Source organism: Mixophyes fleayi, chromosome 7 (genome assembly GCF_038048845.1).
Source record: "Mixophyes fleayi isolate aMixFle1 chromosome 7, aMixFle1.hap1, whole genome shotgun sequence".
Lineage (NCBI taxonomy): Eukaryota > Metazoa > Chordata > Amphibia > Anura > Limnodynastidae > Mixophyes > Mixophyes fleayi.
In genome coordinates, this window is record NC_134408.1 from 25,422,273 (window position 1) to 25,490,816 (window position 68,544).

General features: G+C 40.4%; 2 protein-coding genes across 8 annotated transcripts; both read right to left on the minus strand.

Annotated features, from left to right (window-relative positions):
* Positions 1-30,300: 30,300 nt before the first annotated feature.
* Positions 30,301-42,988, minus strand: C7H8orf33 (chromosome 7 C8orf33 homolog). 6 transcript variants are annotated; one of them, XM_075179451.1, is made up of 9 exons: positions 42,938-42,988; positions 39,913-40,004; positions 39,495-39,574; positions 39,154-39,244; positions 37,787-37,924; positions 36,725-37,356; positions 35,375-35,465; positions 34,117-34,263; positions 30,301-31,036 (listed from the first exon to the last, which is right to left on the minus strand). In XM_075179451.1, the coding sequence occupies exons 3-9, from the start codon at positions 39,501-39,503 to the stop codon at positions 30,810-30,812; spliced, it is 1,335 nt and encodes a 444-aa protein (XP_075035552.1). In that variant the 5' UTR covers positions 39,504-39,574; positions 39,913-40,004; positions 42,938-42,988; the 3' UTR covers positions 30,301-30,809. The 6 variants fall into 6 exon arrangements, with proteins under 6 accessions (XP_075035552.1, XP_075035554.1, XP_075035551.1 ...); XM_075179453.1 differs by lacking the exon at positions 42,938-42,988 and adding an exon at positions 42,165-42,358 and having other exon boundaries at positions 36,725-37,338; XM_075179450.1 differs by lacking the exon at positions 42,938-42,988 and adding an exon at positions 42,165-42,357.
* Positions 42,989-46,926: 3,938 nt separating this feature from the next.
* On the minus strand, positions 46,927-59,845 carry AMDHD2 (amidohydrolase domain containing 2). 2 transcript variants are annotated; one of them, XM_075179457.1, is made up of 11 exons: positions 59,361-59,845; positions 58,629-58,765; positions 58,173-58,312; positions 54,458-54,512; positions 53,950-54,162; positions 53,786-53,874; positions 53,297-53,441; positions 52,875-52,982; positions 51,971-52,039; positions 48,767-48,868; positions 46,927-48,391 (listed from the first exon to the last, which is right to left on the minus strand). In XM_075179457.1, the coding sequence occupies exons 1-11, from the start codon at positions 59,441-59,443 to the stop codon at positions 48,309-48,311; spliced, it is 1,224 nt and encodes a 407-aa protein (XP_075035558.1). In that variant the 5' UTR covers positions 59,444-59,845; the 3' UTR covers positions 46,927-48,308. The 2 variants fall into 2 exon arrangements, with proteins under 2 accessions (XP_075035558.1, XP_075035559.1); XM_075179458.1 differs by lacking the exon at positions 58,173-58,312 and having other exon boundaries at positions 59,361-59,844.
* Positions 59,846-68,544: the final 8,699 nt, after the last annotated feature.

Here is a 68,544-nt window from a genome sequence, read left to right on the forward strand (position 1 = left end):
TCACATTCAGGTTTGCAAACCTACTACAAGGTGTTGCCATGTTGGATGCGTGCAGGCCTGTTCAGTCTCTGTTAGGTGCCTGTGTGGATGAACATGTGTGCTGGGTCAGCATGACTGTGTCAATATACCCAGTTGTAATGGAGTGAGTAGATGTGGGCTTGCGTGAAGGTACCAGACCAACAGAAGTGAGCCTAAGTCCAGGTATAGTGCTACGGAATTTGCTGACGCCGTATAAGTAAATGTTGATGATTTATAGCATTTAGCAGGTGCCCGTTAGTTTCTGCTTGGGATGATCACCGCTTGGAAGTTGATTACACTTTTTAATTGTCTTTTGGAACCTTGCTGAACTGAACTGTTGACGATGTAGCCTGCTGATTTGGATACTTTTATCTAATGTACTGTATGTGACTTCAGATACCTACTGCTTGTCAACAGTCTGACTCCCTGACTTCTTTTCCAATAAGCACCTCTGAATCAATCGCAAGACAAAGAGGGTGAGGGGCAATTGTGTGCCCGTAAGCCCTAAGAGTCTTGATGGATAGGGTACAGCTAACGGCATGCTAGAATGGACACTTGTGTTCTTTGGTGGGGTATAAGGTATGATATCGACATATAAAAGCTGTATGTTTGCAGAATTAAATAATGTATCTTGAGTATGAGTTTAAGTAAACTTTAAAGGGAAACTAAAGACAACAACATTTATATTAAACCTCCGTGTAATAGGGACGCTTTTGAAAGTGATTAATGGGGGTAATACATAATGATCGCCATCAGTTATAACACGATAGAGCTGCGTTGCAATCAACTATTGTCCAGTTCAGCAGAATGTAGCTCAAGCAGGACTTTAAATGTAGTCTTTTGAGAACCTAGCGCCCCCCCCTGAGTCAGGCCCTCTTTTACTAGATCACACGTTTGCACAGTACTGCTGACAATGTGGGCTATGCATAAATAGCAACAATATACTGTACTTCATATAGGCATACTGCCTGCTGTCCTGGTTTTTGTGGACCGGTTCCCAATCAGCCCAGCTATGCAGTATGTATTGTTCACATACAGGTTTTGAATGACTAGGCCCACCAATATTCAGTAGCTACAGGTATAACTTCAACAGGACACTATGGGTCATTCATTTAAAGGTGCAAATCCTCTTTGTGACATCATGCTCCCACTTTTGCACAAATCCACATGGAGGTGTAGGCTAAAATGAAGGCGTCTGTGCAAGTTTGCATTTACCAATGGGAATAGTTGGGCAGATCAGACCATGCCTTGCTAGCAGGGATTAGTTACACAAATGCGCCTAGATTGTGCTGAGGTGGGAAAACGAGACTTCATTCTGTGGGACATGATTATGTAAATGAGCTGGCTGGTGAAGAAAGAATATTTAGAAAGACGCTCCCAGTTTTCCGGGTTGGCGTACAGCCCTTTTCTCCCTATAAGAGGACGTGATTGTTTTCCACCAGCTAAGAGGTGGTGTATATCAGGTGTCATTGTATACTTTTATTGGGACACATTTTGCTTCCATTTGCAGAATATCGCATTTCCAGGCATTCTACAAGCAAAGAGAGTGAGGTGGACAATAGGACTATTTGCAGGTAAAAAAATGTTATGTTGCTCCCCCTGGAAAATAGGGAACACCCCCCCTCCCCAAATGCTACTCCCACTCCTTGGATCTCATTTAAATAATCGTGTCCGGCAAAACGATGTCTCATTTTGTGTGTATGCAATAATAGGCTCATTCATGTACCCAGACTGGGCCCAGCCAGGATCTCCCACATCTGCCCATCACAACATATTTTGCACCTTGACCAGCAAATCTGTTTGCATCCCAGTAAAATTGGGCGCACTTGCACAAAAACAGACACGGGATGTCACAAAAAGGCACTTTAGTACTTCCATAAGTGAGCCTTATCGCCTTCATGAAGAAACAAATGCAGGACAGTTTTTTCTTAAAGTGTCCCGGCAGCCTACACACAACGTGTAATAAAACCATTTAACAAGATATCATGGAAACTTAGTTATGTTCTGTTACAACAACAAAACTGCTCATGAGGGGGAGGCTTAATTGTACTTAGGATAATAAATATATATTTTTTCAAACAAATTCACCATGAAGCCTTTAATCCACATTGCAAATAAAAGGTACACGCCAAATGAGGTACACTTCAGTGATGACAGTGTTTTTGTTGAAGCGGGGGAAGTGATGACAGTCAGGAAGAGGTGACCAGAGACTGTCAGGATGTGGTCTTGATTCCTGGTAAGTTTCATGGCAGACTGTACAAGATAGAGGAAGAATGAGAAAATTGTGTAAGGAAAAATGTCTTTATTTCAAGGGTAAACTACAGTGCCAACTGTATTACAATGGTTTATTTCCACTAGGTTACCCAGCGAAACAAATCACCATTAACATTCTTCACAATGTATGCTTCTATTCATTATATGTGCTTTGTAGACCTTTTATTAGGGGATTACTGTGCAACTATAACCCCAATGTAAGTGTTTGTTAGATACATTCTCTAGCAGAGTGTATCTAGCGATTATCATTTCTGTAGGATTCTCCATCAGTGGAGAGAGCTATAGGTCACCCTATAGCTCTATCTATCTATCTATCTATCTCTGCCACCTACTGATGCAACATAAACTGTAAACAACTAAGGATTTTCTAGGGTACACTTACTACGTAGCAATGTGACACAAACTGGGACTATCTCTACTCACCGAGTTCACGGATCCCTTCACAGGTTGTCTGTTTCAGTCCTGCCAAACAAAAAAACAAGTCAATGGTTCCATGTTAAGTGGATTACGATTAAACATTTGTAATGAGTTCATGCAAAAATTTGCTGAGTGCACGGAGCAATAAAATGTGGTCACCTTACAACACATCCCCCAACACGAGATGACCACGGTCATACTCATCACTTGTCTGCCTTTAGAAGGTTGGGAAATTTTATTGCAAGGTTCTGTTGATAACCAAACCCTGAGTTGACTTGTTGTTAGGCCTCAGAGCAAAGGATTAATTAATTAATTGCGTTTCTCCTCCATACTATATTTGACAGGTAACTGGAGGAAAGACAAAAGCTCACATGCAGATCTTTGATCTGTATGGAGAGACGCAGGTACAGGAACAGGAACAGGGGGAAGTAGAAGCTCTTCTTTGCCTTATCCCCACCCTTCTAAAAAGACAGCCACATGTAGTGTATCAGCGACTCTACACAGAGATCAAAGATCTGTAACAATAGCCCTAATAATTTCAGAACAGGAGTAAACTAGAACTATGCTTGCATGTATATTTGTCTAGGCCTATCTCCATGTTTCATGTATACAGTATGAAATTACTGCTAAAATTATGTCCAGGATGAAAAAAAAAAAATTAAGAAGTTGTACTGTGCAGTTAGGCGGAATCAATAATTGCCAGTAACACAAATATAAAAACAGAAACCGGATATGCAAATAAAAAAACAATTGGTGGCTCTGTTATCTGGCACTCTATATGTACAACTGATTTCAATGCTAGGGTTTTTATTCACACTAAATTATTTTCTCTGAAGCTTATTGTTGGATATAGACACACAGGGTATTATTTCCCCAATAAATGATATTTAAAGAGAAAGAGAAACATCTCCTTTCATCACTGCAACCCTCCTAATACCAAGCAAAATATTCAGATTTACAATATAAACAATCAGAAGAGAGTAAAGAAAACACTCATGATAAATATGTGGCATAATAGGACATAAAACGCTCATTCCTGTGTGAGAAGGACTGTGACTCCAAAATAAGTTTGAAAGAGATGGATTTAATAGTGAGTAGATCTGTTTTCCCATGCAGTGACCAGTGACGTGCGCGTAGGAGGAGTTGGGAGATAGGGGGCCTAGTGAGATCATTACCAATCACATTTTGTTAGAAGTCACAACCATGTTTTGCGTTTTGTACTTGCCATTGCTTTGGTCGAGCTGCAGCCCGTTCCTGTCTACGCCTGGCGTAGTAGTCTGGCTCAACGGTCTCCTGCACGGCTTGTTCTAGAACAATATAATGAACGTTACAGTCGTAGGAATATACACTCCTGATTGTCTAACTAGCAATATCAGCATGCTGCAGTGTACCACGCAGACGGGCGGTAGGCCTACGTTTAGCATTCGGCACGCTAGGTATGAGCTTAGGGGCGCCAGAGGCCAGCTACAAAATGTATATGGAAATCATTATTTTCCCTTGTATCAGCAAAACATAAATAAATCAATGAAGGAATAAGAAAAATAAAAACCAACATGGGTTTAAGTGACGAAGAGGAATTGTAATATACCAGGTGATGGAGAGGTATATCCGAAGGACATGTTTTAATGGAAAAGGGGAAGAATTTTGGGGGGTAGTGTCTATGCAGAATGTTCCATGTAAAAAGGGGGGTGCCTGGAAACGTACAATGTGCAGTTTTGTCTTCTCATACAAAATATCCACAAGTGCAACTTCGTAGCTCTTCCTCCACGGTCAGCAAGGATGGATGTCCAAGTGCCAACCATGCACTGAACAAGGTTTTACGTTAATGTGACTACCACTCTGCCCTGTAACAGTAAAGGTGTCTGGGAAATACATATTCCAAGCAGCTACATGGCTAATTTTAGAATGGTACAATCCCTTGGGATTTGGCAAAGCGTCAGCGAAACGTTTAAAGCTGCTGAGCTTGCTGATATAGAGTAACGGAGGTAAGACTCTCTTCAAACTTTACAAATGATTGATTCTGTGCTCAAGTTTCCTGTGCTGGGGATATGATTTAAGTGCGATGGAAAGCTGCTTGAATCTGAAGGTATCCAACTCTACAAGTCTGGAGAAAATATATATATATATATATATATATATATATATATATATATATATATATATATATATATATATATAACATTCAGTTCTATACAATGATCACTTACCTATTTCATCCATGATATTCTCAACAGGAGCTGGGGCAGACCTCTTCTACGAAATAAAAAATATTCCAGTGAAAAGCAGTCGGCTGTAGCTCTTCTGTAAGAACTTATTAATAATAGATAATGTATTATTAAATGTCAAATTACAAAATTAGAACCTAAAACCTTTCCAGATGAGAAAGTAATTTAGCAACAAAAGTAAAAATATAATCCTTATAGACAAGTTTATATGTGTATTCTAATCAGAGGTGCCAGTAAATTCTTTATTTTCTTACAGTAACAATGGACCAATCTAAAGGGCCGGTACCTACAAATTTACTTCTGATGCCTGACTTTTTGGGTTAATGTCCATAGATTACAATGGGAGAACTCTCTCCCGGCTTCTACATTTGTCCCAATGTCTCCTAAACATACTGAATGTCTGGAACTATAAACTCTCACTATCCAAAATCTCACGCATTCTCTGCTCGCTTTGCGTTCACTTTGCTTATTGTACTAATAATGTGCAGACGTTTTACCAACTTGGGGGGAAAAAAATCTGCATTTCTGCTTTGCAAACCTTCTAACATTTTAATCAAAGAAACGGAGCAGACTTCAAGCAAGATTCGGATCTCTGATTCTGCTGCTTGATGGAGATACTTTAAATACTGATTTGTATTGGTCACCAAGAACTTAAATTGTCACAATAATGAATTATTATTATTATTATTATTCTGTATTTATAAAGAACTATCAACACTAAGGGGTATATTTACTAAACTGCGGGTTTGAACAAGTGTAGATGTTGCCTATAGCAACCAATCAGATTCTAGCTGTCATTTTGTAGAATGTACTAAATAAATAACTAGAATCTGATTGGTTGCTATAGGCAGCATCTCCACTTTTTCAAACCCGCAGTTTAGTAAATATACCCCTTGGCGTCTGAGTCTGCAAATAGGCCAAGAATGGCCTTATATCTAGGAAGTGCGAGGAACTGGTTGGTTGAATGTGAGATGACTAAAAAGACTGAAAAGAGTCAGAGTAAGATTCTTTAGGAAGCTATCAGCAACTGGAGGAGAGTCTAATGGAGTGTGGTGCAAAGTTGAATTAAAAACTACTGATACAGGTACTCAGTACATAACAAAGGATAGGGAAATAGCAATTGAAAACTTGACAGCCAGCTGCTAAGTGGGAAAAAGAAATGTCCTGCTCATTTAATTTGTACCATGTCAGGCTTAAAGAGAACCTGTCACCAGCCAAGGCAAAATAAAGTCCCCCCTCCGCATATCAGTCACCTGGGAAAGACTCTGTAGAGCTACTAGCACACTAACCATTCTGGCTGGAACACCAATCAGCTTGTCTGGAACGGTGATCTCTCCCAGGACAAATGCAGAGTTCCTCCTACTGCTCCATGTCAACTTACTCGGCGCTGTACGCCAGACAGGAATGCTGAGAGTTTTGACATAAAGCTTCTCGGTGACACATAGGCAAACCGAGTGCGCTATTCACCAGACTGACCAGTCTATTTATCATTAGCCGGCGATATTAAAGATATTCTCTAAACTCAAATGCTGTTTAAATTTCACCAGGCCAGTTTTGGAGCATATTGCCATGCGTGAACCAGTAAGGAAGTGGAAACCAGGACTTTCAGTTCCACTTTCATAAAAAAAAAAAAAAAATACATATATAAAAAATATACATAGATAAAAAATTATATTTGAATTATTTTAACATATGAAAAAAATGCTTTATTTAAAAAGATAAAGCATTTTTTTTCAGCTATCACCAATTGCCATTGTCATCCTATCGCTGCCACCATGGTGATAGCGATATTATGACAGCGGCAGTATATACACCGCCACTGTTCTTGTTAAACCGACTTCTTTTGCCGCACAGTCCTGGCGAAAAACTATCACCGGCTCACAGGGAAAGCATGGGGTTCTGTATTATATAATAAAAATAAATAAATCTCACTTGGGTCTGGCGACAGCTACTTTAATACAAACATATATTGTAACATACATCAATTATCATTGTTGTGTAGATGAATATTTTGCACAGTATTTCTTACATAAAGAAAAAACATTATGAGTCCAGTGTATTCAATGGAGAGAGCACAAAAGAGTTATGATGTATCACAAGGCTACAAGAACAAACAACTCATAAAGTTTATATGATTATTTATTTTGTAAACTTTTTCAGAGACCATCAGGGACGAGCACATATATTTAGCAGGGCCATACAAATATAGAGCTAGAATTCAATAATTCCTCTCCAGATGGAGGATTAGGGCACCACAGCCAGTAAATTAGGCATCTGAAGGTAGACCTTTTAAATAATAAAAGCTTAGTAGTCAAATGTCTTACACAGTCTGGACAAACTTTTATTCTAATTTATCAACCTAATATGCAATCTTGAATGGAGGCAGAGATATTTAATCATCATATTCTCTTTATACAATATTTTTTCTTTTTTATCTGGTTACGACAATGGCTTTACACCAGCTGTAGAATACAAGGTTGGATATTCTTCTATACTGAGACATTTTTAACTTGTGCCATGTTCTTCCCACCGGACCTTGCGCATCACTATAGTCTCACATATACGGTCAAGAGTAACACTATACATACATAGAGGATGGAACTGATGGACTTATTTTCCTCATAGTCCTGGGTATTTAGGAATGATGGTTGTACATCTTGTTCTATTATTATATAAATTGCAGCAATATTGAAATATTAAGGAAGAGTGTTTGAACCATATCTTATCAGTTGGGTCACTATTCTGCTTAGGTTGGATCACAATGATCCTCTTTTTACAAACTGATTGGAATCCACCAACAAATAAAACAATTATTAATCATATTGCTGGAAGCAGATTGTGTACTACCAACTAATAAATGAATAAATTATATTTTAATATTATTAATAGATACAATACCAGAATTCCCTGTTTACTGTATGATTATATTGATTAACAATTATATACTTATATAGAAATGAAAAATTAAAGGTGTTGTCAACTTTTGGAGAACCATTTCCCTTATCTGCTGCCTGCCACCCCCCCCCCCTACACTACCTGAAGCCAGGGGTGTAGGAAACCAGGGTGGCAGAGGGTGTCAGCTGCACCCCCCAACCCCATGAGTTCTGCTGGGTGGGCAAAGACTGTGTTTTGCCCCCCCCCCCCATTAACTTCTACACAAAAGCCTTCATGCTGCTTTCTAAAGTCATGGTTTCTGTTCTAAACTTGTGAAACTTTTTTTAAATGATAGATTGTCTTAGTAAAACTACCTAATGTTCTTTAAAGTAGATTATCTTAGTATAGATTTAATACAGATTAATTGATTTGTTTATTTAAAAAAACTTTATTTAAAAAAGTGTTCCGTTCATAAACATTTAATAACCTGTATTGATGATGAACAACTATTCACTTTACTTTCACCCTGAATTTCAAGCGGGTGCGTCCCCAAACAAACATCAGCTATATCAATGTAAATTTATAGCACATACCATAACCAGTGAGGTTGTGACTATAGATTTAAAAATACTTACAATCAAATGAGATTAGGCTGTCAACGAAATCTGAATAAAAACTAGGTTAATGACTCTGAAAAATTAAATTTATTAAGATGAACAATTGAATCTATATATCTTTCTAACAGCTATTGTACTAATTTGCAATTAATATTAATAATAATATTTATTTAATAATGTATAAATACATTTTTGACCAACAGCTGAAACAGTGACAAATATGAACATAGGATTTGGAGTCTTTGTATATCTACAGTCACTGTTACAACAGTTGTAAAATGAGATATTAAACATAAGAAAAAGGGTCTCCGAGCCGTACAGTAGTCTGTGGCCTTTTGCCCCCCCCCCAATGAAAATTTTGTTCCTATGTTCCTGCCAGAAGCCAAGAGATGTTGGGACCATATCGTCATGTTGGATTGATGCACAGGTAGAAGGATTCTGTCCTCTGTCTCAGAGATTTAAGGAAGTACATTGTGCTATATTACTCTAGGTTTTAAATAAATGTAGGGTGGGAACCCAGGGGAGGGACTTTCCCAATTCTCGTTCCTATTTGCTAAATGGAAGGGTGAATTTAAGAAATGACCATCTGAATGAGTGGTCCGAAAATGGACTATCACTTTAAAGTGCAGGTACAATGTTATTAAAAATTAAGCTATATATTGCAAGGCTAATTCCGGTGTCAAGGTGGAATTAGGTTAAGAAGCGTTTAGAATTGCCTTAAAGGATTGCTTTAATACTTACATGCGCTTATGCAATTTATGTGAGGAAATACCACTATAAACTCCAGCTGCTATGAAAATATGCACTGATGACATTGAGGAGGAGGTCGATGTGAGCTCTGGGTCCATGAGCATCTGAGTTTTAGATATTATATTGAATTACACTGCAGGAATAGTTCAGCATTCCAGTGAAGGCCTTTCTGTAACTCAATGCAATCATAGCAGGCTTGTGCTATAATGGTCTTATGCAATTTGATGTTATTGCACTACACTCCTAACATACTCTACCAGCCGTCAGATATTCACTTTGCTTCATACAGACTTAATCTAGGTTGAGAACAATTTTTTTTCACATAGAGATGTAGTTATCCTCAGAATCTGCTCACATCAGTTTGAAGGAGCCTCACACCACTACTCTGTGCTTTTGGAGGACCCTGCTCTTTTCACTATCTAACTGTCTGTGGCTTCCTGCTGCCTCTATTCCTCTTCCACCATAGTAACTCTGTCCTGGTCACATTCAGCTTTGCTCTAACATAATAAGATAACTGTACAAGTCACTGACTTCTACAATATCAACTGAAATATTCAGTGCTGCAGAAGGCATCTCGATAATCTGATACAAGCAGTTCCATCCCAGGTCACTTCAAAACTGGGCATATATAGATGTGCAGTTGATGAAGAATCCAGCTGAAACAATAATACATGTAATATTTGGGTAAAGCTGGTTCAACTTTTTGGCTGTGATTTACCCAACAAACTCTAAGCCACCTTAGCTTGAATTACTCCAATTAATTCCATTTTAGTCTACTTTACAAAGCACAAACCGTCCAAGTCGCAGCTTAATACCGCTTCTGGATCACGTTCTTCTAGATTCTCACAAAGTGCAAAGGCATATGTGTAATACCCTGCAGATCACAGGTATAGTACTGAATGCACGTATTCAGAAAACTACATCTATCAGAGTGCCTCTGGAAAGTTCATTGCAAATTGCATCGGCCATTTTGGGGTGGACAAACTGCAAACTACAGCCCCAGGCTGCACTAGAAGCATGCAGAGACACTGCAACAAGTTACCAAAAGCCTTCAAAATATGGGTATTTTGGCACCAGAATGTACTAGAAGGCTCCAGGAGAGGAAAAAAGGAGAAGGAGCCAAAAATGGACTGCTGGAGGCTACAGGCTAGTTGCTGTCTGATGTGAGGTGTGCTGTGTGCTGCCTGGGAAAATGGAGGGTCAACCCACAAGGATCTATTGAGTGTTGTTGTTGGACTGTTTCCCTGACGGTTGTTTACAGCTAAAGTTCAAGTTTTAAAAGCCAGTCCAGAAGGAAGCATCTCTGGAGTAAAGCCCATCAGATGTTAGCAGGAATCATATGAAGACAGATAAGTTTATGGTTTATTTTGCCATGCTATGTTTAAGTTATTAAATTGAGACATCAATCTGTGTTATTAAAACATCTGACAAGGACTGTAACATTGCTATTGAGAGGTTATGGTGCTGACTGAAGGAAGAGTATATTCCTGCCAAATCTGCTGTATTTAAAGTTTACTTGCAAGCTGACCCAGTGTGCAAAGGACATAGAAAGAAATCATTTGTCAAGAGTGTGCTTATATTGCATCAGGCATGCATCAAGTTAATAAACTTAAAGTGTCCAGCTGAAACTTTGCTTTAACCTGCGGATTAGAATTTACTCCCAGGGTTTCAGTCTTTTGCAAAGTGACCCTAGACTATTGTCAAGTCTTCTAAAATGTCAAACCTGATCAAGTTGGATTAATCCTTGTTTCATCTCTACTGATTTTTGTGTGATAAGTATTTCACAGGCTTGTCTGTGTTTTGGGAGTGGTGACCAACCTAGGGTGGTCCCTCTGGCTGTGGAAGGGGGATCAGAAGTTGCTGTAACGGGGATTATACAGAGAATACCATGCACCATGGGTGACTCTCTTATTTCCACATATTGGTGTACATTAGTAAGGGCTTTGGAAGCCCTAATATCCGTAAACAGAATGGCCCATCTGGCAATTGCCACAGTTGTTTGTCAGTATGGAACCATTCTTAGAAACATACCAAACTTAGAATTCAGGAGCTGAAGGGAAGTCTATCACATTGCCAGAAATCACCCAGAGTCCTGTTACATTTCAAAAGGAAAGGGAGGTTCAGTTTTTTCTAAACATGAAAAAAATCATAAATAAAAGTGAAATCTAAGTGGAACATGATAAAATATTTGCCATTCTTTCTTCAAACTTGAGATGAGCAAGATGTGGTAGGTGGAATTAGATGATCCTTCAGCGATCATTACAATTTTTCAGCTCATCCTATCAATGTGTATTGAAGTCTGAAGTGTAAAGTGCTCGGCCAAGATTATCACCTAAACATTAAAGAAACATTAATCTCCAAAGAAAATATCATTTATTTTACTGTGTTTTATTTTTATTTTATTCTGTGTGAAAATAATGTAGGTTTATTTTTTGCTGTAAATGTACCTAACAAGTATTATGTGGACAGTGTTAGTCTACACCTAAAGACATGATAACAGTCCTTTTCAGTCCCTGACCCCCCCGGTGACATCTTCCACCCTCTCGCCCTCGCTTCCTTGTACAGTATCCTTCTTGCCAGACTGCAGGATCCGCCTTTACAAATCTATTTCTTTTCACTTTATAAAAACTCCCCGCTACATAATTCACTGTGACTAATGTGTGCAATGCTACGCTCAATATGCAAGGGAAAGGACATACAGGGACTGGTTGCGGCTGCAGATTACATGAATTTATAGCAAGCAGCCTGCATTTGTAATGAGGGACTTACCTCTTACCTCTCTGTCTGTATTACCCAGATTTGTTATATTACTGTTTGTTTCCAGTTGTAAAGCGCTATGGAATTTGCTGCTGCTATATAAATAAATGATGATGATGATGGTGAAGGACCATGCAATTCTGATATTCATAGAACCTCTGAAGCACCATTATGAGCCGGTGTAAACAGATTTCTGTTTGCTCCAGATAGGACAGGAATCAAGTAATCTGCAGCGATCAATCCTGATGTCCCCTTATTCTCATTACTTTATTAACTAATTGTCGTGAACATAGGGAACTTACAGTTATTTATAAAGGATAAATCATAACTGCAGTGTAAATATGTTATATCACATGAATCAATTGAAAAGTTCAGGTACTAAAGTGTAAGATGTGAAGACAGAAAGTCTGATGTAAATGTATTGGAGGACTTTGCATATCCCAGTGTGAGAAGATAGGAGTGTCACCTATGGCAGCTTCAAAGGGCTCTTGCTGTGAGATATATCCTGATACAAGTTAGCTTTTGGACTCCTTAGACTTTGTGAGGCCGGTCACAGCTGGACATTCTTGCAGCCCAAGGCAGCATTTTGAAGACCTATACAGGTATATAGAAATATGAACTTCAAAAGGAAATGTCTTCATAGTTCATATTTTGGGGAATCCGGGTGGAACTCCATACTGAGGAGCAGAAATCACACTAGGGTTGTGAATGACAGGTATGGGTTGTATCCGGGAACAGCTAAAAATCACATATCTTTGGAAAAGGTATGTCACATTTTCAAAATGTCATCATGTTTGGTATCAAAAGATGGACAGAGTCATAGGGGATTTATTAATGATAAAATTGGATCTGTGTGACGCTTCACATAAAAGTTAGGCTACATAGTAGAATTGGTTAGTAAATCAGGCAACATGCAAATGGTGATTGAAAAAAGTGTCACATGCCACAACGTCCTGGAGGTAGAAAGAGATGTGGAAGTGTCTTTAAAATGCTGAGACCAGGTATGGCAGATTGTCAGACTTTTTGGGGAAATCAATTCACATTGATAAGCTGTCCATCTTCCTAGCCAATTTCCCATGGCACAGATTATGCAACTCAAGTAAGTGCTATTCTGAATGTAACCCCTTTTATTTTAAAATGTTTGCTTGTTATGTCAATCTAATAATTGTTTATTCATTATTTTTTATATCTGTATGCCCTGTTCTTTTGTATATTAAATCTATCATTTAATATGTTGCATCCTTGATACTCCAACAAATCCATTAGCCTGTTAAGAAGAAAATAGCTCGGCTAAGTTAACCCTTTGAATGCCAGTGTGCGATTTGTTGATACATTTGATTAACAAGCTGTGTGTGCTTGCATTTGCGTAACAGTCTGGAGGTGTGAAGAGTTAACCCTGTGCTTGCTGGTGTGGGTCTTGCTAGTCTGTGAGCAGCTAGAAGCCTGTGTGCCAGTGTGGGACAGTATATTGGGGTCCTATTGCCCGTATTTAATAGGTGGTGGCAAAGCTGAAGCGTGTGAGGTGTGAGCGCTGTGTGGGGGCGATTCCGTAGGTCTATAACCTGTGTGATAGGTAAAGAGAGACTGCGGGCTGTAATCTTGTGTGACCTCATACAGCAATCACCCCCAAAGTTATGGTAGCCGGGAGTGTGTTTGACACTAATTGAGAGTCAAACTAGCAGTGCTTTTTTGAGAAACCAGGAAAAGGTTGATGCAATAATGAGGGAGGTCCAAATTGCTGTAAGCAGGCATTATTCATGTTTGTAAGAGGAGGCACAATTACAAACTGCAATAGATTCTCAGAACCATCTATAGAAACGGGCAGATGTATTGCTCATTAGGGTACGCCCAAAGAAATGCAAAAGTCGGTGAAGAATATGTGTTACGCTCTTTTACTACATTGTTAGTGATCCCATTGTCTTGCTCAATGTAAATACTTTTACAAATCAAAGGAAATACATTCCATTAAATTACACAGAAAGCACCGGATTCAGATTAAGGTGCTAATTTTTACGATTTAAATATAGATGCCAAAATCGCAGAGAAACGACAATTTGACAAAATGGGAGTATGTAGTTTTCCCGAGTATAGCAGTTCCATAAAACAGACATAGTTTTAGTTTCCAGCAACAATGGTGGACATGTTATTGTAAAGTTTTTATTTTTACCCGGTAATATGCTTGTTCACACACAAGTACAACACATCCATGTAAATGATTTCTAAGCTTGGAGTAAAGGAGGAGGGGGTTGGGCAAAACTTGGAGGCTGGTGTCAATTTGGGTAACTGTAATTGAGTGTAGTCCAGCGATGGTGACATTTAGAAGCAATGTAAATAAATGTCACCCCTGACTTATAGAAACAAGATACTAGCAAAATTGTCTTTAATTGCATACACTGCTCTGATCTGCTCTATTCAAAGGAGCCGAGAAAATATTATCTCCTGCCATCCCCCCAACCTGTAAGAAATGTTATAGGGGATTAGTGTCTTATAAAATAAACGTAACCTTACAAGCTATTTTACCTTATATACCACAGTTAAACCATACTTGCCAACTTTTCCTCGTTGGCTTCAGGGATATCCCGGGGGAGGTGGGTGTACGGGGGTGGGGCTTGACAAATCACATCATTTTGGGGCTAAGATGACGCGATATTTGCGTCATTAAGACCCACCCCCGCCACTTATCTATTGCCGTGAGAGAACCGGGAGGTTGCCCTGCTCTCCTGGGAGCACGGGAGGTCTCCCAGAAATGTAGGAGTCTCACAGACATTCCGGAAGAGTAGGCAACTATGTGTTAATGAAAAGCAGCTAATGAATCTCTACAGACTGAAGTGTCTTTTTACATTTGTCTCCATTACTGAAGTCATGTTGTCTTACCTGTCAGTCTTTGATTCAATCTTGGTCTCCATGAAAATGGCCACCTCCATAGGCATCAATACATGGACATAGGACACAATTTCTGAACTGTGTCATCATGCCACGTCTTGTACTGGCTCAGCATGAGGGAGAATGCCAGACTCTTCAGGGAGTGAGGGAGATCACCCCTAGTTCAGGGAGTCTCCCTGACATTCAGGGAGAGTTGGCAAGTATGAGTTAAAGTGCAACTGTCTCCTACACACTGTGGAGGCAGCCATATTGTCGGCACAACTGATGTTCATGAGAATGCAGCCAGGGGAGTGCCTATAATGACGCAACCTGAGGCAGCTTGAGGGGGCAGCCAAATTAATAGAATTCGTTTTTTAAAAGGGCAGTATGCTGGGGGCGTGGCCACACACTATGTAGGCATGGCCACACCCCAGGGCGTGCCTAGCATTTTCAAGTTCTAGGCTGCCCTGTTCAACAGTGGGTCTCAAAACTCCCCCAACTTCCCCATCGATCTTGACAAATCTATCTCGATGAGGGTGGCGGGACTGCCTCAAATTGAGACTATCCCGCCTAAATTGGGACAGCTGGAGGTATGTGCCCTGGAGCAGCACATGCTCTATTGATTCTATAAGCTGGTCAAAGATATCTTTTGCATTTTGCTTGGCCCACACCTCCATTCATGTAAGGACACAAGTGATCTTGCTCTACCTAGTAACACACACCGAATGGAGGGTCTATTATGAGTGGTGCCATAAAGTTTAGTGTCATGAGGGTTTGGCTTAAACTGTATGCACATATGTGCTGATAAAATAAAATATGCAAACACAATTGGTTCACATTACAAACCCAAAGAAAAAATAATTACAGGGGTATTAAAAATAGTTGCTTTTTTTTTTTTTTTTTACAAATATTTATCTTTATTGTATGTTTTTATAAAAAATAAATAAATATATGGATTCCTTTGTGATAAGAATATTACCGTAGCAGCAGAATATTTGAGCTGTATAGAATATAGAATGCTGCCTTTTGTGATATACATGAAATCTCAGCATGCAATCTTGCAATAGGAGCATCGGCATTATTTAATCAAGAAACATATTTTTGCCTGATGGTCTCACTTTCTTCCAGGCTACATCATCTTCCTTTGCAGTTCAATAAGAGAGAACAGCTGCTCTGGAAAAGTACTAACACTATGACATCCAGATTGACTAAAGTATCACTTCACTATTCTGGGACTGACAAAGCTGCCATAAAAAGCATGCAGGAGGCAGTGACTGGGCAAACCATAATAAGGAATTAAATCTTGTGGTTGATGGACCAGTTACTGCTATTCAACCGATAATCAAATATTTTATTTTCTGTAAAACTAAAAAAAAAAAAAAAGAATAGATTTGTCATTTAAAGCAGCAATTCACTGTAAAAATAATGCGTGTTTTTTTAACATAAATCACTGTGGCAGGATCTAAGAAGAATGCTGGTATTTACCGGTCAATATATTTATAAGAGACCTTTGGTCACTCTAACACACTTATCTCATTTGGTCACTAGTATCATCAATGTACTCATCATCATCACCATCACCATTTATTTATATAGCGCCACTATTTCCGCAGTGCTGTACAGAGAACTCATTTACATCAGCCCCTGCCATATTGGGGCTTACAGTCTAAATTCCCTAACACACAGACAGACAGACACGGACAAACAAACAAACACAGACTAGGGTCAATTTGTTAGCAGCCAATTAACCTACCAGTATGTTTTTTTGGAGTGTGGGAGGAAACCGGAGCACCTGGAGGAAACCCACACAAACACAGGGAGAACATACAAACGCCTCACAGATAAGGCCATGGTTGGGAATTAAACTCATGACCTCAGTGCTGGGAGGCAGAAGAGCTAACCACTAAGCCACTGTGCTGCCCATATTTTGTACACTTATGTTCCCTGTATGTGGCTTTGTACATTTTTTCCAAGACACAAAATGAAATCTTGGAACAGAGAAAAATAGACAAGACTTTGGTTTAACCTTTCCAATATCTATAATGTGAAATTCCATACTACGAATAGAGATTAATAAAAAAATTACATTACATCAAGTTTATCCTGCCATAACATTAAATCATTCTTTTAACCAAGAGGGCAGAATATGGACTCTGCTACAAGTCAGTATTCTTGACTTCAAAGTGACTGCTTTATATCGCTAGTGACACACATCCAAACAATTGCAAAGGCAAAGGTTTTCATTACCCATCTATAATTCCAGAAGCACCGAAGCTAATTGTCAACAACATATTTTGTTTACAAAATCATTTATATGAACAAAGCACACTGTGGCAGATAACACAATTCATTTTTTACACTTACAATTTTGTTATAAAGTGCACAAAATTTAGCCTTGGGCCAGAAATTCATCCTGTAACAAATATACATTATTGTCACAAAATAGTCACAAAGTCAGTTTTGTGAACTTAATGTCATAACAAAATCATAAAACAAAGTACAATTTGTATTCAAAAAATCAGTTGTGAAATAAATGTGAAACCACCAAAATTATAAAGCATTATTTTGCCAAACAAAATCTCTTCTGTAAAATGAAACAATCTGTTGCATCTAAAAAACAAATAATGAACTTCTTCTAAATAAAATATGTTTAACAGTTCCAGATCAGTGGCAAAGAAAGTCAATATTACTAACTAGTTTCTGTCATACTTCACTACATAATAATTTTTGTTCATCAATGTTTAGGGAATTCTACATAATGCATTTAGTTAACAAAATAGCTAGAATATTCCACAAAATAGATTTTCTTTTAAAATGCTTAATGGTTGATAACATAACCATAAACCTTTAGTCTTAGCCTTAACACGTATCTGTGTAATAAGAGACACAAAACCGACTTGCTGGCAATTAACTTTTCTTTATTGAAATAACCGGATATGGTGGTGGGAGAACACTGTACTCGGCCTTGTCTATTAGCTAAGCGCAACTTTTGTATTTTATCCTTAAACTGGGACAATACCCAGGCATTCCGGAACCCGAATCCCTCTGGGCTAATTGTAATACACTACAAGCCAACCCAAAGGGGTGTACTTGCACCAAACCTAAGCCGACTCTTCAAAGGCAACGGGTTCTATACGTCTCACTACCATCAATGTGCACTTCACCAACCTGTACAGAGTTCTAATATCACACTAAAGGCTGTACCAGTCGTGGGACCCAAGTCCAACATTGAGCCCGCACACCAAGTGGCCCATCATACCTCCGGGGCTGAACCAGCACCCGTACCATACCGCGGCCCGTGTACAAAGTGGCCTGTTATACCTCTGCGGCTGAACCAGCACACCTGTACAATACCAAGGCCCATGCACCAAGTGGCCCACCATACCTCCAGGCCTGAACCAGTAGCCGTATCATACCACTGCCTGTGCACCAGGTAGCCCAACATACCTCCGGGCCTGTACCAGTACCCGTACCATACCATGGCCTGCGCACCAGGTGGCCCAACATACCTCCGGGCCTGTAACAGTACCCATACTATACCAATGGCATGAGCCGTAAATGGCCAAATATACCTCCGGCCCTGTACCAGCACTCCCTTACTCTACTATGAGCTCTCGCACCAAGTGGCCCATTATATCTCCGGGCCTGTACCAGTGCCCGTACTGAGAGAACCGCATCCATGCACCCAGTGGCCCATCCAAAGACTCGGAATGTTTCACTCTTACCACGGGGCATATCAGCAGGGAGGTTGTAACTGCAACCAGCTAGCGAACACCGGATCCAGGAGTCAGGAATCAGAGGGGGGATGCTTTCCTGGAACCAAAAGAGCTGGATGATTCCTCCTTACTTTTTTATGACCTGCTCCCTTGCTCCTGCCCCCCATGGCAATTACAAGGCATTACCACACCTTCCCTGCTTTGTTAACCCTTACTGAGCCAAATAGTTATGAACACAACCCTCAGCTTTTAATCTCCCTCAGGTTTATTCCATCCCTCAGTTCTAAATCTTCTAGTTCTCTAGTGGTTACTGCAATCTGTCAGTCAACTACTCCTTCAGTCTCTGTAAAATTACATCAGTAATCCCATAACTCCAAAAGGGATCTGCAGAATCTTATACAATTAGTATAGCCATGTCTGCTATTTACAGCATGACTTATAAAATACACATGCTGCATTGCAACGTATTCACGTGTATGTTATTACTATACAAACATGCAGTATATGTGTCAACTATTTGCTGTGCACCATTATTATTAAACATTTATTTGTAGGGCACCACATTACTCTGCAGCGCCAGACACATAAAACATGACACAAGAAAATAGCACGCTGAGTAGTATTTACATGGCTATTATGCCATGGAAGGCATATGAAATAATTGCATGCACCATGCACCCCGTGTATGTCTGGTAACCTCAATTTGTGTTTCACATTTGTAATTTTCTTATGTATGAAATCAATTTAATATAAAAATAATTTTGTGGCACACAGACATTGTTTTTCTGTATAAAAAAATCTCGTGTAGAACAGAAAATTGATTTTGTTGCAGAATATTTGTTTAGATTATTCATCACTGTACAATCTGACTCCGGGAATCACTAACTGCACTCTGTTCAAATCCAAAATACAGGATCTCTTTCACTTCTGGCACCGGTCACAGTTCTCAAATTCACAAGTCAGATATCTCAATAAGGAGAGGTTGCCAAAGCTATAAATGAACTGTAGAGTACAGTGGTGCCAAACTATGACGGATATACAGTCTTATACCACAAGAAATATGTGAGGTTCTCATCCCCATGCTGACAACATTGTTTAATTCCATCAAGCAGGGCTCCAAATCTGAGAAGACTACCATCAGGGCGAAGACAGCTATGATCCCTAAACAAGGCTGCCACCCCAATGCCGCATGGTAACTATAGACCTCAATGCCCGTGGTAACTATAGACCTCAATGCCCGTGGTAACTATAGACCCCAATGTCCATAGTAACTATAGATTCCAATGCCCGTGGTAACTATAGACCCCAATGTCCATAGTAACTATAGATTCCAATGCCCGTGGTAACTATGGATCTCAATGCCCATGGTAACTATAGACCCCAATGTCCATGGTAACTATAAATCCCAATACCCATGGTAACTATCATCATCATCATTTATTTATATAGCGCCAAAATATTCCGTAGCACTATACAATTGGGGACAAACATAGTAAACTAATAAACAAACTGGGTAAAACAGACAAAGTGGTAAAAAGGCCCTGCTCGCAAGCTTACAATCTATGGGATAGACCCCAATGCCCATGGTAACTATAAATCCCAATGCCCATGGCAACTATAGACCCCAATGCCTGTGGTAACTATAGACCCCAGTGCCCATGGTAACTATAGACCCCAATGCCCGTGGTAACTATAGACCCCAATGCCCGTGGTAACTATAGACCCCAATGCCCGTGGTAACTATAGACCCCAATGCCTGTAGTAACTATAGACCCCAATGCCCGTGGTAACTATAGACCCCAATGCCCGTGGTAACTATAGACCCCAATGCCTGTGGTAACTATAGACCCCAATGCCCGTGGTAACTATAGACATATATCTCTACTCACTGTGGACATAAAACTGTTCACTGTCCTTGCCAACAGAGATTCAGTTCAAACACGATCATTTATAACTACCTTCCAAGTTGGGTTTATACTTGAACGCCAAGCTTCAAACAACACCATGTGGGTCATTGACCTAATCTTTGTTGCCAGCAGGTAACGGCTTCCGACCATTATGGGCATTCGATAGAGAAGCTTGGCCCTTCATAAATTAACTCTATTCAACACGGACATCACAGGCGTTTTCCTTTAGGCTATCATAATTCTTCCGCCTCTGTATTAACCAATGGGCTTACTTCACCTCTCTTTAAAATTCATAACAGCACCAGGCAGGGTGCCTTCTGTACCCTTTACTATTTGCTCTAGTCATAGAGCCACTGGTCACAAGAATACTTAGATACCCTAACATCTCGGACCTTAGGAGCATTACGGAGCTTTATATCACAAAACGCCACATCTCAATCCTCAACTTACCTAATGAGCTTTAACTCTATGGGTGAACTCTCAAACTGTGAAAAAAACATGGATAATTCTGAAGTCATAAACACTTTAAATACACTCAAAATAATTATAAAGTCCACTGCAAGTCTTAGATATCAAAATATTGACCAGATACTACAATCAAATAGGCTCAGTCAACTCAAACTATGCAACCTGACCAATCTATCAGGGATAACTATTTACATTTATGTTGTTGCAATCAAAATGAGCATCCTACCAAAATTATTATAGGGTAAAAGTACGATCCTCTGATTTCTGCAAATCGACGGAAATCGGCGACTTTGCAGTGAAAATTTCAAGTGGCGATGGCTTTTAAAGGCAAGTTTAAAATTTTCACTGCAAAGTCACTAATTTCCGTCAACTTGCAGAAATCGGAGATTCATACATTTACCCCTATATCTCTTTCGGACTCTCCCAGTGTGGGTCCTATCAAATGTCCTCAGAAATGTACAGCAACTAGACACAAGACTTAACTGATCAGGTAGGAGACAAAGGGGTATATTTACTAAACTACGAGTTTGAAAAAGTGGAGATGTAGCCTATAGCAACCAATCAGATTCTAGCTGTCATTTTGTAGAATGTACTTAATGATAACTAGAATCTGATTGGTTGCTATAGGCAACATCTCCACTTTTTCAAACTTGCCGTTTAGTAAATATACCCACTAGAGTTTAAATTCATGTGATACATAAACACCGGAAAGGCTATGGGCTTGGCCTTTCTGACGTACTATGTTTTGGCACACATCTCTCGATGTGTGCTTTGGTACTCATTCTTCTCTCACTTAGAATATGCCTTGATGTCAAGGCAAATATCTCCAAAATGCTGTCAACTTGCAAGTTTCTCTAGGCCATATCCCAAAATAGAAACTGTTGCATTCGTGACTACAAACAACCAATGTGCACAAATGACGCCCAAATGTTTAGCATGGCCCACCTACGTTTCATCTCCACGTTTACTGAAGTTCAGACACAGTTTTCCCTTACCAATTTTTGTTTCTACCAATAACTGCAAATAAGACATCTTCTGGCACCCCAAGACAAATCTCCCCTTAAGAAGCTGTAGGCCTTCGTAGATCTACCTTCAAAGGCCTAATTTCTACCATCTACTATTTGCTGATCATGCACAGCCATCATATCAAGGACCTTCACAAATTCAAATGGTTGAAGGACACAGGAGAGATCCTAGACTCATTATCTATTAGAGAACGCGTCTCTTTAACCTCCTACAAAATCTTTTATAGATGGAACATGGTCCAGATTCAGTCATTCTAGTTCATCTATTCTATGCCGGTGATCCTACAGGCAGGAGGGCACACTGGTGGAGGTGTCCCAAAATATTGCCGAGAGTTGAGAGTTCTAAACAATATCTGGAGTACAACGTCCGACCTCTTCCTCCTACTTACTATTGCACTAGACCTACCAAGTACAGAAAAATACCCAAAAACTCATCTGGCACATTTTAAACTAAGACAGAACCGCCCTCCCTGCCCTTATCATTATTTAAGTTTGGCCACCTCTCCTGCGTCTTAGCCTATAATAACTCACTTACAACTACATTTGCTGGACCTCTTTGATCCACCCAAACTCTACTCTACTCTTCCGCCATTGTAAAGTTATTGGTTATCTGCTACAGAACATTCCGTCATACTTTTCATTTTTGTCTGCTGTTATGTGGAATAACTAATTACAAGACTCGCTGGCTTTGGCGATGGCTTCCCCATGCCATTGTACTGCCGCGGTACCTGTTCAATTATCCCCAGAATAACAGATTAATATCATTAACAAAAAAATAAATCATAAAACATTTTCATAATGGGTAAAGGTACACTATATGGACAAAAGTATTCAGATGCTTGACCATTACACCAACAGGGACTGTAATGACATAGTATTCAAATGCATATACTTTAAATATGGATTTGCAGTGATAACAGACTCCAATTAAGCTGTAGGAACATCTTGAGGATGATCAGTGGAAACAGGATGTACCTGAGCTCAATTTTGAGCTTCATGGCAAAGGCTGTGAATACTTATGTACATGTGATTTCTTAGTTTTTTATTTTTAATAAATTTGCAAAAATCTCAAAATAACTTTTTTGACGTTGTCATTATGGGGTATTGTGTGTAGAATTTTGAGGGAAAAGGGGAATTTATTCCATTTTGGAATAAGGCAGTAATATAGCAAAATGTGGAAAAAGTGAAGCGCTGTGAATACTTTCCAGGTGCACTGAGTATATATATATATATATATATATATATATATATATATATATATATATATAATTATATATTATTTTAAGTTGTCTTTTCGTTGGAGAAAAAGGGTCTATTCACAAATAGACTCCCAAAAACTTGTAAATAGAGGAAAAGTATATAAGTGATGAAAGATGTACTACATGCTGCGTTATGTAGCAGTGGCCCTTTGATATCTTTATAGGGCCCACTCTGTTTATATAATGATGCCGGTCTCAAGCACTGCATTTTGCTAAATGCATCCATGCCCTGTGCCCTTTAAAACACACAATCTATTTGGTGTGGTAATGTGCACCATTGTCAAATGATGCATAAAAGTGCCTTATAACAAACCAATGATTGCCTTCTTCTTATTTTTCTGAGTGAAAACTGGAATCTGATTGGTGCACCCGCCCAATTTACAAAGCAATTGTCTGTGCAGTACCCAACGTTTCAAACCAGACAGGTAAAGACAGCCATATCCCTTAATAATATAGGTACAAATTAAAATATTAAAAATTCCACTTTAATATTGAATGTAACCTTCCCTATAAGAATAGTTTGGCGGGATCCCTCCCCTGGAGACCCCACAATTTGCTGTATGTCGGCATTGCACCGACATATAGGGGTCGATTCATTTAGAAGTAAAATAATTTCTTACTGCCTAGAAGGTTCTGTTGTCACAAAATTGTAGGCATTAACGGTACTGACCACACAATGTTCTTAAGTTCACTCATTATTGCTTGCAATTCTACGAGGTGAGAGCAAAAATTAGCTAATTAAAGGGGGGAATTCAATGTGGTGCACGGACGTCGCACCAAGCACATTGCCAGCAATTATGGTAAAAATTTCCGCTGCAAAGTGTCTCCAGAACATCAGTGAGACACATCGCGGCTATTTAAATTCCCCTCTTAAGGGGCATAATCAATTGTCAGCGTAAACGCAGAAAATCTCGCGCTCCACGGACTTTTACCATTATTACGGTAATAGTGCGCGGAAAAAACTTTATTATGGTAATTTTCTCGCTGGATTTCAGCTCGCAGCTTCCTGAGCCGCGAGCTGAAATCCAGCTAACTACTACCATAATAACGGTAGTGGTTTTAACGCCGTGGAAACCCGCGTCAATTGAATATGCCCCAAAGAATATTTTAAATACCAGAAAAATTATGTGCAAAGCAACGGACATCGAGCTCATAATTGGATCGCCCCCATCGTCTACACCTCTACTGATCACTTTTGTTGCTTCTCGGGAGTCCCTGCAGCAGAAGAGACCTGACGCAATGATAATGAAACCGGGCTGCTGATTGGAGGAACCCACTATGAATGTCAAACAGTTTAGACAAAGGCAATCAATGCATCTAACAGATTTCCTTCTTAGCTACGCAATAAAAATTAAAAGATATTATAAAATATAGAGATGTTAATAGTGAGCTGTTTAGATGTTGAGAAATAACTGAATTTTTTACCTGACATATCTATTAAATCAACTTATATACAATATTTCACTGCTAAATATACACTGTAAAATGACCAAGCTACCCGAGTATGTGAGGTTTTGCAAGCACGTATTAGAATATTGCAAAAGCACAAAAAAATATACATGGTAGGGAGAAATAACAATATTTCCCAAATAGTTCAGCCTAATTCTGTTATGTTTTGTCTTTATAGATTGTGCAAAAACCTTAATGGGAAGTCTATTCACTATATTTAACAGCATATGGAAGATAGACAAGTTCACCAGAGCAATAATAAATAAAATGAGAAAAAGGTCTTATCAAGGTCAAATCCTAATTAAGCAAAGATAAGTAACTGAGGTTCTGGGCAACTGAAAATCAAACTTCCACATTTGGACTCTCATCTTGTATCTCAAGGGCTATATATATCCAGATATAATTCATTAGCTGCTAATTCAGTGCCATTGCTGACGGGGCTGTCTGCTGCTCCCATACCTGCATTATGTGATGACTGGGCTGGTAGGCAGGCTGGGTATGCCCTGGCACCCTGCCCACGGACTCTTGGGTTTCATCAGTGTTGTGCGAGTCTGTTCTGTGCCGGGGAACCTCTTCTGCCTTCTCCTCAATAACAAGCTTCTTCCTCTCTTGTGGGGCTTCTTTCCTCTTAGGTTCAGCTTCATACAACAGTTTATTCAGCCTCTCCATCATCTTCTCCACCTCGTCTTCATCGACCTCCAGCTTCTTCCCACCATAGCTAGAATAAGAAGACGCAGTGGACACAGACGCCTTGCTGATGCTCTCAGGTGCCGCCTTTTCTTTTTGTTTTAAGGACAAGGCAATAAGGATAAGGGCAAACAAGCTGAGGATAACAGACAGAAGCCAAACTTCATCCATTTTGTCCTATTTGTATGTCCCTGCAGACGCTTTATGGGGAGGCTGGAGGCTTTCCGCTTAACACTCTTCCCTTTAGCAGCAAGAAAATGCAATAAAAATAGAAAATAACGCAGTTCAGATTTTATTTCAAAGGTAGAATATGAAAATGTCAACAAAAAATGTCTGTGGAGTTCTTTTCTATTAAGACTCCACAACAAAAATAATCCTCTCTTGATGCAATGACCTTATAGAAGAACAAAATAGTATAAAATTGTCATATGAAGTATGACCCTTGATCTAAAAAAATATATACTTCCTATTAAAATAGATTTAGGCAGATTATGTTCCTAGAGTAGAGTCCAGTTTCCTTGGTTATTGCCCAATGGATGTTATTTTCCTTAGTCGGTCACTGCTGAGTCCTCTCACGTCTGAGGCTGTAGCTCTCACCTGTCCTCTCATACACAGTGCCCCTGTCCCAAAAGCTACCCCTCACAGACTGATACCCAGCTGCCCAGAGGGTCTGTTTAACTGAGACCCTGGTAGAGGGGCAGGGTTTGTGGTGCCTAATTGTTGTGATTGGCTGAGACAGCCTTAAGCCCCACCCCCTTAGATGAGGCTGTGGGACTCAAGAGCTCATCTCCTGTTCTACTCACACGTATGGATTACACTTTCAACATAAGATTCTGTTTATTTTTAGCGTGATAGGGTGAGAGCAGATAAAATAATCATTTATTACAGCATAATTGCCAGCAGGGCTAGCTACACACATTTTGCATGATAATGCAGTGTAGGTAAGTACACATAAGTAAAATATACAAAACATGGTCATTGAACTTGGTTTTAAATAAATATATTTTAATTTATATAGCTCCATTATATTATGTAGCGCTGTACAGAGAATATTTAATCATTCACATAAATCCCTGCAGCATTGGAGCTTACAGTCTATATTTCCTAACACACAGACAGATACACACACACACACACTAGAGTAAATTGACATACCAGTATGTTTTTTTACCAAAGACAGGGGCACTGAGAAGGGGGTACAAAGTATAGGGGCACGGGACTGCGCTGGGGCCGACTGAAGTGCATTGTAATTTTTATTACCTTTCCGTTTATTTTTTTAATTCTTTTTTTTCTTTTTACTTTCCTTTGATCCTTATTTTGCGAGACTAACAGCTTTCTGCTCACTATGCAGTAAGCTTCCACCCTTGAGGGACATCAGCAGCACCTGCATAGGTAAGTACAGACAATGGGATGGGGGTATCATGATGTGGCTGGGGGGGGGAAGGGTGGCATGACTTGGCTGAGGAGGGAATGATCTCCATATTGTGTGGCAGTCACAAGGATGCTGAATACTACCTAGGTGAGGCTGGCAGATGTTATATTGGATTATAGCTCTATTATATGACACATGTTCATATATTTTCATCCGCATGGTTTTCGTCATATCTATCTTTCTGTTGCTGATGCATTGGTAGAAAAGTTCTTGGCCCCAGACAAATAGTTGAAAGCCCTCCACCGCTTGCCATACAAGAACCACAGATTTTGTGTGTGAGCTTATATAAACTGTGTGTAATAAATATGTTATATTATAATGTATGTATTATATACTGTGCTCACTGTTGCTCGGCTTTCCACGTTCCATGCACCCATACATTTTCCAAACAGGTCCCAACATTCTGGGACCCAGACAAGAAATCAGAGGCATGTTCTGGTATCAGTAGCTGATGAGCAGTGCTGGTTCTCTATTGTCATTTGGACGTTCCTAGGCTATCTCTCGGTAAGTTAGCTCTCAATTTAAAAGCACATGAATGTATGACCCAGTCTATAGGGACTCTCATTGTATAGAGTTAGGGACACCCTATTAGTAGAAGCGCCTTGACGTGGCGGATGGCTTATCACACATTTGCAAATGTGTATAACTGAGATTTCTGCATTTTATATACAAGTAGAAATATCAGCTCTTTTACTGGCTCACAGCAGTGTGCTGGGGGATTGTTTTCTATGTTTGCCCCTAACTCTAGCTGGAGTCCTGGGGGCTGTTGCATACAGACGTTTTTCCCGAGCCCTGCCGGTTCTGTAATATAAAAAAAAATAAGGCAAATCAATTTGGTTCGCCAACTTTAAATGACGGCAGAGGGGAGGTGTGAGCAGGATGACCAATCTCAAGTCACCACTTGATGGTGCCCTTTACTATGTGGTTCTGGTTAGGGGGTGGGGCACTGTTAAAGATTGTGCTAATAAGCATTGTCTTAATATTACAACAGCAAGTAATTTGAGAAATCACTGATTGATATAAATTGTGTTAAGTAAAAAGCCTGTTGTCCTTAATCTTGTTTCTCATCAAAAACGCAATCGTAATCACATATCCATATAATCTATATCACCACCACAATTTTCCGTATGCTTCAAACACAGAATATATATAATCTAACAACACAGTACTACGGCAGTTCCTATCATACTCCATTACGGACACTACAATACACCACCGTTAGTACAACCGCACAGTCTCTCTATATATAGACTGCATCATTACCCATGTACTGCATTACGCACAGATACAACAATGCTCATTCTTACTAACTACGATTCACAACATTCCTGTAGGGAGCGAGTAAAGTACGATATAGCCCAGTGTTGGCTAACCTGCGACACTCCAGGAGTTGTGAAACTACAAGTCCCAGCATACCCTTCCAGCAATAAGCTGCTATATATATATTGGCAAAGCATTGTGGGACTTGTAGTTTCACAACACCTGGAGTGTCACAGGCTAGCCAACACGGATATAGCCTAACCTCATATATAAGACACTATCCTCCATTAGGCTGCTGATATGCAGCCAGATAGCACCCACTGCAGAGTACATCCACCCCAGTCAATGTGTAATAGAGTGATACAGATATGTCCTGCTATGTTCAGGTACCTATGTGGGCTGAGCTATTGCATAGGAGAGAGTGACCTTCATTGATCTGTAAATGGGGGTGGAGGGTGTTAGCTAAAACTGGTTTAACTGCTCTATCTAAACCACTGAAAGGGTACATTATTGAACAGGCATGTCAGTAAAATCTATTATGTACAAGGTGGTTCAGCTTTAAAGACTTTTTTGTGGAACTTTTTGTCCCTGTTAATGATATTATAGGCACCGACCGTGACAGGGAGAAAAATATCAGTATGAGAATGCTGAATACTGCTCTGTATTACTGATTATTATTAAATCACACCTGAAACTTGAGAATATAGCTATTATACCCCAGCTAGTTCTTGCAGGAAGGAGCTGAGAACGGCCTGGAGGCAGCTCAGCTTCCACACCTAAAGGTTTCCTAGAATACCTCAGTGTCTCCTAGTTACCACTTCAGGCAGAGATTTACCAGGTATCTGACTTAATTTACCTTGCACTTATCTTCTCCTGTTAGCTCTCTGTATGCCACTAATTAACTGCCAGTGTTCTACTCTTGATTAACCCTACACTTACTCTCACAGGGCTGTAAGTGAATTGATCCTATTTAACTCCTCACATGATGCCAGGTTTAGCCACTTTTATCACTTTCCCTCTGAAGAAAAATATGCAGCAAAATGGGCCGGTCTAGCCCTGCAACAGCCGCTGTACGACTTGAACAATTTGCTTGGTCTTCCATCTCGAATAGTACTAGTTGTCATACCCGCAGTGCATCACCCAAAATGTGCCAGTGGATCAATCTAGCAGGAGAAAATCTCTCCGTAACAGGTGCCCCAGGCAACTAGAGTCTGAAGAGCAGGTAATGGATAAAACTGGATAGGTTCAATCCGATTGGTCAATCCATCACTAGATATTTTTGGTTATAGTATCTGAGAAATATAGGTAGCCCCAGTCCCTCCCGCCATAGATGCCCTGGCGAAGAGTTCTCTCTTTAACCAAAGCGTTTTGTAGTTTCAGATAGATTTGTTTCAAGCTGTCTGGCGTTCATCAATTGCCCCGCTTGGCACACCCAGCGGCTATATATTGGCAAAGCATGCTGGGACTTGTAGTTTCACAACACTTGGAGTGTCACAGGTTAGCCAACACTGGACTAGGTCTAGGTAGAGGACTATAGGTAGCACATTCATTTCAGCACTGATTTTACCTATTCAAGATATATAATATTTATTCCCGTGTGAGAGATCTTAATCAGTTTTATTAATTAGTGGTAGATAATTAGCTGTGTATAATTGTCATAAGATAGGCCGCTTTGTTTTAAATGTGCCATGGTTAACGCAAGCCCTCTTGTACTGTTTGAGGCGAACGTTCCTCCTCCATACAATAGCGACATTTTCTGCTGAAATGTGTTAAATTTGTATGGGAGATATTAACAACGAAATTGTTCGCTCTACAGAGATGAAAGGAAGTTCCTACAACCTTCACCACTAGTGTCTTTGGTTTTGCAGATCTATTAAATGAAACGGGCTTTAAAGATGTGAGATAGAGATCCTGAGACGCACCGTACCCTCTCTAAAGATCAGCAGGTGCTTATGTCTTGGCAGTTGGTTATCGAGGCTGAGTACGTGTGAGCACTTCCCTTTTGTCAGTGCCCCTCTCCAGAGTACTTTCACATACCATATACAAACCCATTCAGACCTCTCCCACCATCCTCCACCCTAGTGTCATTTTGGTGACATCACTGACTTTCCAAACACAAAGCGCTGTAGATTTTTCTCTGCACTATCCTCGGGCTCTGATAGGATTGAATGAAAATAATACAGTATGACCTTGATGATAGTGCAGTGAAAGGAAGGATTGTGTTTGGAACACGTGTTACTACAGAAGTTCTATTATAGTATGCAGGGGAAACGGACTATTCTCCCGAAAGACAAAGCTGCAAGAACATGGACTTTTCCTTTAATTGTACTTTTCTCCCTCTGTTTTTATTGGCGAGCAGCTTAGATAACAATTTTTTAGACTTTTTACTTTGAAAAGCCAAAAGATACAATTTGTTTTCAATGGGAGACTGTTAATACATCCGGCTTGCTCTAAGACAATACCAGGATTAGACCTAGTCACTTGTTATGCACCAGTATGAATATAGCTCACTCTTTTCATAAGTTACGCAGCCATTTAATGGGTACCGTCCCCAAAATTAACATTTTCCAACTTGTTTCTAAAAACTAAAAAAAGACCATCTTCTAAACCACTTAATGAAATAACGTGTGCAGGACAATTGCGTGTTCATTGCCGTACTGCTAATCCATAATCAGAGATTTCCTAGCGGTCCATAGTCCAAAATGAAAAGTCACATGTCTTAGGCAATAAAAATTGCTGATGCCTGAAGTGCATCAGTGGTCTATGGTCTGCCAAATAAAAATATACCTGCTATGTACAGCAGGGCTACATGTTAGAAGAAATTAAAGCAGAACGGTTCCTGGGAAGATCTGAAAGTGAATCCTCCTTCATTGGATGTTCCCGGTACTGTTGGAAGATCACATGATCCCTGGGACCCCGCAGACATAACATCGCTCTGTCCGATAATTCTGGAGGGTTTGTGGCTGCTCTTCCGGAAAACCTTACTGCTGTTCCGTCTAGCTGCCGCCGTCACCTCGCTCACCTGCGCAGATTTAGCAGCTGCAAATGGCAAGACATTGAATGAGATAAGTGTACCCCTCACATACACACAGATAGGTTGCCATTTGGTCAGATGAATCAACACTAAGAAACATAGTGCGTTAGTGACATAAAATAAAGTTTCACATTCAACACTATATCAAATGGTGTAAACACCTAATTTCCTATACCAGTGGTTCCCAAACTGTGCACCTAGGCTCCCTGGGGTGCCTCGGCGATCTCACAAGGGTGCATCAGCCAGGGCCAATGGTAAGCAAGGCTGGGGGACTACTTGGCAATTATTTTGGCTTAGGGGTGCCTTGAAAAGATTATGGAGAGCCTAAGGGTGCCTCGAACTGAAAAAGTTTGGGATCCACTGGCCTATACAGTGTACACAGCCGTTTGGCAGACTGATCCAACCTTCATGACAACGTGGCTTATCAATTCAATTGTAACAAAAGTGACATTATTATGTAATGAGGCACTTTGTGCCTCATGCCTCAGCAATGTCTCGCTGGTTCCTAGTGAGTCTGTACGGTCATGAACATTCAATTTCAAAAAGGTTACCCGCACCTGTGTATAGAAATAAGGTGCACTTTAAAATAAAAATAAAATTGAATCATATAAAAACATCCACAGACGTTTCAGGGGATTATAAGAATTGATGAGTGTTCGGTAAATCTGCAATTTTACCAAGGTACATTAGACTTCCTATCTAACAGCACATACATATGGGAATCTTTTTACGAAGTCCCCAATACATTTTCAGCTGACAATAGACAACCCATGCACCCATCCTCCCTCAAAAACTTTTGAGTATTACCTCTGCTTTTTATAAGTTTAGCCTATCGCTAGTTTTCTGGCATGGACAACTGTCTTTTCTAACGTTTTTTTATGTTGCTGGACAAAGCATTTTTACAGTATATTTTTAAGCGTTACTTTTCAGATGATACTATATTCCTGAAAATAATCCTGGGTCTGATGTAGGGAGAGGAGGCAGAGAAAGTAGGATGCATCTTGAACATATTGCCCAACAAACCATTAACGCCAAATATATATATTGTTGTTAATTCACTATCTGCTCACTGCATACAATTTCCATTACGGATAACATACCCGTTAATGGCTCAAACACACAATGTGCATGATCTTTGACATGGCGGCTACACAATCACACTGGTGAGAAATTTGGCCACATGGCGTATTAGCTGGTTAATCAAGATGCCCGCCTGCATGCCTGGGTCAAACAATGACATACCCAATCAAAATCTTGTATTGAGTGTTATTTACCAACAGGACTCAAGGTGGTTGGTTACTGCGGGTTTAGTGCAGATAAGCACTTTTAAGCTAGTAAATGTCATTCAGTGAATAGCCAACTTACGGATGAATAGGGAACAAGCGCTTTCTGCTTAGCAAGTTTAAATAGAATGTTGTGGCTATAGGAACAATTACATATAATGTCAGACGTTGCATTTTCATATGGAATCGACTTGTGTTTTAGCAGTCTATTAATAACAAGCTACTTGTGATGGCTGGTAATCCATAGCATCAGTGTCTGGCAAACAGAGCTCAGCACCGGCATCAGACACCACAACAGCATAAATGTATAAACAGAAAGTAGAAGGACTAAGGGCTAGATTTACTAAACTGCGGGTTTGAAAAAGTGGAGATGATGCCTATAGCAACCAATCATATTCTAGTTATCATTTATTTAGTGCATTCTACAAAATGACAGCTAGCATCTGATTGGTTGCCATAGGCAACATCTCCACTTTTTCAAACCCGCAGCTTAGTAAATATACCCCCAAGAGTCATTTGCAGAAGTGCAACTATGAGCCTCCCACAGGGCACGTGCCACTTGCTGGGTTTTATGTAATTCATAAAGATAAAGAAACGTTCCATCTTCTGGGTGTATTGGGTTCTTCCCTGCGGAGTGCGCCTATATGCAACATGGGTTGGAGATGAAAAGCAGGGCAGGAATACTTGAGAGATTATAGGGACGGAGAACGAGGATGTATTGGGTAAGTGGGGGGACAATCCCTGTTTAGAGAAGGTTTGCAGAGCATCAAAAAGACGCCCTTGAAGTCAACAGAAACCAGGCGCTCGCAATACTTTTAATAGCACCTCCGGTTACACTTTACAGGTCCAATTTATAGCACATATCTAGATGCTTTGCTGCCATTGTAATAAAAACATCCAAAACATATAAAAGTGTAACCTAGAATAATGACAGTGCGAATGTCCCTCACTCTGATGATTCACGTTATGTTTTTACTTATTAGTTTTTATTGCTTTTAATAGAAAAGGTGAACGGAATAAAAAAATATAGGGTGGGACAAGAAAAGGACACGAAAGTATAGGTTCAGCATACTGAATGACAGCGGTAACACACTCCGTGCATCCACAGCATTCTGAATGACAGCGGTAACACACTCCGTGCATCCACAGCATTCCGATGATTTGTTTTATAGACATAAGAGATTAAATCAAGCAGTATTTTAATAGGAAGGAAAAAAACAAAAAACAGAAAATGTTAAATAAAGCAGTGATCCTAAAGTGGTAGGTGGATGGACGTTGAAGTGTCCACTCTTTCCATAAGGTCCCATACACCGGCAATCCCACAGAAGTAAGTGCAGATTGGCATCGCAGGTGCTGTCCTCAAAAATGGTAATATAGGCATGTCCCTCTATACGGGAGAGGCAGACACATAAGCACATCTGTGCACCAGGTATAGTTCTGCGCACTCCCATTATTTTCACTTTTAGAAATGATCTTTATTGGGCTTACTCAGAGTAATTTTGACAGCACGCTGCACTTTTCTTTAACATTTATGAACTATGTAATGTAGCGCTTTGATCTGTGAGCTAAGCGATGGGGGCCCGAAAGAGCCCAGCGGCAGAGATGTGCAAATACTATTCACCAATTTTCACACTTTGAGGTTCTCCAAAGCCAGTGCTCTATATGAGAGTGGCTCAATGATGGTAGCTGTGGATTACACTTGTTTTAAACGCCAAGTCCCAGGTATCGTACCCCACATACCACGTTAGTATGAGTTATAGTTTTTTTTGCATATAAAGATGCTGTAAATTTGCATTACTCACCAGCTTGCATCAGCTTCAGCTGTTTGAGTCTCTCTTCTTCCATTTTGCGTCTATAATCACCGAACATCGCTCGCATCAATTGGCGTTTCTTAACCAGCGGCACTTTCTCGCCGCTCAATGTCTTGATGGCGCGCAAGGCTTCCTCCACTACACAGGACAGAGAGATTTATAAAACACAAGACCACAATCACACAACAAAACCATCACACTTAGGGCTAGATTTACTAAGCTGCGGGTTTGAAAAAGTGGGGATGTTGCCTATAGCAACCAATCATATTCTAGCTGTCATTTTGTAGAATGTGCTAAATAAATAAAAGCTAGAATCTGATAGGTTGCTATAGGCAACATCCCCACTTTTTCAAACCCGCAGCTTAGTAAATCTAGCCCTTAGTCATCTCCTTCACTGCACTCAAAAGGCCACGATTCCGGGTTGTCCTCATCCTCACCAATCCCACATATTTTAACACTTATATCTTCACATTCTGGCTAAACCCATTAGGGACGTATATAATTTTTAAAAGGACACACACACAAAAATAGTATTTTTGTGTTGAGTGCTTTAAAATGTATATTTGTGTCTTCTACTCAATATTCCATAACAAGGTCATGGTAATATTTTATTTCTCTTATATGTATTTAAAATTGCCATTTGTGCAGACCCGCTGTGTCTCTACAAGTGTCCTGCACAACAGTCAGGTCTCACCTTCTATTCATACAAAGGGACCGGCGGCAGGTTCTCTACACTACAGCAATTTGCTGTTTTGCAGCACAGTGAAAAGTAACAACCAACGAAGCCAGATACAGAATTTCAGTGTCAACATGTGAAGCTGTAGATTTGCATGTGTGGTTTATTTTTCTATAGAGTATACATGACCACTATACCTTTCACAAATATATACACATTTAAAAATAAGGCAGAATGTTGCCCATTGTTTTTGTCTTTTCAATAACTAATAAACTCATTTATCTTTTATAAAGCCCTGTGAGTGCCTCCTGGCTATTTCTTTTCTTTTTCTTTCATATTTAAAAATAAACATAATATTATAATCAACAATTGTGAGCGCGGGGGATAGGAAGCCGAGACAAACACAGTGAGCGCGGGGGATAGGAAGCCGAGACAAACACAGTGAGCGGGGAAGGGAATTTTATTCTCAAATTCTACGTTGTCCATCCCTTTTAATTCATGATAAAAACGCCACATTATTCCTGATCCAAATATCCCAAAGGGGCAACATCTGTCAGTGACAGGGAGTCTCACCCTGTTTCGGAGTAGATTTCTGCCGCTGTAGTCCTAGTCTAAGCTGCTCCACACACCAATCCAGCTCTCTGCGCAGCTCATCAGCTCCTGCCTGTGACATAAGTAACAAAATATTGATTTGTAACAGAATAAATATAAATGAAGACGGATAATTTTCTATGATACTGAAAAATGATATTGTATTATAAGTTACTAAATACTAACAGGTTGTGCGGACAAAACCACCAGTTTACTTGTATATTATTAATATTATCTCCGCAGTGCCCTACAACGTACAAACAGTAGACTAAACAGGGTGAAACAGTACAGAACAATAAACAAAAAAATACCAATACTTCAGAAACTCCAGGCAGGCTAATGCAATAAAGACGGAGCAGAAGAACAAGTAAGGAGACAGGAGGGGAGGGGGCCCTGCTCATGTGAGCTTACATCCTAAATGAGGGTAGACAGAACAGGCACAAGGGGAGCCAGTTGAGGCAAGGGGGAGAGAAGAGGTGGGCCCGGGAGAAGAAAGAGGAGAACGAGTGGAGGAGATGAGGGGGCTAAGTGGATGGTTGGTAGGCTTTGAGGAAAAGGCGAGTTCTGAGTGTGCGTTTGAAGGAGCACAGATTAGGTGAGACATGGATAGAACGAGGGAGGTCGTTCCAGAGAAGGGGGGCCGCACAGGAGAAGTCTTGGATTCTGGAGTGGGAAGAGGTGATAAGAGTGGAGGAGAGGCGGCAATCATTGGCCGAGCGCAGGGAGCGGGCAGGAGTGTGAATGGAGAGGAGGTTAGAGATATAAGGGGCAGTAGAGTTGGAGAGAGCCTTGTAAGTGGTGGTGAGGAGTTTGAAAAGGATTCGGTAGGGGAAGGGGAGCCAGTGTAAGGCAAGGCAGAGAGGGGAGGCAGAGGAGGAGCGGCGTGAGAGGAAGAGGAGTCTTGCAGCCACATATTCTGTGTAGCAAAACCATTAATTATGCTGCACTCTATGTCTCTTTACATGCTCTGTCTTTTATTCATATTATAGTGGTTCTATTGTAGCGACATTAGATATACTTCTGTATATTATGCATTTTTATTTTTTATTAAAGATTATGAATCAAGCCAACTATGTGAGTAACTGAATTTTACCATGAAGCAGATGCTTCTGAGGTGTTAATTAGGCTATAGAAATCGGATGTTTATGATAGACATATTGATGTGGGGCATTGACGACAACTGGAAACTGGGCTCAGACCAACAGCAATAACTCTTATTTTTCTAGAACAGTTTAGAAAATAAAAGTAAACATCTGATTGGTTGTCATAGAGCCTTTTCTGCAGCTATCTGTGCACCAGTTCTCATAAACATTCCCCATCGTACTGTCCTACCTGAGGGTCTTCCTTAGGAGATGAGGATGATCCAGCGTCTCCTCTGTGTTCCTCCACTTTCCGTGTCTGAGCACTTTGGTTCTTTGTCTTTTTCTTCTTCTTTTTCTTTGGAGAATCGAAGGCATTTTTTCCATTAGCTTCTAGCTTTATAGTCCGATTAACAGCCACCCCCATGAGGGCACACGCATCTTCTAGATTGGGGCAATTTTGTGGCAAGCTTTCTGCAACTGCTGGAGATGTTTGTGCAACGTTCAGCTGGTCACCCGATGCGTCCTGTGTAGAAATGTGACCTTCAGAGCTCTGCGAAGGGGAACCTGCATCCCCTGGGATCTGGAAATCAAAGGTGAACTCGGATCCTGCCCCGGCGCACAATGCGATGCCGTGTCCGCTAATGTTTTGGTCTTTGCATTCCACCTCTTCGACTTGCTTGCACTCTACACCCCCACATCCACTCTCCTTGCTGGGATCCACTTGATCTGGACAGAAATTGAAGCTAAAGTTGTTGTTAGAAGCTGTGAACCAATGTCCAGGACCTTCTTGGATGTCCCTTGCGCACTTCCTGTAGACCACACTGTGAGGCTCTTCTTCCTGTGAGGTCACTTCCTGAATCTGGACTGCAGAGGGATTATTGGCTTAAAGGAAAACGTTCAAAGAGTAAAACAGCATATTAACGTCAATAGAAGCAAAGCAAAAAATGGGAACTTAATAAAATACATGCAAGATCGCTTAACACATTGGGAGCATTTAGAAAATCAGAAAAATGGGGGGGAAAAGTTGCTGTAACCCCTAGCAACCAGAGGTCAATTCATTTATCTAGATGTGCTTTGAAAATGAAAGCAAATGCCCAATTGGTTTCTATGGCAGACAAACGCTGTCCCATCCAAACAATGTTCATACAGGTCTGCACAAACGCATTGAGCTTTGCATTTTATTAGGGAATTACTAGGAGATATATTCTGGTTGACATTTACATAGAGCACACGTTAAGCAATTTGCAATTATGGATATCAAACTAACCCACCTATGCAGTATCGCTTACAAATAGATGGCTGAGATACACACCTGATTTTTCTTCTGTTCGCCTCTCGTCTGCCATTTTAACACGATAGTTTCCAAACACTTGGTTCATCACTTGCCTCTTCTTCACGAAGGGGGCTTTCCGCGAACGTAGGACCCGCAATATCCGCTGAGTGTCCGATACTGAGGGATTGATACGATTATACTAAACTTTTTTGTTTTCCCATTATGAAACACATCCACAGTCCAGAAATACCTAAAATATTACACAAAGTGCACCCACCATTTTTCAGACTTAAATAATCTGCCTGAGAACGCAGCCTGTTTACTAACAATTAGTGATATAACTGAGGCATATGATACAAGTACCTCAGTTATGTCCCCGATTCATAGCAAACTGATAGGCTGCATTCTCATCTATATTGATGCAGCGACAAAATGGCTGCCTCCACTGTGTGTCGGCAACTACTTCAATTTAAAAGTAAAAGTCTAATTAAAATACAGACAACAGGTCAGTTATATTCACAAATAACCTTGTAAACTTTAAAACAGACTTTTCATACGCTTCACAGATTATGGGTATTCTGAAGGTCTTTTCGAGTAGGGTGTGGGGACACCAGAACATGGACATTAATGTGGAGTTGGTTTATGCGCTGTCCAACATAGTGATGTCATCGTAGTGCTCTGCTCACAGCCCATCAGTGACGCCAAACTGCACCGTGGTGTGTATACCCTGGGACTTCCCCTTCCTCTACTCACCGCATGGATGAGAGGTAAAAACAAAGTGGGGAAAATTTTATTTTGCCTGGCTGTTCCTGAGAAGCGCTAAAAGGGTTTCCACTGCACATTAGGGTTATTGTCCTGCCATTGGGAAGAGACAGGCTGTTATTGTGTGCCCTATATCCTCCTGACCCACATCCCATCTCCAGATCTGGGTGTCAACGACAGCTCAGAGAGACCAAGAACCACAAGTTCAGTTTCTTGCCCTGTGAACAGTGTTTGCAGAATAAAGCATCAGGCTACCTCAATAAATAACCAAGATCTTTAGTAACTGACCCTAAAAAAAGCAATATATAATCTATATTGATCAATAATAAAAGAAAAAAAAAAAAATTTCTTACAAGTCCATTCCAGTCCTGACGGAGTACCTACAAATATAGGATTCTGTCTGTTTATTGTGATTTTTAGAAATATGTTGCCATAAAATTTGAATATATTTTTAAATAAGCAACATACTTTAATAATAAAAAAAAAAAAAAAAAAAGTTCTCTCCTGGAGTGCAGCAATGACATTAAAGAGTCGACTGCAGACACAGTGGACACTTACATCATTTGTATTATATACGTTATTATTGGCAATTACAGGTAATTGCCCCGTTCTCCAATTACATCATACCTAGGGGTCACACACACCTTGATTTGGGGTGGGATTGCGGCGCAGAAGCCCACTTTCCAGCTGACGGATGCACCAATCCAACTCATCTTCAAACGTCCCTTGTGGAGCCTGAGAATTAGCACAGTCCATTTTGTATAAGATGCATTTCATTTTGCATAATTCAGTATAGCTCAAGAGGCTGAGTGCATGTAAGGGACCAGATACAGGAAATGCAGCTAGCAGAATTATTTAAATATTAGAGAAAGGTTAATTTCTTTGCACAATTTTACAAATATTGTAGAAATGAATATAGTAGCAATAAGAAATTTATATATAGCTGGCCTCCCCTGTTCTTTAAACCAGCAACATCTGAACTCACCTGCTCCATTTCTGTGCAAAACTATTTCTTGAAGATCTCCAAGGAATATATCATAGCAATACTGGCTGGCTGAGCTAAACCTTTATAGGATAAAAAAAAATAAAATGCAAAAATAAGTATGAGCACAGCACCCATAATCAAACTTCAATATTTGTGACAGTGTTTTATTTCATTTATTTTTTACTATATAACGTAGACAAGCCTGGTCCTCCTTCAGCTGCTGTGGGACTACAAGTGCCAGCATACCTTTGTAGTTGCATATCGGCTGAGAAGAAGCGGATATTGTTGTGGACAGGACCCCATAATAAAAGCATAAACAGAATTATAAGTATATATACGAATACTGGAGCTCCACTAAATATAAAGCCCTGATTACTATACATAGAGATAAATCCAGCAGTGAGTGGTAAACATGTACCTTACACCTCCCGCATGGCTCCTCCAGTCCGTCAGTGAATTCACTCCCCAGTAGGTCCGTTTGGTTACCGCTCCGTGCGGAAACAGAGACACCTACAATACAGTCCGGAGACACGATTGGTCCAGGTACACACAATATATAATATTATGTCCTTGTGATGGGCCAGTCGGCTCAGGAGTGCTTATATCACTTTTAGTTTATCGACTACAACGCTACCAGTCCAATTTTTTTTCTTTAAGGACTGTATTTTCTGCCAATGTTCAATGTCAAGTTCCTAAAAATATTTAGTAGAAATTGCCCACAGACTTAAACTTGATCACCCATAGCTAGAATACAAATGGTTCACTGTGTGAGTGGGGGAACGGAATGCTGAAAATGAAACATTTGTTTTTCCCTATGCATGTCAAGGACATTCACATACAAGCTGATGCAGAGCCTTAACTTAAAATGTCAGTCCCCAGGGCTAGAAGGAAAAACTACTGCCCCCCTAGCCTTCAATGTTAACCAACTTAACTTAAAATATTCATAAACTGCGACCCCCTTCAGCATTGTGCCCCCTCTCACACAGCGCTAGTTACACCTTGGGCTGATGCAGAGTCAGCACTATGACAATTTGTGTAGTGTATTTTAAATGAAATCGCTCTGAGCATGCTGCGAAATGGACCTTCAAGTTCTGGGGGTAAATGTATCAAGCTGAGAGTTTTCTGGCGGTTTTGAAAAAGTGGAGATGTTGCCTATAGCAACCAATCAGATTCTAGTTATCGTTTTGTAGAATGTACTAAATAAATGATCGCTAGAATCTGATTGGTTTTTCAGACCCGCCGGAAAACTCTCAGCTTGATACATTTACCCCCTGGGTTTCTTGTAAGTACGCTGGTGTCAGCCGTACCACTTGCACCAGCTACATGGTGTGAATGCCTACTGATAGTGATAAATGGCACTGCATAGTCCTTGTATCAAAAATGTCATGTATATTTCTCAAATATATAGCATTCTTCTCACTTCTGCCCTTCCCTCTCCAAACCCTTATGAAGATGAGTGGGAAAAGGACCTTGGTCCTCCCCCGGATGAAGAGGCTTGGGAGGACATGAGACTGGGGATAGCTAAATGCTCTATATCAACTAAACTCAAGGAAACCTCTTACAAAATTTATTACCGTTGGTATTACACTCCCACAAGACTCCATAGAATGTTTCCCTCTTCCTCGCCCTGCTGTTGGCGGGACTGTGGCCAAAGGGGTACGATGTTTCATATTTGGTGGTCTTGCCCGATTATCACCACCTTCTGGGATTCAGTCCATAGTTTCCTAAATACCCTTTTTGAAGCCCCTATCCCGAAAGATCCCTGGATATTTCTTTTATGTTACCCTCCCCAAGACCTGGACAAATTCTCCAAGAAATTAACTGCCCACATCCTGACAGTAGCCAAATCACTCATAGCCCTTAATTGGAAAAAGACCTCACCTCCATCCCTTTTGGCTCTCAAGAAGCAGATTTGGCACGTGGCCGCTATGGAGGAGATTACGTACTACCTCCACGATAGAGGCCACGTCTTCAGTCAAGTCTGGGCTTCATGGCTAGCCGTGGAACACACCTTCCCCCCTCAACGCTCCACGTCCTCCGACCTGACCCATGTGCGATGACCCTAACTCTTCCCGACACATATCTCCCCCTCTGCTATAGGCTCAACACACCCTAGTTATCCTCTAAATACTTACAGTGCTTATCTTTGTGGTCCTACCCCCCTCACCCCTCCCCCACAATCCATTTTGTTCCTACACCCATTTTATATTACTCTTTAAAAATGTAAAAACCGGTCATTTTTGTCTAAAGGTTTCCTAATATGCGATACACCACAATAACTGTTGTAATTTTACTGTGCATGCTACACAGTGTTATCGTTTTGCTGTCTGTATTTTCTTGATTGACCACTGAAAATAAAAAATTATAAAAAAAAATAAAAATGACATGTATGCGTGTCACTCGATAGCGCAGAATATGTGTATACACGTAAGAAAGACCATGAAAACGTATTGTATGTACAGTACACATTAAGAACATTCCAGTTTATTGTAAATAAAATGAATAAAGGAAATATATATATTTAATACATCTTTTTATTAATGATTATAGTGTTGAGTTGGTCATTTATGTTATAAATTATGTTTTTTTTAATGCGTTCTGACTTGTGCATCCTGCACTGTGTTCTGTCTGCCTACGTACATAAGTAATATTTAGGCAGAACGTACTTACACCCTGAATGGAATTGAAGCACATCTCAAGATCCGCTTTGGTTTGAATACAGGTGGAAATACTCACAAGTTCCGTACTCTTGTTTTGACTGCACATTTCGTGCAAATTGGGTTCGGACTTGAATCAGGCCCCTAATCTTTTCTACCGAGCTTTCTGTTTGTGACTAAAGGAGTACTCTGTAGGATGTCCTGTAGGATGCATTATGTACCTAAACAGGTTTCTATATACTACTGTTTTTTGTTATTTGCCACTTAATAGTAATTATTGAGTATAGGATATAATTGATGGCTCTTAGTTACATGGGTGTCTTCACTTTTTATTTAAAAATGATGGGAACCCTATTTGAGTGTGAAACCTTAACCCTGCGGTACTACCACATTATGGTTACTACTGACCTACTTCATACTTGCCGACTCTGAATGTCAGGGAGACTCCCTGAAATAGGGGTGATCTCCCTCACTCCCTGAAGAGTCTGGCATTCTCCCTGATGCTGAGCCAGTACAAGACGTGGTTGGCTTCGCCATCTGTAGCATGATGATACAGTTCAGAAATTGTGTCCTATGTCCATGTATTGATGACTATGGGGGTGGCCATTTTCATGGAGACCAAAATTTAATCAAAGACTGACAGATAAGACAACATGACTTCAGTAACGGAGACAGAAATGTAAAAGACACTTTAGTCTCTAGAGATTCATTAGCTGCTTTTCTTCAAGCATAGTTGCCCATTCTCCCGAAATGTCTGGGAGACTCCCGCATTTCTGGGAGACCTACCGTGCTCCTGGGAAAGCAGGGTAATCTACCGGTTCTCATCCCCGCAATAGATAAGTGGCAGGGGGGTGGCTTCATGACGCAAATATTGCAGCATATTAGCCCTGCCCCCTGCTGTAATTGGCTAAAATTGTGACAATCATTTAGGGTGCGGGGCCTAAATGATGCAATTTGTCAAGCCCCTCCCCCACATGACCACCTCCCTCGGGATATCCCTGAAGCCAACGAGGAAAAGTTGGCAAGTATGACCTACTTCATTAACTCTCATAAACTCCAAGCCTCTTTGATTGTTAATTCAGCATACCCATCATATTAGTGTTATTGTGGGTTTCAGTGTATGCTTCATCTCACAAAACGGCTGCACCCACACAGCTCATTAATATTGCTCTCATAGAATTTGACACCTACTGAAAAACAACATTGCCCAAGAAGCCTCGTCCCAATTTCATCAGGAATCAGTTTAATCATCCTGCCCACATGAACTATGAAACTTCAGAATTCCCCCGTATGTGTAATACATCTCATGAGGATGATTACCAGAATATTGGCTCCTTTTCCAGAATTATTCAGCAAATATATATGCACTGACAAGTGTTGTAAGTGCACCTCTCCTGACCTATGAATGTTATATGTGACCAGCTAAACAAGTGCAGAGGAAACATTTTTATTTTAACTTTATTTATCTTGTAACAGTTCCTCCTACTCTTCCTCTGGGTTTCCTAATCTTCGAGTTCCTGGGAGATCCTTATAGATAATGTTGGGGTATCGGGGTGCACCGATACTTCTAATAATCACCTTCAATGTTGACCATTCAGATATCAGCAAACAGTTACCTGGGGAACGGAAAGGACAACTTGACACATTGAATGAAGCCATGCAGCTATGATTCTGATTAGAGGATTTTTGGCTTATTTAGAGGAAAAATCTTATATGAGGTACAGCATACTTGCCTACTCCTGGAAACTTGTTTCCGGGAGAGGGGGTGTGACTGGAGGGCGGGAGGGGACGGGGCCCAATCGTGTCATGTTGGCCCCGCCCACGCGGAACCGTCATTTCCGTCGCGGGGGCGGGGCCAAAATGATGCGATTGGCCTCTCCCGCCCTCCAAAATGGTGTGATTCACCAAGAATCGCGTCGTGGTGAATCCCGGGATGCGGGTGAAATGCCAGCTCTCGCGGGAGCCAGGGAGACTGACCCGAATTTCGGGAGTCTCCCGGACTTTCCGGGAGAGTTGGCATGTATGAGGTACAGCATCATCAACAAATCATATTTGAGATTTAACAATATTGCATACACAGCAGAAAGTTATTTTTAAAGATATTCTTCTAGAAATTTTAAAAGCATATTTGAAAAGGTGTGATATTAATTTAACCTTTTCTATTATTCTGCAGTAAACTTTTGTTCCTGTGCTATAGGTGTGAGCTTACATCAAATTTACTTTCTATTTAGTTTTTTCTGCCAAGTTAGCATATTAAAATAATCATTTCCACTTAAAGAAGAATGAGTCTGTTAACTACTGCAAACCACAAAGCAAGTTCATGTCAAGTTCAAATATCTATTCTGCAAATTCTGTATAATTGTTTAGCTATTTATTATTTAGGGTCCATAAACCCCACAATAATCACTATAAGGTAACACACTCGATCGAGAAGAACTTTAAAAGATGATGCCTTTGGGCCTGCTTGCATAGGGTAAAATGGATGCTTTCAGGCTGCATGTGCCCATCAAAAACCCGCAAGTACCTATGCCAAGGCAGAGTTGCAGGAGTCCACATCTTCGTTTGTTTGCACCTGAAGAGCTGTGACGGGTGAGGAACATAGGCCGAGTACAGTAAGTGGGTGGTTGTAGAAGCGTGAGCCAATGCAGACCTAGACAAGCCGTATACAGCCGTATTATTTCCACCAGCCCCATATACCCGCTGGTGATGACCAGTACTAGTTAACGTCTTCTGGATGGCAGAACACAGTTTCACCTCTGAAGTTACTCGGTGCTTTATTCATTGATACTGAACATATTATAGGATTTTTTGTATTTGGAAAAAAAATACATTTTTCATGCTTTCTTTCAATATTATATCTGCTGTATTATATGAAGCCTAATAATAAATGTTTACAAAGTTTTCCTGCATCTTGAGATGCATCTGACTCAGCTTATGGATGCACGTTTTTGGAATGGAAATTACACCCAAGTTGCATTCAATTCTGCATCAGACCCTATAACTTGGAATAATAATGTAATTTTATACTTAAGAAATGTAGTTTGGAGATTTGGGATATTCATTTGCATTCTCATTATTTTGATTTTTCAATCAGGCTAAAAAAAAAAGTATATTATCTTGTATTGCAGTACACAAGTAGTGTGAATAGCATAATAAAATGTACAGTGACAGTATTGTGCAAGTTTAGTTGTTTAGGGAACCCCTATATTAAAATTTGAGAATCCCACTCTCGGGAATTCCTTTCATTCACTTTATTTGTTACAATGGGGAAAAAGGCATCAAATGTCATGTGAAGTATGTGAAAAATTCTATTCCCAGCACCCTTAACAATTGTTCTTCTCCAGACATTGCGCATTGTATGTAGATATCCACTGCAACGTGAAAAAATAAATGCTTTATTTTTACCATAAGGATACCAACTATCGGCGATGGTACAGCTGCCTGTGGTGCGATGCGGTGCCCTGCGCCACCACGGACAGATTATAGGTTAGTGATCCATAGATCCCAATCAGGATACACACTATCACGTACGCACAGTGCTTGAAATGCCAAATAGAACCGGGATGTGGTGTGATGTAGTCTTCATCCCTCCAGAGTAATTATTATTATTACCATTTATTTATATAGTACCACTAATTCCGCAGCGCAGTACAGAGAACTCACTCACATCAGTCCCTGCCCCATTGGGGCTTACAGTCTAAATTCCCTAACAGACACACACTAGGGTCAATTTGATAGCAGCCAATTAACATACTAGTATGTTTTTAGAGTGTGGGAGGAAACCGGAGCACCCAGAGGAAACCCACGCAAACATGGGGAGAACATACAAACTCCACACAGATAAGGCCATGGTCGGGAATTGAACTCATGATCCCAGTGCTGTGAGGCAGAAGTGCTAACCACTAAGCCAATGTGCTACCGATGAGTTTGACATTAGTCCCATCAATACTGTAATGGTTATCCTTATCAGGATCAATTGATTACTATTCTGTGGCTTTTACACACTTATTATATGTAGCTCACACCTCCCCTCCCTTTCAGAAGAGAAGGTTAGTATGCGCCTATCTCAGCAGCAGAAGAGGTCCAAGGACTATCCCAAATGGCTTCTGCCTTGTTTGTTTTAGGATATTTCATGAACCATTATTTCCTGAGAGTTTCTAACGCGCTGACCGACAACACCTCTCTGCAATCATTGGAAGGTAGGGAATGATGATGATCCATCACCTAATGATGATGTCTTACTTTTCTAATATATGGCATGTGCCATCTTTATCTCCCTCTAGATATCTATCTCGCTTGATATATTGCATTATAACAGAACATAGCACCATAATACACATTCACATATAGCCAACTAAACTGTATTACAGGGACAGGACAGCTGCATAGGAACTAGAGAAGACCCGGCAATGCTAGGTATGGTAACAGGGGCAGGTTGGGCTGGGGGGCAGGGTAACATCTGCCCCCCAGGATGGTCCCATAATGGGCTACCTGCATTTTTTCCCCTTTAAAATAGGATGCTAAGTTGAGCCTTGGCCCGCAGGCTGACGTTTGCCAGCCCTCCCCTGGATGGTAATGCTACATCTTTTCTTTAGTTCGCGTTTTAAAAAGTCCATTGCATATTTCTTGGTTAGAAGAGTTTAAGTGATACTTAGGTCAATAAAAAGACACATTAAATACTGGCGAGGAGCACACATTGCCCTTCTTTAATAATATAGTATATAAGAAAGTCATACATGAATCCCATGACGGTAGACTTACCCTCTCAAAATATATAAAAAGGACCAAAAAGTTAATTTTATTTTTCTTAATTTGTTATACATGGTTTCTAATAGACGATAATTAATATGAGAATGCACTGAAAACTGTAATATACAAAGCACTATAACAGCGTCATGTGTTTGCTGAGGACAGGACATCGATAGCTGTGATTTTTGGAAATCCTGAGCGGGAGTAGTGTGTGGAAAGATCAGGTGGACTAAGCCACAGATAAACACTCTAAACCATAGCACCAGAGAAGCGAGGCCAAAAGAGAGGGGAAAGCAATGCACCTCATGTTTCTAAAGGGAGTACTACTTAGCATCAATATACCCCCCCAATTAAAGGGCCTCATTTAAAATTAGGAGAGATCCAGCTAAATGGGGCCCAGTCGCACCAGGACTACCGCCTTCTAATGCCAGAGGTGCAAAGGGTTTTGTTTTTTTTTCCTCCTTCAATAGCTTACAAATATCGGGCAACTTTATTTTCACACATTAATTTCAAGTTGAACTAGGACACGCCTCCTTCCCAACTCGATATCTGTCCCTCCTACAGCGCAACATGATTTTGCCAAGGTGAGAAATTGTACTTTCTAGTTGGATTTATTCCTCTCTAAAGAATGCCCTAAATCAGTGTTGGCTAATCTGTGACACTCCAGGTGTTGAGAAACTACAAGTCACAAAACACCATTCCAGCAATAAGCTGCTATATATTGTTAAAGCATGCTGGGACTTGTAGTTTCACAACACCTGGAGTGTCACAGGTTAGCCAACACTGCCCTAAATCATTAGACGAAAAAAAAAAAAGTTGAAGTCCTGCGACGAGCGATGGTTACATGTGCAATATTCATTAAGGTATCATAGCAAAATGTGGCCATTACATGTAGTGTGTAAAGAACCCAAAATGACTGCATGATAATAGAATATCCTGGTGCTTAAGTGTATCTGTTACCTATGGACAATGTAAATAGACGATTTGTAGGCTGAATTATTATTCAGCCTATTGCCGCACAAAAGTTGCAGGAATGACTAATGTCACTAGTGAATTGTTTGCCTGCCTCCAATGTGTGGGTGACTTTTATTACATTACCCACTAAGATTTTGAAATATTCTGATGGTATTGCAGTATTCCATGATTACAGCATCCCAATCTTCCATCAGTGCCAACACTTACACAAGTAGTCCCTTCTTTTTGCTGGCTGTAAATGCCTTAATAGTATAGAGAAAGGAAGGTCGGCCCCTTTGCATCACTGGTGTAATCGGAACCCTGGTGACATCTTGTGGCCATTATAAGGTGGTGCACAAAAGAGCTTAAAGTACATATTCGTCCTATAATTATCAGCTAGTAAGTAAGGCACAGTAACAGAGGCTTTGCTAGGCTGCAGCTCCCAGGTAGGTCCTCACATAGCCAAGGGATCCCATACACATTCTCCTGCAATATAGGTTGCTTTCACATTCAGATCGTCATCCAGTAGCACAAAATCTGGAAAAACAAGGGAAACACCAAGTATAATAATTAAAAAAACAAAACAAATTTACAAGTCTTACCACCCATCAATCATTTATGCTATATTTACCTAAGTTAGCTTTACAGTTACTGTATTAAGCAGACTAAAAAGGAGATACCGGGAAGAACGTATATTACACAAAATGCTATGTAAGGCATACAGGAAGCGATTTAACAGCCAGTTTCAGATTAAAGGTTTGCAGGTGACCCCTCGTGCCGTGGTTCACTTACAGTTCTGTACTGTAATGTTCTAGCATGCAATGTACAAACAACTTAAGAAAAACATCAAAGCAAGTAACTTCCTCCCCCTCAATCCCAAGTTTACTGTTATAGATGTGATCAATGCTGTACCTGCATCTGCACCAAAATCCAGGGTCCCCTTGCGGTGCTGTTGGCCCAGGACTTGTGCTGGATGCAGAGATGCTGCTTCTAAAGCTTCCTCTACTGTACAACCTGCCAGACACAAAGGGAGCAGCTCACGTACTGCACAGAGACTCATCATACTATAAAAAATGAGTTATCCTATCAATACGGACAGACTAAAGCTGTCCACACATGGGCATTTGATTGGCCCGTTTCCTGAAGAACAATGTACAATTTGGCTTGGGTGGCCAGATTGGTCGGGTCCTGTCTTTTAGCCTTTCACCAGAATCTCATTGAGCCCAATTAGTGCACAACACAGAAATCATAGTAATCAGCCAATTACATTTTCAGACACAGTTGATCACAAACGGATCAATCCACAGCATTTGGATCCACAGACTTAAGAGATCTCTGGGGTGTTTCATCACAAACTGGCCGACAATATCACTCCATGTGTGGGTAGGTTAAAAGGATTCTTTTTAACCCTATGCACTTTTATTTTCCCTGTGTAGTTGTCCAATGTAAATATTAAATAATGGATCTAGAAAATATTATTGTTATAGGAATTTACTTAATTTCTATGAGAGTGCCAATGGTATGTTTGCAGAAATCACAATTCAGTTGAGGTTCCACTGTTTGACTTCTCTTCCCCACAATCAGGTTTTTCTCCCAGAGCTATCCTATCAGTCTTACGGTTGTACAGTCTTGGCCAAAAGTCTTCAGAATGACACAAATATTATTTTTTCACAAAGTCTGCTGCCTCAGTTTTATGATGGCAATTTTAATATACTCCAGAATGTCATGAAGAGTAATCAGATGAATTACCTCTTTACCATGACAATGAACTTTATCCCAAAAACAACATTTCCACTGCATTTCAGCCCGGCCACGAAAGGACCAGGTGACTTCAGGTCAGTGATTCTCTTGTTAACACAGGTGAGAGTGTTGACAAGGACAAGGCTCGAGATCACTCTGTCATGCTGACTGAGTTAGAATAACAGACTGGAAGCTTTAAAAGGAGGGTGGTGCTTGAAATAATTGTTCTTCCTTTGTTAACCATGGTTACCTGCAAGGAAACATGTGCAGTCATCATTGCTTTGCACAAAAGGGGCTTCACAGGCAAGGATATTGCTGCGAGTAATATTGCAGCTAAATCAACCATTTATCGGACCATCAAGAACAGAGGTTCAATAGTTGTGAAGAGGGTTTCAGGGCGCCCAATTACACCCAACAAGCACCAGGATCATCTCCTAAAGTTGATTCAGCTGCGGGATCGGGGCACCACCAGTGCAGAGTTTGCTCAGGAATGGCAGCAGGCAGGTGTGAGTGCATCTGCATGCACAGTGATGTGAAGACTTTTAGAGGATGGCCTGGTGTCAAGAAGGCCAGCAAAGAAGCCACTTCTCTCCAGGAAAAACATCAGAGACAGGCTGATATTCTGCAAAAGGTTCAGGGATTGGACTGCTGAGGACTGGGATAAAAAAAAAAGACATTTTCTTTGATGAATCCCCTTTCAGATTGTTTGGGGCATCTGGAAAAACGCTTATCTGGAGAAGGAAAGGTCAACACTACCATCAGTCCTGTGTTATGCCAACAGTAAAACATCTTGAGACCATTCATGTGTGGGGTTGCTACTCAGCCAATGGAGTGGGGGCTCACTCACAATTTTGCCTAAGAACACAGCCATGAATAAAGAATGGTACAAAAACATCCTCCAAAAGCAACTTCTCCCAGCCATCCAAGAACAGTTTGGTGATGAACAATGCCTTTTCCAGCATGATGGAGCACCTTTCCATAAGGCAAAAGTGATAACTAAGTGGCTCAGGGATCAAAAAAATCTAAATTTTGGGTCCATGGCCAGGAAACTCCCCAGACCTTAATCCAATTGAGAACTTGTGGTCAATCCTCAAGAGGCGGGTGGACAAACAAAAACCCACAAATTCTGACAAACTCCAAGCATTGATTAGGCAAGAATGGGTGGCCATCAGTCAGTATGTGGCCCAGAAGTTGATTGGCAGCATGCCAGGGCGAATTGCAGAGGTCTTCAAAAAGAAGGGTCAACACTGCAAATATTGACTCTTTGCCTAAACTTAATGTAATTGTCAATAAAACCCTTTGACACTTATGAAATACTTGTAATTTGACTTCAGTATACCATAGCAACATCTGACAAAAGGGTCTAAAAACACTGAAACAGCAAACTTTGTGACAACCAATACTTGTGTCACTCTCAAAACTTTTGGCCATGACTGTATAATATGGTTTCTCGATTAAATTCTGATTGTGAAAGGTTATTACAGATGCAGAATGGAGAGATGGAGGATGACAGAGGTGTTTATGATCGAGTATCAGGGTTCATAAGGATGCAGAATTTTATGATGGCAATGTGGACGGGGGCATAATTATCATAACGAAAGCGATGTGAGCGTGACATGATGGTGATGAAGGAGACATAGTGATATGGGGATTGAGAAGAGGAGGATGGAGAAGGAGATTGAGTTAGCATTGATAATACTGAGGAGGGGGTTAATGGGTGAGAGAGAGAATGGAATTTAGGGGGATAGAGGAGTGAGATAAGATGATTGTGCACAGCGGGTGGGGACTATACCCATGATCCACTATTTATCAGCTGATAACACACAAATATATGTTTTATAAATTTCCTTGTTCCTACATTCTAAAATATTTGTATTATCCCTGGTATATCCAATTGTATAAAAGTCTTGCAGCCGACTATCATGTGAGTGAGTGTAAGACAGGGAATGAACGGGGAGGGCTGAAGAATACTAGATGAACACCATAATCACCACCGACATGCCTGAGCCATTACATCAGCCCAGTGGTCAATACACAATTTCATTTATCCCCAGCAGTGTAATCAATATACAGAACAGAAAATACACACAGCTGGGGGACCACAACTGTGCACAGACACCGTCAGGGTGTTTTATTTAAAGGTTATTTAATATAAGAGCCCCGTAAACATATCATTGTACGAGCATTATTCACAGTGTCTCTAGAGGGCTCCTAAACCTGTGTGAATTGTAATGTCTGGGATACGGGCCTCTAACCAGGTACATATCGGACTGTCTGTGTGCTCCATACATTGACTACTGTATATAAACAATGGTTTGTACGTACAGTATCACAGGGAGCCGCAATACACAAGATAGCGTCATATATGTAACTTACCCGTAGCTTCATGGAAGTGTTTTACACACATACTCATTGTAGCGATGCTGCCCGCCAGCGTATGTGTCCCTGGCATGGAGAGAAAACACAGCTTAGAGGGCAACATTCTTAAAAAGGCATTGGAAGGACCAATATTTATAATTTGTAGTTTATTGCATTTTGAATTGTCACTTTTAATTTGTTCGCAATATGTTGGTTTCATCAGGAATAAATGTTTCTTCTTCTTCCAGAACAGATATGGTATAATTAACATTTATTACAATATATGTGCATTAAAGTTAAAATTGTGAAAAGTACAATGATTCAAAGTGGAATAAAGGCAATCCCTGAAATCTTACTTCAAATCTCTAATTCTCCTAAATGAGGAGATACAAATATGTTCACTTTACTCAAGATCAGAGTCAGAACATAGCTAGGTCTATATGACATTTGATAAAAACATTAATGCTCATGTGACTGAATTCTGCCCTGGGTGGTGAGCCAGTGTTTGCGTAGGTTTCCTCCGGGTGCTCCGGTTTCCTCCCACACTCCAAAGACATAATAGGTTGATCGGCTGCTATTAAAAAAAAAATATATATATATATATATATGACCTTCGTCTCTCTCTGTCTGTGTGTCTGTGTGTTAGGGAATTTAGACTGTAAGCTCCAATGGGGCAGGGACTGATGTGAATGAGTTCTCTGTACAGCGCTGCACAATTAGTGGCGCTATATAAATAGCTGATGATGATCGTGTAAATGGGGCTGCTGGCACTATTACAGAATAACAAAGTGGCGTCAAATTATATCATAAAACATCCACGTGCCACGTTATAACAAGACAAAATATAAAGTACTCCCATGCATCAGAACATATAAACACCCAACATCTATACAGAAAGACGCATTGCCAGGATTCTACTCACCGGCCACATACGCATTAAGCCCATCAATCAGTATTTCCTGCTGACCCAGAGAGTGTTTCCCAGGCCCAAGGCCCATGGCCATGATGGCATCTGTCACTAGGACCAGACCTAGAACACACGTCAACAAGATAGATTATGGTGGGTCTGTTATGGGTGGCAATGTGCCCCATCCAATTAGGAAATTAGTGTGCTTGGGATGGAAACTGGCAGTCATGCCAAACTCTGGTTTATGAAAACTGCTATATAATGGATTTCTGGATAGAAGAACCCTTACCTGTATATAAAATGTACCTTCGCATACCTATACACTGTACCATAAATATATGGTTGGGATGGAAGGACCTTATCTTTAGTTCAACATTTCTTGGGGGTAATTCAAAGCACCAGCAATGCCCCCCCCTAAACACGACACTGGCACTCACCATTGGGGTGGGCACGATGGGCTATCCTGAGAGCGGCGGGATTGGTGTGGATGCCGTCTGCAATCATCCCATAGTAAACGGTCCTTCCGGCTGGGATGCGATCACTCGTCAGTAACCCCACAATCCCAGGGTCACGGTGGTGGAACTGCAGAGAATGTTTCAGGGTTGAGATCACTAATGTATAACATTACCAATGTACTAGCAGACACGTTCACACTGTATATGACTAGAGGTTACAGCAGCAAACAGTACAGGAAGATAGAGACCCAAGGACCATATTGAAGGCAATAGACTGCTCATATCTAAATGTGCCCGGTTGTTAAATCTAATCAGACAAGTTATTGTAGAAGAGCGATTTGTTGCTGTATAACAACCTCTCAACCCTGCTACATAATAAGATCACATGAAATAGAAAATTAATGTGGACAAAATTCTGCAAACACATATATTCAGCAATCGAGAGAGGACACAAACAAGGCAGTCACATACCGGAAGCATGGCATTGAACAGGTGGGTAATAAACGTGGCCCCGGAATTTACAGCATCTTCAGCCTGAGATAAATTGGCCACTGAGTGACCTGAGGACAAACGGGACATCATACAACTGCTATGTCAATAAAACTCAAATAGAGAACAGAAGATGTACGGCTTACCTAACGAGACACAGATTCCACGCTGTACCAACTCTTTGATCACCTCTTCGCTCCTTCCCATTTCAGGGGCGAGTGTGACAATGCTGACTCCGTCCAAAGTCCCGTACATGTATAGGAGCTCCGAGAAACCCTTCTGGCTGTAGGAGCGTAGACAATGCTCTGGGTGGGCTCCCTTCTTCTCACAGCTGATGTATGGACCCTCCAGATGGACACCTTTGGGCAGAAGAATCACAGGAACGGTATTGGCCATCAGAAGTATTAAAAAAAGACTTAAGAAATCTCAACTATTCTGTGTAAATGAACATCTACGGTTGCATTGAGCAAGTCATGGACCTCATCTATCTGCGAGTAGCTGAGGAGACCTTCTACGTATAGGAAAAGACCTGTTTTTTCTGTAAGCAGAAGCTGAGTGAATCTCCACCATCTGTGGATGAAGAAAGTCGTTGGGCATTATCTATGTAGAGAAGGAGTCTGAGAGCATATAATCTGTATGATGAAACATCATTACCCAATACTGCGGCTCCCTGCGGCCCACCTTCAGTCACACATATCTGAGGCAGCACCTGTCAAAGAAAGGTAGAGCGTGGGCTACACATTTCTGGCCTTTTCCAGTTATTTTAATTACACTTATTTATTGGAAGATAATATTAAAATTACATGGACAGGATGCATATCATTTATATATACATTTTTCAGCATCATCATCTATTGTATTAACAAGACGACACAGACTCAACAATAAATAAACAGAACACAATACAGAAAAGAGAAACAACAGAATTAGTAAAACTCAATACAAGAGACTATAGAGAAAAGTAACTACATAAGACACAACTAGTACTAAGGAAACATTACATGATGAAGAGATTGGCCCTCTCTACCGCCAAACTAGTGAGAGTTAACCTTCAGGATAATGATAGGGGTGGAGGGAGCATTTAGGAAGGGGTGAGGGAGCATATGGAGATACCAGGGGTGGAGGGAAAAAAAGTAGAAGGGGCAGGTGGAGTGCGAGGAAGGAATGGTCTTCAGATAAGGTGGGCTAGGCAAGTATGAAAAAGATGAGTTTTGAGGGGGCGCTTAAAAGATTTGAGGTTCTGGTCAAGTCTATTTAGGCATGGCAGGGAGTTCCAAATGTGGAGAGCAGTGCGGGCAGAGTCCTGAAGGTGGCAGTGTGAGGTGGTGATAGGTGATGAGGAGGAAAAAGGTCATTGACAACGTAGTGGGCAAGTAGGGTAGTATTGCTTGACAAGGTCGGAGATGTAGGAAAGGAAAGAAAAGAGGGTTTTATAAGTGAGAGTAAGCAACTTGAATTGTAATCTGGAGGGAATGGGGAGCCAATGGAAGGGTTTTGCAGTAGGGCAAAACATAAGAGGAACAACGGGAGAGGAAGATTTTTCAACACAACGCATTTAGCACATTTGTCAGGGAAGGCAGACAGGAGACGAATGCAATAATCAAGGTGGGAGATGACAAGACCATGAATGATGGTCTTGGTGGCATCTAGGGAAAGGAAAGGGCAAATCTTGACAATGTTGCGAAGGTGGAGGTGACAGTAATGGGCAAGGAACTGGATGTGGGGAGTAAACTTCAGGGTGGAGTCAATGATGACACCCAGGCAGCGCACGGTGTAGGGAACCTTGAAGGAGATCAGAGGAGGGCATGTTACGCTAGGTGGTAGAGAGATGACAAGCTCAGTTTTGGATATGTTAAGTTCAAGGTAGTGTCCAGCCATCCAGGTGAGGTGGCAGAGAGGCAGTCGGAAACATGGGAAAAAAGAGTTCATGAGATAATTTCCACCGTTACAGGGTCCTGCTAGAAGATTGAGAAGATGACACCACACACACACACACACACACACACACAGTGATAGGCTAAGTAGTCATCTACCTACTGCATTTACCAACACATGCGATAATGATTTCAATAGAACTATTCATTGGGCATCAAGGCCATTTTAAGGGTCACACATGCTATGATATTGGGCCAATTGCTGCCAATATTGCTGTGACTGTGTCCATAGACAGCCAATGTCAACAATAAAACTGGACAAAGACAACTTAACTATGATCGAATAGAATATTTTGCTATTTTTTATTGAGATATATATATCCCAGTCCCAAGACTTGATGTTATTGAAAATCTAGATGAGATTTTACACATGCAAGACGACCTAGGAGAATGTCTGAGCTATAAGAGTTCTGCAAGAAAGAATGAGAGAAAATTACTAAAAGTAAAAATGCAAAAAGACTTAGCTGCCTGAAAGAACCTTATGTAACCTGCAACTTCTGCAAACGGGTTGTTACCGAGCACTGACTAACAGTGTCCAAACTTTTATACATGCATTTCACTGCTTTTTTTTTTCCCCCCAGTCTGTTAAAATCAGAAAATCAGTAGTAATTGTGCAATAAAATATGCAGAAATGTCATGTTCACCTTTATACACTACAGAGCTTGAACTTCATTTAATTTATTCTGACATACTCGACCATATTATATGTACATTTCACAATCTATAATGTAAGGAAACTGAAAAGCAACACTGAATAATCATACATCCACACCCCACTTTCAGGTAAGTGCTCCAGGTTCAAAGGTCAAAAAGGGCATTGCCACAGGGGCAATAAAGTCACAGAGCTACAGGACGGCTACTAAGTACAGTTCCAAAAACCAAAGGTCACCGATTTATTCAAGCAGAAGCTATTCAGCCTCACGGGATGGAACGGAGAACGACGGAGGATCCAGAACAGTACTAAGCAAAAGCTCTTGTTAATTCCTTGTCTTGTGACAGACATCTACAACACTGCGCAGACCACCTGGTAGAAGAGACCACAGTACCCAGCACCTAGGGTACTAGGTGACGGGGAGGCAGCAGGAAGACGGGAAACTAATTTTTTTTTAAACAGATTTTATTACGGACTTTTTCAAACTTTCAACAGTATACAGACTAGGTTGGAAAGGACAATTAGTCAGAAAATGGTAATTTTTTTTATCTGCAAAAATCTAAATTAGTGGCGTGTACCATATTGATAGATTTAGCAATGGTTAAAGTGCCAATATTCACCTACTACATTTTAATGTTCGTCAACCTCACAGAAATACTTGTCTAACAATCAGAAGCTTATCAATTCTAAGCAACCACATGCCGCCGATTGTTAACATGCCTGGATCATCATCATCATTTATTTATATAGCGCCAACATATTCCGTAGCGCTTTACAATTGGGGACAAACATAATAAACTAATAAACAAACTGGGTAAAACAGACAAAGAGGTGAGAAGGCCCTGCTCACAAGCTTACAATCTATGGGACAATGGGAGTTTGACACATGAGGTCTACAATTTGCATTTCGGTCCAGCCAGACTGCAAAGGTAAAAGTGACTAATAAGCTGAATGATCCTGTCACACAACAATGTTGGTCAGGGGGTGACCACTTAGACCCAAACCAAGAGTGGCAAAATTGTACAGACACCAGTCTGCACCTTGTTTCATCATTTATCTGTATGCAAACTAAAAAAAATAGAAATTAACATTACAGCTATAGTAAAATAAGCAGGTTTTATTTATATTATACAGATAAGACACATGGGAGGTTGGATCTCTAGATCTCTATGACAAAGGGAGGAGGTGGGAAAAGTGTCCTATGGAGGAATGACAGTTAAATCCCAGCCTGATTGTTCCATTTGTGTTACAATGTACAAATCACATTGTTTGTGTTCTATGTATTTTACACACAATGACACCTATAACCAATGCAGTCAGTTATGGCAGAGGTACATTGTAAACAAAGCGAAAAAATAATTTGTCAGAACATAAAAACACACCACAAGACCGCTACAAAAAAAATCATCATAGAGATGCTTGTGGAATTGTAGTAGTGTGAATCTCTGGCTCGGTCCTCTAGAATGTAAGCTCTAATGGGCAGGATCCTCTCTACTCATTGTCTCATGTCTGTCTACTGTCTGACTCCCTCGTAGGTCCTGTCTTTTGCTACACTCTGTGAGAGTCCCCATAGTATTACTCACACTCAACTGTGCTACTTATGTATATTACCTCATTTGTGAATTGCTGACTGTATCCGGTGCTACGGAATCTGTGGCGTAATAATAATAATAATATCATTAATCATTATTATTTTTATTATTAATAATAACAATACTCTACACACTGCTGCTAAGCTCCCATTTAAACATTTTGTCACAATACATAAAAGAAAGTTCCAAACCTTGTGGTAGACGGCCGCGGGTGAGGTCACAAGGGTCGGACAGAAAGAGGTCACCCCATGTGACAGGATATTCTGAGCGACCAAAGAAATCCCATGTTTTACATCATCTGCTTCCTTGGAAAAATCCACACCAAACCCCCCTGTAATAAGGAATGAACAGGACCACATTAATCAGTGGGATGAATGTGTCCCAGTTAGGAAGTCCCCAGTCAAAACAAAGAGGAGACCAGTCACCAAAACCAACCTCAACAGTGCGATAATGTTCTTGTCCTGTCTCCCCATTTATTGTCCAACTACGATAATCTGAATTGAATTAATTTGTTACATGTGTTATCAACATCAATAATTTGGCCTAGGCTTCTGCAGTTGTAAAATAAATGTGGAAAACAACAGCAAAACATTATCACACTGCTGACATAAGCAGATTAAAGCTTCTTTTAGACGTGAATCTCTTACCATTGATCTGGGTGTCAATGAATCCTGGTGCAATAATTCTCCCCTGACAGTCCACCTGGACGTCAGCTGCCCCTTTTTCATCAAAGAAAAGTTTTTCAGGGTCAAGAACCTTCCCCTGTCGCACCCATAGATCCTCCCTACAGGAGTGAGGGACAGAGACATTACATTAACTACACACCCCTTAGCTTGAAGTGGACACACCCCCCCTGCACACAATGGAGACAGACATGTTAAAGTGTGTGTATTCATCTTAACAATTCACTAGGAAGTAGGGACATTACAGAGGCACGAGGCTCAAAGTACCTCATACTTCAATGATGTCACTGGTACCTAGTGAAATGACAAACTGCATTCTCATGAGTATTGTCTCAGCCTGCAAAAACAGCTGCTCCCCACTGTGTAGAAAATGGGTACAACTTTAAAGGAAACTATTGTTTAAATAATTGTGTATTTTATAAAACACAATACTATAATAATATACATAATTAACAGCTAAACACCTTGACATAATTTATAGATTACTTATTTTGTGTCCAAGTGGAATAATAATAACAATGTGTTTCTCACAGCTGCATAACACAGGGATTATACACTGTAGAGAAAATGTAATCCCCATTAAGACACCCATAATTTATAACCCAACATACATATTATAAATAAACAGTTCCCTTCATAGCCATATCACCCAGTTATTCATGCACATATATGACAGACTGCACAAAGCACACTCACCACTGCAGTTTATGGTCTCGCAGGATTCTGCAGTTCCTAAACGTGGTGATGGGGGCATCAGACACTGACTTGTTTGAAGGCATCTCTTAATACTTGGTCAGTTCAAGATAAAGTAATAAAGTCTGTAGTTTTCAGCTGTCAATCAAACCTGCTTCATACTGTCATTCTGTCCCAATGTTTGCAGCTCTAAGCAGAAAAAGCCCTGTCACATGAGCTCAGGTCAGCTGACAGGACATCCTTTGCATCTGGTCATGTGACATGGAGAACTGTAGCGGCCATTTTTAAAAGGCCAGTCAGGTCAGCCATCTTGAGAAGGTCGCTGCAGCAAAATTTCCTTTTTTCCCCCCAGTAAATATTAAAATTGGACAATCATGTATTATTGTTCTGGTATCTATAGGCTTATTGGGTACAGAATCATAGGTTTTCATTTCAGTCGTGATATATAATATACAGCAACATAAATTATACAATTGAGAACAATTATACTGTGTTCTCTAGCTGCATGTCCTAAATTTGACACTACAAAATAATCACAAGTACAGAACAACGGACTAAACGAAGAAATATATATTTAAACGGGTTTTCAGTGACTTGTAATTTAAACTTTAACCACAAGGGGGCGAACGCTGATCAGCTCGAGAGACGCAAATAGACCTGGAAAACGATACAGGCTGCTCAGTGCAAAGTCTAAATTTAGACGGTATAAATAATAATTATCTTCCAGACCTATTGTGATTGGATTTAGTTGAGCAATCCCATTTGTTTTATTTGTAAATGAATCGCTGTTGGTGGATATAAATACAGAAGGATGTAGTGCCGAGTGGCAGTGAGTCTTGATGTGTCAGCAGTATCCTTAAGCAATAAGCTGTTAATATGCATTATGAACCTTGATAAAACTGATTTTGACAACTAAATGTGCATATTACATTTAAACACAGGGCAAGGAGAACTGTTAGACTTTGCAGGTAGGACTACTAGATCAGCCATTTAAAGCAGACACATAAATTATACATGCTGCATGGTTGCACTCCAGTTGTTTCTCATGTATACTGGATGTAAAAAAATGACACACAGCATGTTTTATAATGTACCCACTACGTGTTTCTTGGGGTGAGTGGCCCATTTAAAGGCTTGCGCTAACCTCAAACATATATTTTCTTATTTGTGTCTACTATGCATAGATTTATTTTATCTCTAAGGCTATGAGACAAATTATGAGATTTCCCCATTGCCTCCTTTCAGTTATAATTCTGGATCCTGAGGACCTACCATTAGCTTAATGACATCATACTACACCCACAATTGTGTGATTACCACCCTCAAGCACTAGGTCACACACATGAAAAAGATTGATAGGAGGGTTTCAGGAGGAGAGAAGATTATGGGACAAAGACACAAAGGCAATGTAGTGAATGGTAAACTCTGCATTCAGGCATATACATAATTTATAGAAACCACATGTAATCCTAGGACAAGTGTATTATTATACATGTGTAACGCCCCCTCTGGTGTTGTTGTTCACACTTCCCAGTGGCTGAATGTGTGGCCCCGGCACTGGGACCCTGAGGTGACACAGCAGGAACGGTTGCTTAGCAACATAAATCCTGCTTATCCAATAGACTGACGAGGTCTCTGTTCTGCTATACAGTCCTCATTGTACGGAAAACAAAATGAGTGACAATGATTGCCGTGACCCTTTAAAAAATTCAAGTGTAGCTGAGTTTCATAAACACGGGAACATAAACACTGGTGGTTGGAAAGCTGGATTTTAAATTAATGATAAGGTTCTTTTTTTGTTAAGCGTATTAGCCTTGTAAAGCGCAACGGAATTTGCTGGCGCTATATATATAAATGTTGATGATGATGATGATGATGGAGGGTGAGGGTGCACTATGAGCGTTTTAGCCTAGGGTGCCCTGAACACTTATTCAGACTCTTCAAAATCCAGCTTAAAACATTCGCCTGGAACCTTTGGGGGATTTGTACAGGTGAAATTGGTCTTCTGTATTTTCAATAGAATTATACCTGTAGGCAGCATCTACAGAAAGAAGCCGGTGTGGTAACTTGTACTATGTACATGTGTGGATGACTCTGTCTATGCAGAAAGCAATACAGACAGAAGGACTCTGATTGAATCTGTCAGAAGTGTGTTCATCTGCAGCTCTCAGTGTTATGGATTTATGTAAAGAGAGGTTTCAGACAAAGCAGAGTCAGTGTCACATCCAGGTTCATACAGCTCACTGATTGGATCACAGTGGTTTACTCTTGAGAGCGAACTTCTGTTATTCTAATGAAGTGACAAGTAGTTGTTGTAATGAGATTTAACATTTAGAACCCAGAAAAAGGACAGGACCCTCCACGTTTATACATAATGCTATTTACAGTTTCTTCATTTCTTCCCTTCTTACTGCACATCTATTATACTTTAAAGGTCTTCATCCAGAATAAAGTCCAGAGCCAGGTCTGCCTCCTAGGACTATACCTAACAAACCAGGGCCGTCCTTGTAACCCATAATGTATAGAGTTAGCCCAGATCTCTGAGTGGGCACAGTGCCAGTTATTGAGGAAGACCCATAGACATTGTGGTGGAACAGGCACCATCTCCCATGGCTGGATAGGAGTAGAGCTCCTGCCATACCGGGGCTCTTACCGAGGTGCTGACGGCAGCCCAGGGAATCTAGGTATCACAGAGTACAGAAGTAGTATTTGAACTGTGAGGAGTGTTCACATTCACCAATACCCGCATCATTATCCTCAGCTCCCTGGACTGAAGCTCAGCCAAATACAATCAGGTTATTTACTTCAGAGAGGTGCTGGAATCACAGAGGTTAGTAATGTGACAAGTACAGCAACAATGTAATGAAATACTGAAATGTGAAAGATATAAAGTTTACAATGTCAGCATTAACCTCTTCATTAACATAAAGGGTGTTTTATTTACAACAATGTGCATAAGATAAGACACAGAGGACATGTGCTCAAGACTTCAGGACAAAGACTGATGTAAGTTATTTCTTGGAGGGTTAATCCTTACATTGAACCATTTAAATGCTGTCTGTACATGATGGATTGAAGGAGATAACAGAACCATCTCTCCAGAGGTTTTACACTGTGAAGTAAAGCTAGGTACACAGTACACGGTTTTCGTCCAATAATCTGCTCAACCAGCCGACATACGACAGCTCGTTTAAAAGTCGGGTCAGTGTGTGTAGTGACACGATGGTCGAAAGTCTGCCCAAATGGATGATTGTCGCCTCATTTGGTTGGTCGTACCGTTTAATATTTTCGTTCCAATCTCGTTTCCGCTGTGTAGTGTGTATAAACTGCCGACCGATCCACAACAGTGAGTATGAAATTACAGTCATTGCTCACGACAACATGGCTGTAAAAAGTTGCTAAAGGGACGTCCGCTCTTCCCTTTATCGTCCTGAACAAGGCTAGTGTGTATGCAGTCCATGGACCGAGCGATCGGACCATCGATCACATGTAAAATCGCTCGGCATAAAAAGTTGGTTGTAATTTCTGTAGTGTGTACCCAGCTTAAGAGGGAACTGTCAGAGAAGATCTCACCGGCCTTCCAGCACCACTGTAGATCTTACAACTGTGCAACAGAAAGGTTTAATGTTAAGGGGCGGATTCAATTCTGTGTGAGGTTCCATAAGATCCTTGCACTATATGCAGCTGTGCACACTACCAGTTATTACGGCAGAGAAATATCCGCTCGTTTTTGCTCGCATCTCAAGATACAAGGTAACATGGATAATATCTAGTGGATTTTTTGACTCTGTAAGTAAAGTAGCAGATAAGGGTAAATCAATCATTTATATTGATTCTAGTAAGTCATTTGATATAATATGCCACAATAATTTAATTCAGAAACTGAAAAACCTTGGATTGGACTATTGATAGTGGAATGGATAAAGGCTACATGACGGGAGACATAGTTATGTAGGTAATGGTGTGAGCTTAGATGAGGGCTGTTAACCAGTGGGTTACGTCAGGGATGAAGCTGGGACCTGTTTTGCTCATTGTATTCATTGGTGGTCTACAAGGGAAATTATGACTTTTTCCTATGTTGCAAACATTTGTAAAAGAGTTAATATCCCTAAAGTGGTAAACCAAATTCCTGACCATTGTACGTTCTCCTCGTGTTTGCGTAGGTTTCCTCTGGGTGCTCCAATTTCCTCCCACACTCCAAAAACATACTGGTAAGTTAATTGGCTGCTGATTAAATTGGACCTTACTATGTATGTATGTATAATAGGGAAGGTAAATCATATATATATATATATAAATGATCAGTGGTAGAAGTGGCGGTATGAAAAATGTAAGTGAATGGAATTTGCTAGTTATACAATAAAAGCAGTAGAAGTGGCGGTGTGGCATACCACTAAGGGTGTGCAACGGCCACTTTTAGTGTTTTGGGTTTTGGGTTCTGATTAGCTTGAGGTTTAGGGTTCTGATTTGTTTTGCCAAAACATCTGACGAAAGTTTTTTTTTCACTCCTACGCTATTATTAACCTCAATAACATTCAATAACAATCATTTCCACTAATTTCCAGTCTATTCTAAACACCTCACAATATTGTTTTTAGGCCAAAAGGTTGCACCGAGGTAGCTTGAGCACATAATGGCAAAAAAAGAGGTACAAGATGGAATTGTTCTGGGCCCTCCCTCCCACCCCTCGCGAGATTCAACGCGAGACTTGGACGACAGAGCCTCGTTTTCAATTTTTTGCCCGCCGGAAATATCCGAACAGTGCTCGGATCCCGTTCGGATCCGCACTGTTCGGGTGGGCTCGGATTAGCAGAATCCGAGCCCGCTCATCTCTACATACCACCATACACCAGTTCACTTCCACCACTGTAAACAACAATAATAATTAAAAGGCCTTTGTTTTGTTTTTAAGGTATCTTTTCTGTTTAGTTACCAATGCTTTCAAGAAATAGTTTATGTATTGTAACAGTTTTAATTTTAGAGACTGAATACCAGAGATAAATGATCTCACTGGTGGGATAATTTATTGATGTATTTTTCTTCTTAATACTTTATTTGCAAAATATTTGTCACACGGGTTATAAATATTTAATATAATTAATTAAATACTTAATTAAATAACATTTTATGTAAATAGGAAGAAAAAGAACAATCCTAAATGAGGTGATAACATTTTATATATATATATATATATATATATATATATATATATATATATAGGCAAGATATAATAATTCAAAGTTATCTATAAGATATGTTAAGAGTTATGAGGGAGTGTGACTATAAATATGGTAATAAACGGGGGAGGTAGGGGGAAATAAGGGGGAGGTAGGGGGAAATAAGGGGGAGGGGGGTTGAGACTAAATCTGGGACCTAATCTGGGACTCCCGGTGGACTGATATTTTGGAATATGGTTCTGGGTTCAATATTATTTATAGGAAAAGGGAGGATATAGTTTGAGTTTCATTAGGCAATGGGTTGGAACCAGAGGAATTAGTATAAATGAACCAATCACTCCAGATTTGGGAGAACTTATGAGTTTTTTTTATTTAAATATGCTGAATTTGTTTCCATATATGCCAAATACCAAATTTTATTTAGGAGTTGTTGTCTAGTAGATGGGATCTGAGTTTTGCAATATTTTGCAAAAAAGGCATCTTGCTGCATTAAGAATCTGAACAGATAATTTGTCCAAGGATTTTTTTAGGATATTGATTGGCGATCCAAGGAGAAAGGACCATGGGCATTTAGATATAAGGACATTAGTAATGTCGCTAATCAAGGCAGCAACATCATCCCAGAAAGAAGCTATTTTTGGGCAAGACCACCAGATATGAAGGAAGTATCCCTGTTCTCCACGGCCTTTCCAACGTAGATCAGAAGTAAATCCATATGTTTTTTTTTAGTCTGGTAGGAACTAAATACCATTGGTAATATATTTTATAGGCATTTTTTTTTAACCAGGGATGAGATAGAAGTCTTAGAGTTCCTTTTACGTATTCTTGTCCATGTATCTCTATGTGGCGGTCTGCCCAAGTCAGCTTCCCACTTGAGTTCCTGGATAGGGGTGGTAGGTTCTCTAGACGAGATGAGAATATTATTTATACTGGATATGATTCGTCTTTGTAGGGGTGATCTAACACATAAATATTCCAGTGGAGTTAGAGCTCTCGTTATATCGGATTTAGAAAGGGAATTAACATATTGTTTTACTTGAAGATAATCGAACAAACTAATATCAAGAAAATCAAATTTCTCCTGGAACATATGTAGTGAAATACATTGGTCTATATTTAAAACATCTTAAACCATCCTGATACGTTTCTTCTTCCAAATCCTGAATTGAGAAAAGCATTGCCCCGAGAAAAAGGAGGGATTGTCCCAGAAGAGCATTATAGGGGAATGGTTTGAGGTGGTTTTGAAATGAAACTTACAATAGTCCCATATCTGACAGGTGAAGACGGCTATTGGATGTGATTTTAATAAGAGAGGTCTATTACTCATTGATACCCTTAATGTTGAAGCTATGGACTGTGTGTGACAGCAGGAGGACTCTAAATCAACCCACAATTGACCATAGTCTATGTGTCCTGTGGTGTAAGGTGCTCTTATCTGTTAATGTTACACAATTTGCTCTGTTAATGGGCTTGTAAATCCAAGGGTGAAACTTTTAGTTTGGGGGTTAATTAATAAATGATCTCCTGAATTTGGATTTAAACCTATTTTATAGTGAATGATTTCTTCTGAGAGTTCCTATAATTATTTTTTTTTATTTTCTTCTCACTAGCGTCATATATACCTAAATGTGTCACAATATTAATGTTGTATCTTCACATTAACACTTCATATCATTTACTACATCCATAGGTAACTTTTGGAGATGATATGAAGACCAGCAAGCAGAGTAGACAGGCCTAGACAAAAGCCAGTGCAATATTTGGTTGTATATGAAGGGGGGGGGTTTGATAAAAATAAGAGGATTCTTAGAGCAGGGGGACATACTTTGAAATTGGAGGGAAGAAGATTGAAAGGTAACATAAGTGTGACTACATCCTCCTTCTTGTTTTTCTAGACCAACACCAAGGTCCCAAGCCTATTTTACATCTCACTGTAGACCAGGTTTTCCCAAACCGAGTCTTCAGGGCTCCCCAACAGTGCAGGTTTTCTGGATCACATCTGACATAATTAGGACCACTTGTGGATCTGTTACAATGTGTCAGTCAGTAATGAATACACCTGTGCTCCAGCAAGGAGATATGGAAAACCTGCACTGTTGGGGAGCCCCGAGGACTGGGTTTGGGAAACCCTGCTGTAGACCAATTTAAAGCTGCATTTCATGTAAGGTGGAGGGAAATAAACCAACCTATTTCCCTGACTGAAGCCCTCATACAGCAGTGTTTCCCCTAGCGCTCGGTCTCATAGCCCTCAGGGGGTGGTGTGGTCACATGAAGCTATACACAGCCACAAGCATGCAGACTGCAGCTTTTTATTGGTCCTCTTGTGAGCTCCCATCTCAGTCACCATTTTAGAATGGTGACTAAACATTTCAGGGCGCTGTCTGGAAACAGGAAAAACTTGTTTCAGCAGTCAGTTCCTGGGGACTGACTAAGAATAATCAAGTCAGTAAAAGACGTGTTAACTGGGAGTGCTGCCTTAAATCCAAATAATGACCTCCCTATGCTTACAGCTGCCAGCTGACTTCACCCCTGAAGGGTACATTTTGCCTGCTGGCACTTAATACTTTTCCTTACGTGCCTATCTCACTCTTTGGGCTGCATCCTTTTATTGAAAGTTGCTTATTCTTTACCTTTGAATGTCAGCGGTGGGACCCTTGGACAACACCCGATAGAACTGGGTATCATTAAGGTACAAGACAGGACTCCGCCATGTTTGACTTTCCACACCTAATTGCATGCTTATACACCGGATCACCTGCTGACGCCCCAGATTGCAGCTTGATTTGTGGTGGGGTATCCCCACTTCTTCTGTGACTGTGGACTTTTACTCTGGAAGATTTGGGGCTAGATTTATTAAACTGTGGGTCTGAAAAAGTGGAGATGTTGCCTATAGCAACCAATCAGATTCTAGCTGTTATTTATTTATTACATTCTACAAAATGACAGCTAGAATCCGATTGGTTGCTATAGTCAACATCTCTACTTTCTCAAACCCGCAGTTTAGTAAATATACCCCTAGGACAGCTCCTCCACTTTGCTGCGCTTCAAGGCGTTAGTGTGTAATTATTACTGCGGGGGATACTACACGTCATAAAGGATTGCAGGCTGGCCCACTTACACATCCCTGGACTATCTGCCTTGACATCAAACTAGCTGAGTTGCTACTGCTGCTCCTATCTCCACTGGACATCTGTGGGATGCTCAGCTTGGGCAAGTTTGTTGGGAACTTTTGATTGATGGACACTCTCTGTCTACAGACCTCTTGCTCAGCCGGCAAATTGGAGTAGCCTGCATATGCCTTCCTCTACTTAAATATGTTGAAACGTGTTGGGTGTTATTTGTGGTGGTGTTTAGAATACATTTCCACCTCTACGCATTGCACTCAGATTAGTAATATTTACTTGTACTATTTTCGCGTTCCCATGGACTGTTGGATGACAACTTTGCTAACTAGACGGAGAGATAAGACATTATCAGTTGGGATGCAGTTCTCGGTTTATTTTCTTCTGCAGAGTATTACCACTGTGAGTTGCATTTTATATTTCCACGACCACTCTGCTATCTAGGGGTCTATTTTGTAAGAACAAATGGTCATTCATTGTACTTTCAGCAGCTTTGTTTTCGCTTTTGTACATTTCTTTGTATAGTTACTGTGTTGCTAACATTCTTCTAATATTTCTGCAAGTTAGAATGTAAAACATTTTTCTTTTTTTTCCTTTCTAAAGGAGGATGTGGTATTGTGTACAAAACCTTGTTGACAGCTTGTAGTCTCAATAGCGTTTTTGATTGTGAACAGAAGTTTATCTTTGGTGGTCTCCAGGGGATATGGACAGATACCTGGACAGGTCACCTTCTTCCCATTCAGGACATACACCCTCAACTTCTAGAATGGGTAAATCCCTCCCCACCATTGGTGGATAATGATAATTGTGACCTTTCAGATGCCCACCCTGTTAATTCTCCATTGACACCAACTCCCTCTGGAACAGAGATGCCCAAGGAAATTTCAA

Excerpts from the sequence above, each read along its gene's own strand:
- C7H8orf33 (XM_075179451.1), bottom strand. Across the intron at positions 37,925-39,153 it reads CAATCCCACCCCAAATCAAG|TATCGGACACTCAGCGGATA; the intron begins GTGTGTGTGACC and ends TCAATCCCTCAG. Across the intron at positions 35,466-36,724 it reads CTCCTAAGGAAGACCCTCAG|GCAGGAGCTGATGAGCTGCG; the intron begins GTAGGACAGTAC and ends CTTATGTCACAG.
- AMDHD2 (XM_075179457.1), bottom strand. The coding sequence starts at position 59,443 with ATGCCTTCAAACAAGTCAGTGTCTGATGCCCCCATCACCACGTTTAGG. Across the intron at positions 54,513-58,172 it reads CCGCGGCCGTCTACCACAAG|GTGCTGCCTCAGATATGTGT; the intron begins GTTTGGAACTTT and ends TTTCTTTGACAG. Across the intron at positions 48,392-48,766 it reads GGATTTTGGTGCAGATGCAG|ATTTTGTGCTACTGGATGAC; the intron begins GTACAGCATTGA and ends TTGTTTTTCCAG.